General features: G+C 42.9%; 8 protein-coding genes, 2 long non-coding RNA genes and 1 pseudogene across 13 annotated transcripts; 7 read left to right on the top strand and 4 right to left on the bottom strand.

Annotated features, from left to right (window-relative positions):
- On the top strand, positions 1,357–5,199 carry LOC8063028 (putative disease resistance protein At3g14460). Its single transcript, XM_021446926.1, has one exon. The coding sequence runs from the start codon at positions 1,357–1,359 to the stop codon at positions 5,134–5,136; it is 3,780 nt and encodes a 1,259-aa protein (XP_021302601.1). The 3' UTR covers positions 5,137–5,199.
- LOC8065641 (protein FAR1-RELATED SEQUENCE 5) lies at positions 6,721–8,028 on the top strand. The gene has a single exon (XM_002466851.2). It carries the CDS (start codon positions 6,721–6,723, stop codon positions 8,026–8,028), a length of 1,308 nt encoding a protein of 435 aa, XP_002466896.2.
- Positions 13,128–14,205, bottom strand: LOC8065640. Its single transcript, XM_002464272.2, has 2 exons — positions 14,033–14,205; positions 13,128–13,565 (listed from the first exon to the last, which is right to left on the bottom strand). The coding sequence occupies exon 2, from the start codon at positions 13,541–13,543 to the stop codon at positions 13,289–13,291; it is 255 nt and encodes an 84-aa protein (XP_002464317.1). The 5' UTR covers positions 13,544–13,565; positions 14,033–14,205; the 3' UTR covers positions 13,128–13,288.
- Positions 17,560–20,701, top strand: LOC110431815. Of its 3 annotated transcripts, XR_002449279.1 has the most exons (5): positions 17,560–18,022; positions 18,743–18,839; positions 19,508–19,563; positions 19,705–19,802; positions 20,416–20,701. It is a non-coding gene; the product is annotated as an uncharacterized LOC110431815 (long non-coding RNA). The 3 variants fall into 3 exon arrangements; XR_002449278.1 differs by lacking the exon at positions 19,508–19,563; XR_002449280.1 differs by lacking the exons at positions 18,743–18,839; positions 19,508–19,563 and having other exon boundaries at positions 17,565–18,022.
- On the bottom strand, positions 22,305–23,048 carry LOC8063027 (auxin-responsive protein SAUR36). The gene has a single exon (XM_002464271.2). The coding sequence runs from the start codon at positions 22,903–22,905 to the stop codon at positions 22,471–22,473; it is 435 nt and encodes a 144-aa protein (XP_002464316.1). The 5' UTR covers positions 22,906–23,048; the 3' UTR covers positions 22,305–22,470.
- On the top strand, positions 23,727–24,594 carry LOC8065639 (annotated as a pseudogene).
- LOC8063026 (auxin-responsive protein SAUR36) lies at positions 26,346–26,783 on the bottom strand. The gene has a single exon (XM_002464270.2). It carries the CDS (start codon positions 26,775–26,777, stop codon positions 26,346–26,348), a length of 432 nt encoding a protein of 143 aa, XP_002464315.1. The 5' UTR covers positions 26,778–26,783.
- Positions 32,514–33,421, top strand: LOC8065638 (auxin-responsive protein SAUR36). The gene has a single exon (XM_002466849.2). It carries the CDS (start codon positions 32,607–32,609, stop codon positions 33,054–33,056), a length of 450 nt encoding a protein of 149 aa, XP_002466894.1. The 5' UTR covers positions 32,514–32,606; the 3' UTR covers positions 33,057–33,421.
- LOC110431979 lies at positions 35,654–36,258 on the top strand. The gene is made up of 2 exons (XM_021451862.1): positions 35,654–35,966; positions 36,090–36,258. The coding sequence occupies exons 1-2, from the start codon at positions 35,785–35,787 to the stop codon at positions 36,229–36,231; spliced, it is 324 nt and encodes a 107-aa protein (XP_021307537.1). The 5' UTR covers positions 35,654–35,784; the 3' UTR covers positions 36,232–36,258.
- LOC8065637 (potassium transporter 27) lies at positions 37,470–42,210 on the bottom strand. Its single transcript, XM_002464269.2, has 10 exons — positions 41,801–42,210; positions 41,446–41,668; positions 40,708–40,956; positions 40,508–40,558; positions 39,635–39,895; positions 39,474–39,526; positions 39,259–39,373; positions 38,915–39,169; positions 37,992–38,797; positions 37,470–37,861 (listed from the first exon to the last, which is right to left on the bottom strand). Exons 1-10 carry the CDS (start codon positions 41,975–41,977, stop codon positions 37,607–37,609), a joined length of 2,445 nt encoding a protein of 814 aa, XP_002464314.1. The 5' UTR covers positions 41,978–42,210; the 3' UTR covers positions 37,470–37,606.
- Positions 39,515–41,288, top strand: LOC110431909. Of its 2 annotated transcripts, XR_002449379.1 has the most exons (3): positions 39,515–39,876; positions 40,087–40,156; positions 40,720–41,288. It is a non-coding gene; the product is annotated as an uncharacterized LOC110431909 (long non-coding RNA). The 2 variants fall into 2 exon arrangements; XR_002449378.1 differs by lacking the exon at positions 40,087–40,156 and having other exon boundaries at positions 39,518–39,876.

Raw genomic sequence — 60,948 nt, 5'->3', positions numbered from 1 at the left:
CACATTTAGCGCCCCCCCCCCCCCCCCCCCCCCCAACCAAAAAAAAAGCCTCCCAAAAATGAGAACTTGGTAGAGGAATTTGAGGGTCTTCTACTTTTGAGGACCAAGGTTGGATCTAGAGGCCTTTATTTTTTGCTCCTCTACCATAGAAAAATAAGATAGGGACTGGATTTATGGACCCTACTGGAGATTGCTGTATTTTATAGTTACAACTAAAGGTGCTAGTTAAATTATTGTGTACATTAACTTCGAGGCATCGTACCAACGTTCAAAATATCATTGTAAGGAGGCCTTGTATAGCGGAAGGAGTATAGTAAGGCCTTGTTTAGTTCACCCAAAAAACAAGGCCTAAGCATATGAGGTCTCTGCATACTTTCCTTGCAAGTGTGCGATCCAATAAACAAACTATTGTATAATATATATGTGTCTGTATTAATTTATTTTTGTGATATATAGTAAACACTTGTACATAACTCTTAGGATTCAATTAAAAAAGAGTTTATAAGTTTTGGAAACACAAGGTTAAGTTGTACATTTTTAATTTGTATTTGAGATGTATTTGTGAAATTTTAATTTTGAAGACTTCTTGGAAACAACATAAAGAAAATGAGGAGTAGAGATCAGCTATCGTCGTTTTTTATTTTTTTTTATTTTTTTGCACGGACGGAAGATAAATTCAACGGCTGTTTGAAAATTTAGCCGTCAAAATCGGCCATTCATCACACACTTTATTTTCTGGTACCGGAAGGTAAACAGGCCAGCTATGGTAGCCGGACGTTGTCTATGTGCCAAGGTTTAAAATTTCGCCGAAATTTCGCGAATTTCGGTGGTGGCCGAAAGAAAAATCCGAAATTTTATTATATACTAATACATGTGCTATATAACTTTAGACTCATATTTTCTATTGTTTATATTGCATATTCTTCTATTCAATAGATGTGTAATCATAAATCATATTGATACTTGTTTAGATCTAATTTTTTTAAAAATAAAAGCATACTTCATGTGCTAGTCTCTAAAAAAATTTCGGCGAAATTTCGGCCGAATTTCGCGAAATTCGGTAATTTCGGTGGTGACCGAAATTTTTGCGATAACGAAATTAAAAACCTTGCTATGTGCACCCCCACAACTCGCAATCTGGAAGATGTTGCCTAACAACTCCGGCGACGCTTTCGCCGCGCGTACGTGCACGCACGTCGTCCGGCCACCGGCCACCTTTTTTTTTTTCTCATTTCAGTTTTTGTTGGACAAACAGCTCCGACCTTTCCTTCCGCCAAACCATTTTTCTTCTACGGATCATTCACCAGTCACCATCCCAGCGCTCCCGCCAAGAACACATCACGCGAACCCACACCAATGGCGCCGCCACAACCCGCCGGGACGATGATACCGTTGCCTCCGACGGTGGGCTGGTCCGCGTCTGCCTTCGTCGCCGCCGTGCTCGCCGGCCTCATCCGCAAGGCCCTCGAGCTGCTGGCCGAGCTCGACGAGGCCGCCACGGGCCACCTGCGCCGCCTCGAGGGCCTGCTCCCGTCCGTGTGGCGCGTGCTCGACGCCGCCGACGCGGGCGCCGTCGACTTGGGCGGGCGACCGCTGCAGGACCTGCTCGACGCTGCCTACGCCGCGGACGACGCCCTGGATGACGTCGAGTGCGCCGCCGTGGGCGCCGAGGCGCGCCCGGCGGGCACCAGCACCGCCGTCGCGCGGAAGCCGCGCAGCCCGCTCAGGTTCTTGCTCTGCTTCAGCCCGCCAAGAACCGCAGGCCGTGCCAGCAGCAGTGGCGGCGGCGGACATGGGAAGAGCTCCAGGGCGAAGACGAGCAGCATTGATCTGGACCCGCTCCGAGACGCGCTTGGGGCGATGGCGCAAGCTGCTTACAGGTGCGCTTCGGCGTACGAGACCGTCGCGCCGGAGAAGAACTACGCCACGATCGCCTCTGTTTGGCGAACAGACGCCGCCGCCGCCGCCCCCGCGGGGGAGACCGAACAAGACGACAACATCTTCGGGAGAGAGGCCGAGGTGGAGCAGATCCTGCAGAACGTGAGGTTCAGCGACGACCCGCACTACCGCCTCGGCGTCGGCGTCCTCGCCGTCACCGGGGACGCCGGGGTCGGCAAGACGTCGCTCGTGCAATTCGTCTTCCACCTCGAGGTCACCAAGGCCGAGTTCCCTGTGCGGATGTGGGTGCACGTCTCCGGCCCGTTCCGGCTAAGGAAGCAGGTCATGGATCAGATGATCCACGGAGCTGCCGGCGGCCAGGATCGTGACGCCGATGACGCCAGGGAACTTCTGCACAAGGAATTGGCAGGGAAGAGGTTCTTGCTCGTGCTTGATGGCGTCACCGACGTCGTCGACAAGGAGTGCGGAGATCTAATGGAGGTGCTGCAACCGGCGGCGAGGAGGAGCTTGATCATTGTGACAACTGAGTCAGAAACTGTTGCGACAGCAGTAGGCACAATGCCGATGTTGACCCTGGGACCTCTGGGATGCGATGATTACCTGAAGATGTTCAGGCATTTCGCATTTGGCAGGGCAGATGAGACCGAAGAATGCACTCTGTTGGGAGACGACTGGGACGATGTCGTAGAGGGTGAAGAGGAGCTGTCACCGATGGAGAAAATTGCATCAGAGTTAGCAAAGAGGATGGCCAGCCTGCCACTGTCGGCACAGGCACTTGGACAGGCGCTGCGCTTCCGGCAGGATGATGAAGCCCATTGGAGAAACGTGCTGGAAGACAAGCTGTGGGAAAGCCAACGCCAAGATGTCTGCAGGATCTCACCGGCATTGTGGCTGAGCTACCGTCACCTTGATCCCCGCCTCAAGCAGTGTTTTGCATATTGTGCAGTGCTTCCTGGTGACCATGTCTTCAGAAAGGAAGAACTGGTGAACATGTGGGTATCACAGGGACTGATATACTCTGATCGTGCCGCCATGAGGCTGGAGGACACTGGTGGTGAGTTCTTTGATGAATTGGTGCAGAGATGCTTCATTCAACCACTTGCAAGTGATAGATATGTAATGCACAAGTCGATGCTGGATCTAGCACGAGCAGTGGCAATGAGCCGGTTCTTCATGATCACAGATGAAAGCTTAGGAGATATCCCACAGGAGGTTCGTCACCTGACGATCAGGACAAGTAACCTGTCTAAGGTCAAGAGTGATTTGGCTTTGCAGACTCGGTCTTCCCCTGATCATCATTTCCTGTACCAAGTTCGGACAATTCTGCTCTTCACAGATGTCAGCGAATCAGATGAGTTTCTGGATGTTCTAGCCCATATCTTATCCATGGCAAAGAGTGTGAGAGTACTTGTCCTCTCATGTGAAAACATAACATGCTTGCCTCCAGAGATCAGCCAACTGAGACACCTCCGCTATCTCAACTTGTCAGGAAACAAAATAATTGACCTTCAAGAGACACTATGCCAGCTTTACAACCTACAAGTCCTGGATGTCCGAAGCAATTCTCCTTCTCTGCATCCTCCTGCAGGCATCACAAGTTTGATTAACCTGAGGCATCTGTATGCAAGTGAGTCATTCCTTTCGAGCATAAGTGACATACATGGTTTTTCAAATTTGCAACAACTGGATGTATTCCGTGTTGGTGGTAGCATGCACATCGACGCCTTGCGACGGATGACTCAACTGCAAGGAAAACTTCATGTTGGGGATCTCCGTCAGGTTGACATCAGTGTGCTCAGCAAGGGCATCCTGAAGGGAATGCAGCACCTGAATGAACTACAGTTGTCATGGAGTAGCTGTGAATGTGATGGCCAAAGCAAAGAGATGTCCAAGGACGAAGAAGTACTTGAGTGCTTGCAACCACACGACAATCTAAAGGTCCTCAGAATTATGGGGTATGGAGGCATCAAATTCCCATTATGGATGATGAAGACATCCGGTTCTCTATTGAATGTGACATCGATGTGCTTAACTGACTGCACAAACTGTAAGACCCTGCCTCCATTGCATCTCCTGCCCAGGCTTGAGGTTCTTCAGATCAGCAGGATGCATTCTGTCACCAAAGTGAGCATTGTTCCCCAACGATCAGATCAAGAATTGTTCCCGAAGCTCAAGAGGCTTGTCATCGAAGCTGCACCACATTGCACAGAGTGGTCAACAGGCAACTCAAAATCAAGAAGGATGGCATTTCCATATCTTTGTGAGCTCGAGATAAGGAACTGCCCAAAGCTGACCATCTTTCCTGATCTTCCCCTTTCACTGACAGTCATGATCGCCGAGAATGTTGGTTTCGAGACGCTGCCAAGAATTCATGATAAGCAGCCATCAACAGAAGAAGCCTTGGAAGCAACATCAAAAGAAGGCAGGTGGACATCAAGGCTTACCACATTACGTGTTGATCAGTGTCACAGGCTGAGATCGCTAGGTACTAGCCTGCTTCAGCAGCAGCACCTCCTAAAGTCCCTTGAGTTGCTGTCAATCAAGAACTGTGACAGCGTCATCTGCGACATCCCTGATGGGTTCAAAGATCTTACTGAATTGAGGGACATCTCTCTATATGACTGCCCCAAGATGGTTGTCGACAAGTTCCACACCTCGGTGCGAACCGTGGAGATCAGTGAGTGCTTTGTTGCGGATGGTGGATGGACAGATGAGGATCCATTCCTCTTCTCGGTTTGGAACCTGAAAATAACTGGGTGCTCCCACGTAAGGAGCGATCAGGTCAGCAAGATAGAGCATTTCGACTGGTTGAGCTCCCTCCTCAATGTGTACAGTCTTCACCTGGAGAACACAGTGCTTCTAAGATTGTACATGTTCGACCAGCTCTCTTCTCTTGAGATCCTAGAGATTGATGGATGTGATGCATTCTGTGACGATTTATCTGACTTTTCTTGGCTTGAGAAGCTGCAGGTCCTTAGCATTAGGAACTGTAGGGAAATGAGTGGGCTTCCGGAGAACTTATGCACGCTTCCAGCATTGGAAGAGCTGTGTGTTCAGAACTGTCCAGCTATTGAGGGATTGCCAGTGAACGGCCTGCCAACATCTCTGAAAAGACTTTCAATCTCTAGCTGCGGTCCTCAGCTGACAGAGCGGTGTCTTCATGATGAACTTGATGGGCTAAAGATTGCACTGATTGGTGCAGTTTATATTGATGGGAAATGCATTCAGGCAAAATGAGTTGCCGTTTAATTCTTCTTTCAAATTATACATGGGCTCTCCATTTCTTCTTCACAACTATGATTTTCCCCTACTCTTTCTGTCATAAACACCTGTGTCTGCAAGTAAATGGTGAAAACGATACTAACTGCTCTTTGATAGACAAGATAAATTCTTGATATAAAATGCAACAGGCTTAGTGAGCCTAAACTAGAGTACAAGGAGTTAAGTGACATGATACTCAAGCTAATCAATCGTTGACAATTGGTGTCTACGACAAGATATACAAGCTACAACACAACAACCGACAAAATAAAAAAGAGAGATTGAACTCGTGCAACGATGATCTCAAATCTACCATCAAACTAACACAAACTTTGAATGGATGATGTCAATGTTGTTTGAATGAGATGCATCTCACCTTTAGAAAGAACAAAGTTTTCAGAACTAAGACATTACTGATTTTATTTTTGTATATTCAAGTTAAAAAAGGAAGAGCAAAAATCAAAATATATAAATAAGAGACCTTTTACAATGGTTGGAATCGCTTCCCATCGCTTCTCATCGCCTCCGCTAAATATCATTTTTTCTTGATTTAATTCGTCCGAGGGCAATTTAGTCATTTCGCATAGGGCTCTCACTCCACCACCCCACGCCCGAACTCGCCGGTCTCCCAAATCGCACGCAGCTCGCGTGTTTGGCTGCCGCCGCCGCAGCCCTGCCCTCGCCCTCGCACTGCGCCGCCCTGCCCTCGCCCTCGCCCAGCGCCGCCCTGCTCTCGCCCTCGCCCTCGCACAGCGCGCGCTGCCCTCGCCCCACAGCGACGCCCTGCCCTCGCCTTCAAGCATTGTTGGCACCGTGCCCCTACCCGTGCCGTCATCGCAGACGCCGAGGCGGCCTTGGCCCCCACTGGTCTCCTCCGCCGTCGACAGCGCTCGCCCCCATTGCTCACCCGTTCACCCCCACCCCCTTGGAGAACTCTTCGAAGTGGATCTGATCGAGCTCCAATCGCAGTAGCAAGGTACGGTTTTTCTCATATGCACTTGGTTTGCATTTGATTTATGTCGAGCTTAAGAAGTTTTACATCAATTTCGCAATCACTAGCACCATATGTTGGTATCTCAACATGGTCAGCAGCTGAATTCTCAGCAATGTGCATGTTTTGAACTCGAGTAGACCATGAATGAGATGAAGACCATGCTTGTGTCTGTTGAATCAAAGCTAGAGTAGTAAAATGAGGATACAGTAAACTAATCTGTTGCAATTAGGGCTCGACTAGTCCACAACGAATGAGTCTGCTAGTTATTAATTTTGTTCACTAGAGTAATGTTGTTCTAATTTTTAAAAGTAGTACAGAAGCTGGGAAGTTGCACACAACCTGAGTAGGAAATATCTGGCCATGTTATTGCAGACCGAGATCCCTGTTTATGATGAACATCATTGCGCATGAGATAGGCACAGTAACTACAACAACATAATTTAGTCAATGAGAATACTAGATTGCTTATCCATGAGAATACTTGATTTGCGTGACACAATGGGCTTTTCATGCTTTCTGGGTTACCAATGTCATAGTTTTAGCCATGCTGATTGATGCAGGAGGAAATGTCGGGTTTTGGTTCTTTGCTGGAGTACAATGAAATTGTTAGGCAGATGTTTGGTAATGAAGAAGAAGGATTTCAGTTTTATAACAACTATGCTAAGGAGAAAGGATTTAGTGTGAGGAGAAGCTACTGTGAGTGGGACAGTGGCCATAATGAGAGTACCCTTCGGAAGTTTGTCTGCAGTCGTGAAGGTTTTCGAGAAGAGAAGGAGCTGAAGAGGGAGAGTAAGAAGCGGAAACCACGGAATATTACTCGTGTTGGATGTCGTGCTAAACTTGTGATTGCACGAGATCAGAGCACAGAGCAGTGGTATGTGAAGGATTTCATCGGTGGACACAACCATCCGATGGCGGAACCAGACGTTGCTTGTCTGCTGCGTTCACATAGAAGAATCAGCGATGATCAGAAAGCTGAGATTTTGGAGATGCAGATTTCTGGGATCCGCAAACACCAGATAATGGATATTGTGCAAAAGCAGTACGGTGGGTACGATAAGGTTGGATATACAATGAGGGACCTGTACAATTTCTGCCATCGCAATAAGCTGGAGACAGTTGCCGCTGGTGATGCTCAAACAGTCATCAGTTACCTGACAGAATGCAAACGTAGAGATCCTGATTTCTTTTTCCAGTACAAAACTGATAGGGAAGGGCACCTGAAGGGACTGATCTGGTGTGACTGTCAATGTCGGCTTGACTACAGAGCATTTGGTGATGTCGTCGTATTTGAAAGCACGTACAAAACGAACCGATACAACCTGCCTCTTGTTCCTTTTGTTGGAGTGAATCACCATGGCAGTACGGTTCTTTTTGCTTGTGGAATTGTTGCTCAGGAGACTATTGAGTCTTATGTGTGGCTACTTAGCACATTATCTGATGCCATGGCTCAGAAGCATCCGGTTTCCGTGATCACTAATGGAGACCTTGCTATGCAGAGAGCAATCAGGGTGGTGTGGCCAAATTCATCTCATAGGCTATGCATATGGCATATTGAGCAGAACATTGTGCGTAATCTGCATGATGATGGTGTCAAGAATGATTTTAGGTATTTCCTTTATGATTGTTGCTCCATAGAAGAGTTAGAGATGAAATGGCTAGAATTCTTGGATAAGCATAACGTTACATATCAAGAGTCGTGGCTTTATCAGATGTATGAGAGGAGAGAAATCTGGTGTGCTGCGTATCATGCTGGTAAGTGCTATTTAGGACTGAGGAGCAACCAGCGGAGTGAGAGCCTGAACTCTAGGCTTCAGGTAAATCTAGATCGTAAAATGACACTGTTTGAGCTAGTGCAGCACTTTGACCCTTAGTTTAATTTAAATAAATTTCCTTGTGGTTTAGATTGTTATATCTTGCACTATTCTTGGTGTATTTTATATCCGTAATATCTTATTCTGTGAACGTGAGTCTGGTTTTGCACTTGTGTTTCGTTTTATATTTTTCATGTGAGTGCTCGTTTGTCAAAATATGATTGATTCGATGACATAATCTACGAACCAAATATTAAAGGAAAAATGGTTCTCCATTGATATATTGTCAAGCTATACGTACAGGATACACCTAGTATGAATACTTCCAAACAAACTGAACTGGGTAAAAACTGAGTTTCAAAGATGGCACGGTTCCTTAAAAAATCCAAAAGAAACAACAAAATTTTTCTGCGATTTGAGTTAAATGCGACATTATTGACGGCAGTCAACTGTTACAAACACAATATTGACGGTAGTCAACTGTTACAAACACATTCATTCATCATATTGAGGTGTTCGTTTATCTGGGCGATCATGTCGAGGCGTTCGTTGATCTGGGCGATCTTGTCATCCAGCTCCCACCACCGCTTGACGCTGGGCCAGAGCCGCTTCCGCGACTGCTCGGCGGCCGCTAGCCTGGACACGGTGCGATTGCCAATGTCCCAGCAATTTCTTCCAGCTTCAAGGCCTACAATTTTAAAAGACCAAAACAACAAGTTGTAGCATCCGCTACAAAATTACACATACTAGGATACATGCTAAGTTAAAAATAGAACGAACAAGCATAGGTAACCACAGATAGAATATCAACATACCCGAGCACCCGTTGCAACAATAAGAGTTCCATAGCTCATTGTTTCCCCAGTAGAAGTATCCAATGTTTTCCGGCGCACATCAACAGAAATTACATTCATTCTAAGAATAAGCTCAATACCTAGCCAAATGGAAATGCATATAAAAGTTGACTTGATTACCGGATGTACAGATGAGGATCAACAAGTCTGTTTTTTTCCCTCATCTCTACATGTTTTTTGAACGAAAAGAAAGTACAGATGACGAAAAACATACTGGCTCAGATCTAATCAACATAGGGACTGCCAATGTGTAAATCATAAATAACACACAGCACACCAAACATTAACCGGAGCATACCATGTTCTTTGTACCAATCTGCTGTAAGTAACTGATCGTTGGCACCAACACAAGTATGAAATGCTGGGAGGCGAGCACCACCTGCAAATGTGACAAAATCCACAGTTCTAGTGTAAATTCCATTTCAAGATCTTCAACATCCAAATCATCTGGCATACTTATATGTTGACACTGGACAACATGACATGCTAGAGCAGCTCTTAGTAGATCGATGTATGGACTGGACAGCATGACATGCTAGAGCAGCTCTTAGTAGATCGATGTATGCTCAATTGAACGATGTATGCTGGCAAATGGCAATCGCTGCTGAATGATGTATGCTCAATTGAACAGCAAATGGCAGAGCGTGGCAAGGCAGGCAAGGAAGGAAGCATACATACGGCCTCATCGGAGATGATGCAGAGCTCAACGACGACTCTGATGACCCCGAGTCGCTCGCCGCCGCCGGCTTCTCCAGCGCCACCACGGCCACATTCACATCCAGCTCCATCTCCCTCGTCTAGCTTCCAACGACTTGCAAATAAACGAGCTGAGAGCCTGGCCGGCGACGACCGATCCGCAATGCGCCGGTTGCTGCTCCCGCGTCCCGGCTCCCTGCGTGGCGCCTCGGCTAGTGTTTGGAGGAGGGCACCGGCATACATCTGCGAGGAAGTAGCCGCTCAAGCCGTCGAGGTGGATGACCCGCCCAGCGGAGCCCCGCTGCGGCAGCGTCGCCGCCGGATCTACATGCTCCCTCGACTCGCCCTTGCACGCCGCCACAGCTGCCCTCGTCCTTTCCCTCCCTCTCTGAAACCGCCGCAGCCATGCGTGGACGGCCGCCCATGGGTTCGGCGATTGGAACCCTAGAACGAGTTTTCTTTTTTAATTAAAAAAAAATTTCATCTACTACTTCAATTATTACTCAAAACTTTTTTTTTGCAATTATGCATTTACCCTTTTACCCTTCACCAAAAAAAAGAAATACGAAAAAGGGATTACCATTCCTTTATTTGAGGTCCTAATCCCCCTCAATTTCGAAGGCGATGGAAAGCGACGTGACGCATATGGCCCACCGACCATAGACACGTAAATCGCTTCTCATCGCCTTATTGTCATCGCCTTTCATCGCTTCCCATGTTCTGGGCCCACCGACCATAGACACGTAAATCGCTTCTCATCGCCTCTCCAACCATTGTAAAAATATTCTATAAATAAAGGTATTTTCGGACTTTGACTAGAGAGGGTGAACTAGGATCCAAATTGTATGATGTAATTCGAATAATAGCTTGTTGGGTAAAAGGAAAATTAACATATCATTGAAATTGAGATTGACAAATGCATGATGGTTAACACATAACGTGACCTATGTACTCAGCAGTCAGCTTTTAATGCATGATCCGCTTTTTCCACAATAGATATTTGACAACAGCTCATATCCCTTGCGTCTTCGTATGGCAAGCTCGCTCCTGTTGCTAGCAGCTCGCTATAATAACCATCGGCGCTTTGTTTGTGATGTGATGTGATGTGTGGTTGTGTGGCCAACAGATATGCCTTCTACTCCCGCCTTCAACTCATACCATGTTTTTTGTTTTATATGATCCACTAGTCTTCTTTCTGGATAAGCTTTCCTTAAATTATTGGTTCTACCATGTCCATGAATAGTGTAACTCACCCTGCTAGTGGATTGGGTTAGATCTTATGTGAATTTACTTTCAGTCGGGGACAACAGGTTTCATATGCATCCTGAGCTAGATTGGCTTTGGTTAAGGACGTTGTGGATTGAGATCAGTTTAGCCAGATTAGTTCTTAGTCCATGGGTGCGAACAAGTTCTAATGAACGGTTTGTATCTGGACTTGTACCACTCGACTCCACTAGCTACATAGTGCGTCACCGCTCGCACATGCATCGACACTACCGCCGCCACTCCATTTTCATATCGTGCTTCTCCCCCCCGCCTTCTCCCTCTCCTTCCTCTGTTTTCTCGGTCTTACTTGAAAAGAAACAGAATCATGGATCCTGTCTGACTGTCTCTAGCAACCGTGCGTTCTCTTTGGCTATTATAAGTGTTATTGCTGTTATTTAGCTTTGCTTCCTGTGTACAGAGCGACCCGCTTGTTATCTAGCTTTCTTCCTTATGTATGCAGAGCAAGTTTATACATGTACATATGCAACCGTGGGTTAGGAAATTGGCTATACCCATAGGTTGACAAATGAATTGAGTTTGTTTTGTACAGTACGGGCTGAAAGAAGAAAGCATTGGAGGCTGAGAGTTGTTTCTGTAGATTATGGATAAGATTGGGGTTAATTTATTTTTTAATGAATGATGTATGGATTGGTGTGGTTGCAGGCTAGATTTCAGACCACTAGTAAGTAGAGTGAAGTGTAACAGTGAATCAGTTTAGCCAAATTGTTAAGTACGTCCTAAATCACGGCGTAGTGGTAATACAGGTTGTTGAACACTCTTTGAATGCCAATGAGAATCAACAAAATGAAAGCGTAATAGGTTCTATATATATCTCTACCTGAATTTTAAAAATACTTATAGTATAATTTTGTGATAATATATAATAATTGATATGAACAACTTTTAAATAATTTTATTATGATAGAATATTACTTAAAGTTAAGCAATATTGAAATAATATCAAATAAAAGTCAATTTTACAATTTGCTATACTGCGCTCGAGCGAAAATATTCTTTTCCACATATGTTTTTTCTTTGTTTTTCTTCTTTCTAGATAGGATGCATGGAAGGGACAGAGCATCATTAAGGTTTTAATACTAAGATTAAGTGAAAATCTTCTCGCATGAGTACAACACTGAACAAAGAGAGAGGAGTGGAGAGTGAGAGAAAGAAAGTGAGTAAAGGGGCAACCATCCCTCTCCACCTTCCCGCTCCTTTTATAGAGGAGGTTTTCATTATTTTTCTTGGTAGGGGCTTATATTTACAAAAATGCCTCTAGGGACTACAAAGGACCCTAAACACTACTTTATAAGCCCCTTAGCTAATTGGGTGTCAACTCACTAATGGGGTCCCCAATGTATAATACACCCCAACAACTATGATGATTAATTTGTTGTAATTGACATAAAGAATTAATGTAGCAAATTAAAAATCTAGTAGTAGGCGATATCCCCGTTGACAACAAGGCGCTCATGGTGACTTTATGAATTTCGAGATCTGCTGGCTCAGTCTTCTGGAGTGCTCATTCTTTTGGAGGGTCAAATTTACTGGAATTTTTTTTTGAAATTTATTGTGACCGCTCGATAGAGCCTATTAATTGCAAACTTATGTAAATTGAGTTATTGGATGAAATTTTATTGAGGTTCAGAAAGAAAGTTATGAATTTAATGAAATTAGTTCCTAGGAACACATGGCATATCATTTTGGATGGTTTATTGGAAGTTCACTACTAACACCGATAGAATTGGCACTACACTAATATATATCAGGCAAAAAGGAGATGAGATTGAGAGAGAGGCCCTGCTATTCTGTTGACAATGAAAACCATCATTGAGGGTGGGGTGGCAAATATGTAAAGCACACAATAACACCTTAGAAATTAATGTAAAAGAAAAAGGTACAAATTACTCCCCTGAGGTTGATCAAAACCCAAATAACCCCTAAATTAACATTTGGCAACTATTCCAATTATGATCCCATTTAACCTTTGATAAGATTCCTTTTTTTTTCTCCATAAAATTGTGTTTAAATCAAATCTTGTAAGGTGGTAGCTCACATCATAAAATTTCCATCACTATTTTCATAGGTTAGGGAATTTAATATAATAAAATAAAACTAGAGACAAAAAAATTGTATGATACACAAATAATAAAAAGAGCCATAATAATTTTTTCTAACATAAAATATGGCATTATCTATCACCTCACGAATTTTGAAATTAAAACTCAATTTGTAGTTGCGAAACAAAGTTAATGAGGTAGTAAATATGATGATTGATTGAAATAGTTGGAGGGTGTAACCAAACCAAACGTTAATTTAAAGAATTATCGGACATAGACAATATTTAAGGGGAGTAACTTGAACTTCTTAATGTCGGTAAAAATGTCTAAGCGCGTTGAGAGAGCATAAAACTCTGCAAAATCATCAGTCTAACATAACAAAAAAGGCCATTGGCTTATACTTAGAACAGAAAGTAGTAGCAGCACATCACATCACAACTCGGCTCACTTGGATGTCCTCTTCTTCTGGTACTGCTCCTTGACCCACTTGATGCCGGTGCTCGTCCCGGCCTTCACCTTGTGCGCTCCGACCAGCGCCGCCGCCTTGGCCTTGACGAACCCCTCCGACGCCGCCGCCTTCACGTTGCCGGCGACCGTCCCCTTCTTATCCGCCTTGCCGTTGGTGCTGCTCCTGCTCCCGCTGTCTTCACCAGAGGCCCACTGGTCCGCCCAGGTTGGCGCCTCGCCCTTGGAACCCATGGTAACTGTGATGATGCTGCAGCTGCAACAAGCCGAGAACGAAAGACTGCTGGCGTCAGAGCAAACGAGATGCACGAAAACATAGTACTACTGCAGTAGATTTCAGAGTGGCAACAGAACAGGATTCTTTAGAACCTCTTTTTTTTCTCTCGAATAAATATTCTTTTGAATTTCTGTGTAAGGCCTTGTTTACTTCCCAGAAAATTTTGCAAAATTTTTCACATTCTCCGTCACATCGAATCTTTAGACGCATGCATGGAGTATTAAATATAGACGAAAATAAAAACTAATTGCATAGTTTGGTCGAAATTGACGAGACGAATCTTTTGAGTCTAGTTAGTCCATGATTGGACAATATTTGTCAAATACAAACGAAAGTGCTACAGTGTCAATTTCCCAAAATTTTTGGGAACTAAACAAGGCCAAAACAGCTTATGGAATCGAAAGGAAGGAAGGAGGTGCCGAGCGAGACTGACAATTTCAAGTTACCTTGTTTTTTTCCTTCAGTAGAAGTAGATAGACAATTTGCTTGGCTGGCCTTACTCAGGTCTGCTCCAGGGAGGGATAAGCAGACACGGGTGAGAGCGAGAGCCTTCCTGCCTCTGCCTGCTTGTGTGGTGCAGCAGGCTTGTCTTTATATATGGTAAATTGGTAATGGTATATTGGTATATATAGAGGAGTAGAAATTTGGCTTTGCTTCACCAACAGGAGATACTAGCAAAGATGGCTCGCTTTGATAACCTTCCACAAGCAGGATAGAATAATTTCAATTCCTCTTTTATGGCTTTCCTGGTATGAATAGAAGAAATCCATTGGATCCTCTGGACTCGTGAGCTGTCGGCCTGCTCCCACTGCTGCACCATCGTTGCAGTCGCAGACCCAACTGTCCATCGCGCCCTCTGGTGCTTCCAGTACAGGACCGGTGGGGCTCCTCTCTGCCATCAACGGTAAAAAGAGTTTTTTCTTTTTGAAAACATAAGGCCTTCAAAAAGTTTTCAGAATTCCCGTCATCAAATCTTGTGGCACATGTATAAAGTATTAAATATAGATGAAACAAAAACTAATTACACAATTTGTATGTAAATCGCGAGATAAATCTTTTGATCCTAGTTAGTCCATAATTAGACAATATTTGCCACAAACAAACGAAATTGTTACAGTAGCGAAATCCAAAAAATTTTTCACATCTAAACTAGCACTAAAAAGAGCTAACCCAAGCAGCCGCCAGAAAATTGCCCAAAGGTTATTCGATTGCAAATGTGAAGCGATTCCTAATTTTTACCCTTCCACTTCCTAGTAACGGACCAAAGCACAACATGTGCTTATGCATGCATGACTAACATGTGCTTATGCATGACTCTCTGAGGCTACGCAAGACCACCACCATCAGGTAGGTGTGAGATGGATGTTCGGTGTCTAGCCTACTCGCTCTCTTTTATACTTTCCAAAAAACAACTTTAATATTAAAAAATATTTATATTTATGATACATAATTAGTACATTGGAAAGATATTTAAATCTTATTTTCTAAAAATATTTAGAAATACAAATGATGCACATATTTTTTATAAATCGAGTTAAATTTATAGTACATACCAACAACGACAGATATTTAGGAACAGAGAGTACATGGTAAAACCGTGCGTGTTGGGGGAAGTTCTAAACTCGGTTCTCCCTCTCCCTCGTCTTTTCTCACGCTACTCAGTCACACATCCACTAGAGCAAACAAAATTTGGAAGTGAAGGTCCAACTTTATTGCTTCAAACATAATATTTTTCAATTAAATCTTTCACATAAAGTAAATACTAGGAGATGGGATTTAGACCGTATTTTTTCCTATCTAAAATCTTATCTTACTATTACCAATTAGAGGCCTTAATGGAAGCTTCACATTAATACTATTACTAATTAGAGGCCTCAACGGAGGCTCTATGTTAATTCTCACGAGAAGCATTAAGAAAAAAAACATAAATATTAGAAATTGTCACAATAATCAGAAACATCTAGCCTTCAATTTGATAGACTCTAATCATCATCATACATACTAACATTGGATCGATTTTGATTTATAAATAATTAGCTTCCTCTGCCATTAAAATATATAATAAAGTAACCCTCTAATATTGCACACAAATTACCCATGCTACCATTATAAAATATAATTCAAAACAACCCCCTAAATTTGTGTTTAAATTACACAATTTGTCATTATGAAAGAAAAATCAAAATAACTTCCTAAATTATTATCTAAATTAACCCACCACCATGAAAGATACTTTCAAATAACTCCTAATTTGTATTAAATTACACAACTCTAAAGTTATGCAAGATAACTAAAAGTAACACCCTATTTTTTTATAAACTAGATACATGCTCGTGTGTTGTATCGAGGTCATAATATTTTTAACTGAACCTCAATAATCGAATGTGGACGTGTGAGCTCAGAGGACTTTGTATTGGACGTAGACATATGGATCTAGTCTTAGTATCAGAATCGGGTAGGATGTGAATGCGTGAGCTCCAAGTGAAGTTTTATTAGACATGGACTCTTAAACAAGGATTGAGATTTGGTATCACTAGGTGGATGATGACGTTAGAGTCTTTTTAGGTATAGAAGATTATCTACCTTTTCTATGATGAAAGATATTATGATGTAAAATATTTAATTTTTAATAAAGTTATCCATCTTATTGTTATATAAAATAGAGAAAAAATATTTCTCAATTCTACTTGTAAATGCATTATTATGAAAACGAATTCAGTATCCATAAAGTAATGATACATATATTTCTAACTTACACTACCACTGCTAAAAGTTAGAAGTAGACATAATGATATATACCACCATGGAACCAAGTAAATATGTATATATTAGGATACATGTTTATTTAATAGCTTATCAAGTGAAAATTATTCTTTAACAAACTATATAACAATGGCACCAGCAATTTCACTTCAAGTTATATTAATACTCTGTGATAATATATTTTTAAGTTCTTATCTTAAACAACTTTACACATTTTGACAAAAGTGTTTCATATTAATATTAGCTATTTAATTTCAAGCGATATATATTTTGTAAAATAATAGTACTACACATATAATTATTTGATATAACAAAATAACCTCTTGATTGTTGCGAGGTAAGCTGAGATGACTATTCATGCACTATTGTAAGATACAATAAGCAATGCAAATTAACTTGTGAATAAAAAATTATAACAAATAGATAAAAAACTTTAAAGCTAAAATATAGACTCACGAAGTTAAAAAATGGATGCCATAAGATCTTATATAAGTATATAACTTAAGTTTAGGTTTTAACTACTAAAAATGATAAATCTAAGAAATTAGAACTAGAGGTGCCTAATGGAGCCTTTACACTAATCTTCATGAGACCTGCTAGGGAAAAAGATAAATATTCGAAATTCTCACAAAAACAATATCTTTTGGCAATTAATTTAGTAAACTATAATAAATAATACTCCCTCCGTTCCACAAATAAACGCAATTTTAGCAATGAATCTGGACATACATAGTGTCCAGGTTCATTGCTAGAATTGTGTTTTTTTTTGGGACGGAGAGAGTAGTCATTAAATCTATTATATTTTCTAAATGGAGATGGGATGAGCCGTGTTCACTACAACATGTCTCTTAATTAAAGACATTTTGTTAAAGGCACTTTTATAAAATCGCCTTAATTTCTTTCTACTTAAAGACATTTTTATAAAAATACCTTTAAAACCAGTTTTGTAGAGGCAAAATTAAAAACGCCTTTAAATACCTGAAATATTGAAGGCATTTTTCTAAAACGCCTTTAATTAATGTGGCATTTGAGGCGTTTTTCAAAACGCCTTGGTAGTGCTATCACAGAAGACAGACTATCTGGCACCGAGAGGCAGCAGTCGTGCAATACCTGTTTTGCAAAAGAACCCTCCATATTTTTACAAACTAGTCCTGATTTATGCATATTCTACAATTTCTGCAAGCCACGTCGTCCTCTACACCTTGGGCATCTCTCGGTCTCTTCCTCTCGAAGCTTCCCCTCCCGCAGCCTCTATCGCTCCGCCTCGATCTAGCCCAGCGCCGCCCCTTCCTCCGGCGCTGCCCCTGCTTCCGGCGCCGCCTCCTCCCCGCCCTCCCCCTCCTCCCCCACACGCGCCATGCGGCGCGCACCAGCCTGCGCCGACGGACAACGACGGCGCGCCCCAACCCCGTTGCCTCCGCTCGGCGTCGTGTGATGTCCGCCCTACGTCAATCGGCATGCTGGCGCAAACGCCAGCACCAACTCCGCCTCCATCTCGCTGCGTGATAATTTGTCCAAGGATCCAATCCTGCTTCCACCGCTTCGGTAGATTTTCCCATGTTTGATAATCTGCTTTGTTCTGTGTCCATGGACCCACAGGCCGCAGCAATGTTGGTAGTATGCTCTCCCTCGCCCAGCACCTCCAGTCGCGCAACCCCGCTGCAGCAACCTTGGTAGTATGCTCTGCCTTCTCTCTTTTTATTTTGTCATTTTTGAGAAACCATATGCAAATCTGGATCCAATATATATTCAGTGACCTGGTATGTTGCCCAATTGCTCTGCTCTACTCAATCGAATGTACTAGGGTTTATGCAAATTCTGAGATAAATATACATAATTATTTAGGATTTTATACAAATATATACATTTATTTTTCTTATCTGCACAAATGAATTAGACATAATGTACCAGCGTTTATAAAATCTCTGAGATAAATTATAAATAAACATTGTTTTCTATTGGTGTAGGAGAGTTATCTAGGGATTGTACAATAACTTATACAAATATGTATATACTTGTGACCAAATGTTGTCTTATCTGTACAAATGAATTAGAAATAATGAACTACGGTTTAGGCAAATTCTGAGATAAAATAAACATTTTTTGCATTGATGTATAGAGTTATCTAGGAATTGTACAGTAGCTTGTATAGATTAGTTTTTTTTTCAATTGTCCAAACCAAACTTATCTTAACCGCATAAATATAGAAGAGCATGATTTGTTTGGAGTTTTGACCTGTTTTATTGGTACAAGCTTGTTGTTGAGTCAATTGGAATCAGTGGGAGCCTTGAAGAAAGCTAAAATGAAAAAATGTAATTACAAATAGGAGATGAGGATTCATGCTTGATTTTTCTGGAAGTGATGGTTTTACTGATATTTAATGTTGCAAACAGAAATTGCTTAAATGAGTTGTCGTGGAGGTTGTGAAAAGGATGAGTTATCCCTAGTAGCAGATATACTGGCTCAGGATATTCATTAGCTTCCCATGAGGTAAAGCGATATATCAATATATGATCGATTCTGTGCCATATAGAATGTATAGGTTTTGACAAGACTATCTAATATGTGCCTGAGCTTATCAGATCCGCAAGCTCATGGATTATCGTGATAACCAGATCCCCTGGTTATTTAAATTGGATATGTTTTATGCTTTTGAGAAATAGCTTGGCCTCATATTAGCAGTGACAGTGGGTGGACAAATAGCTGAGTGCATAATTCTCTTATAGTGGCCAGTAATTGGCTTAATGAAATTATGAAGAAATGTGTTCTCTAAATACCGTTATTGGTACTTGGTAGTGCTATGCTTATCAGAAAATAGTGCCAAAAGTCTCCGTCTCTTCCTAATTAATTACAGTTTTATCCAAAACCAATGCTATTTTTTATGTCAACATGGTTCCATGTGACCATGTTGGTTATCTTGCTTTTGCACTCTGTAAAATGCTATATCTATGTCTGGACATACTTTCACCACTGCTGAATTACTGATGTTGTATCGAGTTCAATTTACAGTTGTTTTCTCTGGGGACATTTTACATCCTAATATTGATCTTGAGGAATGGTTTCGTTCCGAAATAAAAATCGTTCCATATTTTAATTCCATTGAATATACTAGCTGCTGTCCAGTTTGTTCACCTCAAGCTCATTTTGTTATACTGTAGTTAAGTGAACATGTGTTGCTGCTATCAATGTGTTGACTTCAATGCAGAGGTTTAAGGTTGTATATAGGATTCACATGCTAAATTTCTTTAACTTAACAAGTTTCCTTGGATGTAGTTGTTTTAGACCAGCTTGTATACCATTATCTTATTGAAATTTAATCATTGATTGTCTTTATGTGTTATTGTTCTTAATACAGGAACTAAAGGAAGGAAGACAGATAAGCCGTGTTGAGCTCTATAGCAACACATACAGAACAAATGGGCAGCCAATTGATGACTAAAGCTTTGAAAAAATGTATGTTGCTTTCTTCCTCCTACTAGTTTATTAGTTTACTTATGGTTATGGTTAAAAAATTTATTTGGTCATAACTTTTTTGAAGGATGAAATCCGAAGAAGATTATAAGAAGACCCTTCGGCTTTTTAGATGCTGGCCCTGCCATTTTAAGTATTTTAGGCCTTCAAATTTCATTGCTTTCTTACCTCAACTTATAGCCTTTGGAAGTTCAATCCATGTCCCATGCGTTGACTAGCCATTGTTTTTTTATTCCCATGATTTAACATTGCTTTGAGGTAAGAGATAGCTTCTTTTTTTGGACTAGTTTGGATCGAACAGATAGCTTCTTATAATTCTTATATTACATTGTCCCTTAGAAAGCACCTTGGTATTTTGATGGCCTGAGCCTCTTGTGGGGTAATTGCTTCCTCACTATGGCTTCTCATAGCTCAGTCACCACCTCGCAGGCACACTTCACTGCTTGTGTGTAAGCAAATCACACTGTGCTTTCTACAAGGCTCAGCACACACATACTTAATTAATTTCTTCAGAATCATGATGAGTTAAATACTGAGTTACTAAGTTGTATTTTCAGCTTCAAAATTTAGCACTAACCTTTTTTTTTCATTGCAGACAGCTTGATTATTTGTCAGTCATAAAACAGATGATGCTGGTGCTCGTTTAATCAACTTGATTCAGAGATATATCAGCTCTGGGTTATCTGAATCATGGAAGCTTTCTCCCTCTACTTCTTTATCTACATCTTTTGTTGCACTACTTCCATTTGCATCATTTAAGATTGGGGACCTACACAAAAGGACTTGGGAATATCATTTGAAGATAGATATTTGATTATTTTTCTACCTTATTGATTGTGTTTGGTACAAATATAACTCTGTATGCCAGAAAGATTTAAATGGTTGGATTGTGTTAATATCTACTTTCATTGGTTAATTTCTCGATGGATTTGTGCTATTTTGATATTAATTACTAGCAAATTTCAGCATGTATGAGTTGGTTTTGGAGGCATTTTTAATAATGCCTCTTTCAGTGTTTGAAGGCTTATACATAATGCCTTTAAAAACTATTATAGGCAGCTACAAAATGCCTTTATATGTTGATATTGGAAGGCGTTTTGAAAAAATGCCTCAAAAGACCTTTTAAGTCCACTTTATAGCAGGCATTTCTAAGTATGCCTAAAAAGGTTTTTGAAGGCATTTTGATGATTTTTAAAGGCATTTTTAAATGCCTTCTATAAACAGCCATGCTGTAGTGGTTGGGGGTAGTTCTAAACTCTGTTCTCCCTCTCCCTCATCTTTTCTCACGCTACACTGTCACACATCCACTAGAGCAAACAAGTTTTGAAAGGTAAGGTCCAACTTTATTTCTTCAACCATAATTTTTTCAATTAAGTCTTTCACACGAAGTGAATACAAAATTGTACTGAGTAGATGGGATTTAGAGTTTAGACCGTATATTTTTTATTTAAAGTATTATCCAACTTTGCAGCTAGAGCCGGAATTTAGGCGCATGACACGATCCTTCCAATGCCTCATGTCACCTCCAATCATCACTTCTACTTAGACACATGAGTCACACGTCAGGTCGTGTCGGTATAGCACAAGTCTTTATTTGGTTTAAGCATGATCCATAACATGCCTCATCTTTGTGTCGTGATGACGGCCTAAACACACAAATCTTAAAATTTCTTGCATTTTCTATATCCGCTCGTGATATATTTTAAAGAAGGCCTTTGCGTTCAAATCAGGGGCAAGGAGCCAAAGAATACGGATCACCAAAACCTTTTTTTCAAAATAGGCTGGAAAGTTTCTGCACAGAGATTTAAACATTGACATAAATCGATTTTGGAAGTTTATGTTGAAATCTTATATTACTACTACTTCCTCTCTCTATGAAAGAATATAATTACGAGATCCATACCAGTTAAAATAACTCAAGTTTGATAAAAATTCATAATAAAATCATAATTAGAAATTTCAACTTATTCTAGTGATGTGGAGTTCTCCTAACGTTTTAGCATTTAAAATTTAGTATAAATTTTTCTCACTAAATGGTTGCGGCCCTGAGTCAAGCAACACCATAACAAAAAGGTTAGGATGGCTTCTCCATTGGCCAACACACAATTGAGAATAAGCCACCCCGACACTTTTTCTGATCCTAAGAGGGCGCGGGATCGACTCGAATGTTGTCACCCTTCTTCCCTGACTCACGACCAAGGTGATTGGTCAGTGCTGCTGGCGTCATGACCCTACACCGCCGTACCAATACATCGACCTCACACTCGCATTGCTACTACACCGATGGCAGATAGAATCCAAGGTATGTTGTGTTCATTGTGTAGACTAGATCTTTCCTTTGTGTTGATCTCGATCTAATAGGAACCTCTCAGATTTTTATTTTGAACAAACACCCACTCAAGCTGATTTGAAGTCAGAGTTCTGCAGAATAAACTCTGTTGCCATGTAATATATAGTCCTCACAATTTTGATACGCCAATTATATCCATGGAAACATATGTAAGTAGTCTCTCTAACTTCTTGTACTTCTAACACCTTACTTGATCAGTTGCAGCCTTGCAGGATCAAAAGGCTCTGAATAATACTTATCTATTTAATATCTTTGCTCTACTAGTACTACGGTACTACCTAAAAACTACACTGAACAGCATTAAACAGCAATCTGCTGGCTGGCTTCTACACACGGCGCCACACGGCTGGAATAGTGGCACGCCATCGCCATGGTGCTAAGCAAAGCCCGCTCTAGCTCGGCAGAGGCGCCTCTCCTGAGCAAACACATGGCGTACTCCATCACCGCCGCGTCGCAGGGGAGCGTGATCCTGCCATCGCCGCACGTGAAGCCGAACTCTTCCCGTGACATTTGCAGGAGCTCCCCGAAGACCGCGGTGCCAAGGCACGCCAGCGGCACCTCGAACCGCGCGCCGTCGGCCGTGTACACCGTGCAGTGGCCCTTGCTCGCCACGGAGCTGCAGCACTCGTCGGCTTCCTTTGCTGCCGCGGCCCAGGTGAGGCGCTTCCTCCCTTGTGCAGCCATCCTCTGCCAATTCTTGGCCACATGAGCAATCCTCTTGGCGCTGATGATCATGGTTGGTTGTTGCCTTTTTTTTTTTCCTTCTTTCTTTCAGGATGGAAGCTAGACTGCTAGAGAGCTGAGACTTTCAGTTTGCTACTTCGCTGTGTTTTGATTTGCTTGTGAAGCTGCAAGTGATGAGATGTTCAGAGGCCAACTGACGCTGAATATATAGCTCACTCGACTGCTGGAGCGAAATGGTTGGGCAAGGGACAAGGCCATGAGCACGGTGAGTGCGATGTTGCAAGACGCGTCTGGGAGCACGACGATTTGGATGAGAATTTGATGGGGCCGAGTGTCTGGCACATGCTGGTGCCGGCGTGGTGTGTTTTCGGCGTTTGGAGTGGAGCCATGCCGAGCGGTGTTGCGGCGAAGCGGCACGATGACCCCATGTTTGTTGTGTCATCAGATACATTGGCAGATCAGCTTGGGTTTATTTTATTTGGGAACAGATTAATGAGGATTTCTTTTTTTTCGTTTCAGACTGAAAGCAAAGGATGCCCAGTTGCCCACAGCAAAACGAGGACAGGGAAGCACGGACTGATTGTCTCAATCATATGGCAATGACATGCTGCGAGAGCTCACATGACGTGCTTCTGATCCAGGCACCAGCTGTCGAGCAACTTTCAGATATCTTGAGATAGAACATATACAAGAACAAGTACGCAGTTTGGACCCAATCTGCATGTGCTCTTCATGCCCCATGAGGCATAGCAGTATGGCAGCACATTGTGATATCCTAGACACCCAGACATTGCTATTGGTGGATCCAACAAGTGCCAAACAAATGGCCCCAGAGCAATCTAATCAATACCACACACCGTTTTCTCCTTGCAACACTGCATGTTCTAACTTCTAAGTCGTGGGCTTGTCTTTGTCTAAGGAATTGCTCTGCTCTTTCTTCTCCGTTCGTTCTCACATATAAATGCAACAGCTTAGCAGAAACTCTTCATCAATCCATCAGCAAGCTAAGCATTACACCTTAGCTGAACACCACCTGATACAAAAGGCTCTCTGAATTTTTTTTGAATAAAAGGTCTCCCCAGCTTTATTATTATAAAGCTAACAAGTTTATAGCATTCAACAGCTCAAAAGCGTTTCCAAACTCCAGAACCCCCAAAAGGCTCTCTGAATTTCAGTCAGGACTCAGGAAAGGAGAGCCGGCAACCATGATCAGTGCCAAGAGACTTCTGCAAATGGCAAGGAACTGGCAAAGGAGAGCCGCTCTTATGAGCTAGGAAGAGGGGTCATGCCGATCCTGGCGAAAGCAAGCGAAGGATCATGCAGCACTGCGACGTCGGTGGCTGGCAAAGGACACTGCGTTGTGTACTTGGCTGGGCAGCGGTTTGAGGTTCCACTAGAGTACCTCGGCACGGTGGTCTTCTACTCTTCTGCGAGCTCCTAATGCTGCCGCAAGAAGAGTTTGGGTTTGCGAGCGACGATGGCAGGACCACGCTGCCGTGTGACGCAGCGGTGATGGAGTACGTAATGTGTTTGCGTAGAAGAGATGCCTCTGAAGAGGTTGTGACTTGTGAGAGCGTTCATGAGCTCCATGGTCAGGCCATGCCACACTGTCAACGTCATGGCACCATGCAACCAGCGGCTAGGTGTTTGTGTATGACTTAATAGCTCTAATGATGTATATAATTCTTTTTGTTAAGGTTGTACTAGAATATAATCATAGGGAATGGTATCAAATGAAGAACTGAGTATATATCACAAATCTCACCCATGTTTGCAATCGTGATGTCAAGTTACTACTCTCTTATTTCAAATTATAAGTCAGTATAAGAATCTTGGAAGGTCAAGTTTGACCAAAATTATAGAGAAAATAATAAAAATTTGAATAAAATTTGAGCAATTTGAATAAAATTTCTCAAAACAATCAGGAATGGCAGTGGGCTCGTAGAGGGTGCACGCGGCGGTGGCAGGGAACACATAAGTGGCGGAGAGGGCAGCGACGATGCGGTGGTGGCAGCAGGGGAGGTGCACGCATCTGATGCAGTGACGCTGACAGTGTGCCATGGCACGCGGGTGGCGTCGAGGAGTGTACATGGTGTGAGCTCGGACGTAGAGAAGTAGCTATGGATCTCGCGGTGGGCGGCGCCAAGGGTATTCCCCTGTATGCCATGGAATACCCAAGATTTTGGAAACAAACACAAATACATATATGTATACGTATAGGTATAACGTATATAGTTGCTACATGTTGCAAATCTGGCTCAAAGCCCAACAGAAAGCAGTGATTTTCAGCTCAATCAACAAAGTAAAGAAAAAAAAGATGGTAACGTTTTCTGGCTGCCGCTCCTAGTCTCCCAACTCACATCACATCGCACCGCTCCGCATTGCACAAACTCCCGACCCTAGCGTCTTGGCTTCGGCGACCGGTGGGCAGTGACGACTGGCGAGCCCGGCGCTTCGGCAGCCGGCGATGTCAACGGTTTCGGTTCTGGCCTCCGGCTTGCTGCTTGAGGCAAGGTGAGCATATACACTAGCACATTTGCATCGAAATTATTAGAGAAAATGGCACTATGACACTTGTACGTTGCTTAAGCCTTGTTTAGTTCTCTACACGAATTTTGTTTTGGCGATGTTCTCATTTGTATTTGATAATTATTGTCTAACCATAGATTAACAAGACTTAAAAAATTTATCTCATAAATTACAGATAAATTATGCAATTAGTTATTTTTTATCTATATTTAATATTTCATGCATGTGCTGCAAAATTCGATACGATAAAAAATGTTAAAATGTTTTTAGTTTTTGGGTGGCACTAAACAAAGCCTTGTTACTATTGCACATTTGCATCAAAAATTTTTATATACTCAGAATACCCAGCCGTAAAATCCTGGCTCCGCCAGTAGCGGCGGTGCAGGTCTGAGACGAAGCTGCTGGCGGCGGTTTGGAGGCAAGGTGAGTAAGTTTTCAGGGTCACACTGATGGAGGAACCTTCGTGGGCTGTTGTTGGACCATAAAACGGGCTGAAAATTTGAATGGGGCCAAAATATTTTGACCGGTTTGGTTTGTCTTGTGCTGGGCCGAATTGGACGAATTTCGGTGAAATTTGGTGCTTTCGGGCCGAATCCTAGAACCATGTAAATCAACTTCATCCAGTAGCTATCATTCACACGACATGCGAAAGTGCAAATGAAATTATGAGTGTGTGCATCATATCACACACTTACATGCAAAACTGATAGCAAAACCCTGAATATTGCAGCAAGTTTCCAACTGGAAATGAAAGATGCACGATGGCACATTGTGGATTCAGAAAATTGTGCAGAAATTTTATTGGCCCGAAATTAAGCTCTTATGTTTGCTCAGTGAACAAGAACACTGATGCTAACTTGCTAAGCCGCTACCTCCTTGATCGTTTGCAGGATCAGTAGGATCTGAATAACACCTCTCTTTGTCCTACTATCTACAGTGCTGAACTAAGGCTACAGCTTCAACTAACAGCAAGCTGCCACATACGGCGCCACGTGGTTTGCAGAGTGGCACGGCATTGCCATGGTGCTCAGGAACGCCTTCTCCAGCTCCGCAGAGGCGCCCCTCCTCAGCAAGCACAAGGCGTACTCCATGACCATGGCATCACAGGGCAGTGTGATCCTGCCGTCGCCGCCCGTGAAGCCAAACTCCTCCTCGGACATCTGCAGGAGCTCCGCGAAGACTGTCGTCCCGAGGCATGCCAATGGCACCTCGAACCGTGCCCCGTCGGCTGTGTACACCGCGCAGTGGCCCTTGCTCGCCACAGAGGTGGTGCAGCACTTGTCGACATCCTTTGTTGCCGGTGCCGGCCCCCAGGTGAGGCGCTTCTTCCTCCCAAGCGCTGCCACCGTCTGCCACTTCTTGGCCAGCTGAGCGATCCTCTTGGTGCTGATCATGGTTACTTCTTTGTCTCTTGGCTAGAAACTGGAAACTTGAGAGCTCGCTCTGAGTTGAGAACTTGAGATTGTGATGGTGTTCTCGGGCCACTTGACCCGAATATATAGCGAATCGAGTGGGATGGTCGGGCAAGGGACAAGGCCATAAGTGTTAGCTAGCTAAACTCGTGCATGATGTCTAGTAATCTTTGTTCTAGTAGAAGTCGAGTCGGGTTAGGGGTGGACATGAACTTAGGCGTGCAAGGTCATGATCACCCGAGTCGGTTTAGGACTCTCGCCATGGCGTGCTCAGCGCACGTGGCGCATGTCGAGTTGTAATCGGTGTGGGCACTTTGTATGTCATGGCGTGGGGGGCTTGGACTCAAGCCCGAGCCTGCTATAAAAGCAAGGAATAAACGATCATATGCGCTGCGGTTGCGGCAGTAACAATAGCCTGTTCTTCATCTCGTCGACTTGCTCTTCGTGTTCAATTCTCGCCGCGGTGACCACGCACTCACCGGCGTCCGTTCCTGGCGCGTTGGAGGCGTTCTGCTCCAACACGTGGTATCGGAGCCGTGGAAGGCCGGGGGAGTTGGTGTTCCGTGGCGTGGAGGATCTGAATAGAAGACTAGGTGATTCAAATCACCGAGATCGAGAAGAAGGAGGCAGGAACAATCTGCGATCGTCGTCATGACAAGCAACGGTGACAAGGAGAAGATGGAGCGGGCGTGGAACCAGGTTGCCGGCAATCTGATCTGGCCAACCCTGTCCCGATCGAACTATCAAGAGTGGTCTTCTCATGTTCGGTGCAATCTCGAAGCCATGTACCTATGGGACGCAATCGAGTCTGACAAAGTGGAGCGAAGACATGATCGGCTTGCTTTGGGAGCCATCCTGCGTGGCGTACCCCCTGACATGCACTCCATGCTACTCAATAAGAAGTCGGCGAAGGAGGCATGGGAGGCTATCAAATCGATGCGTTTGGGTGCAGAGAGGGTGAAAGAGGTAAACACACAAAAGTTGCTTTCTGAATTCGAGTCAATTTCCTTCAAACCTGGCGAAGCTATTGATGAATTCTCGGTGAGGATATCAAAGTTGGCAACAGATCTGCGTGGTCTCGGTGAAAAATCAGTCGATGATGCACGAGTTGTCAAGAAGTTCCTCAGGGTGGTGCCATCCAAGTAAGATCAAGTGGCAGTAGCAATCGAGATGTTTCGTAATCTGAAGGAATTATCGCTTGAAGATCTTGTGGGTTGTCTTCGGGCGGCTGAAGACCGTTTTGAATCTTCAGAAAAGGTTACTGACAAAGCTGGTCGCTTGTTGCTCACAGAAGAAGAGTGGGCGTCATGAAACAAGAGCCGCATGATGTCAGCCGAGTCATCTGGCTCGGGGAACAGGAAGGGAGGACAGTATGCCAAGAAAGATCGTTCAGGTCCACGTGGTGGTGCTGGGCAGGGCTGAGCGTGACGGACGTGATCAAGGCGATGGTCACGAAACTGCAGGACCACCGCGTCGTAAAGGGAAGTGCAGGAAGTGTGGTGTGTATGGGCATTGGGGCAAGGAGTACCCAAACAAGAAGAAGGCGAAGGAAGATCAGGGTGACATGGCTCACCATGTCAATGCTGAAACTGATACTCCGCCGGCACTTCTTGTGGCTCAGGTCTGCGACATAGTTCGCACATCGAATATAGAAGCACCTCGGCTGTTCCTGAACCAGGATCGTGTGTTCCCCTCCAAATACGAACAAGGTGCTTGGGTACTTGACACCGGCGCCACGAATCATATGACGGGCTGTCGGGACTCACTGTCTAGCCTGGACGAGTCTGTACGTGGAGCAGTGAGATTCGGGGATGGTTCCACAGTGAAAATCTGCGGGATCGGTGCTGTGACGATTTCGGGGAAGAATGATGAACATCGGGTACTGACAGAGGTTTATTACATTCCGTCTCTCAGATGCAACATTGTCAGCATAGGGCAACTAGAAGAAGGAGGTTGTCGTGTTGAAATTGACAAAGGTGTAATGGAGGTGTTCGACCGAGGGCAGGCGGGAGAACCGAGGACCGTCCTGGTACGTGCAGAACGCAAGAATCGTCTGTACATCATGAGGGTGAAGTTGACTTCACCTGTGTGTCTGTTATCAAAGATGGACGAAGTAGCTTGGCGCTGGCACGCGCGGTTCGGACATCTCAACTTCAGGTCGCTGCGAGAGCTTGGGACAAAGGGGATGGTGGAAGGGATACCGATCATCAAGAAGTCGGAGCAGGTGTGTACTGGATGTGTGTTAGGTAAACAGCATCGGACACCGTTTCCACAGACCTCAGCTTACCGTGCGTCAGCAGGACTGGAGTTGGTTCACACTGATCTGTGTGGACAGATCACACCGGCCACACCAGGAGGAAAGTCGTATTTCCTTCTCATTGTCGATGATTTCAGCCGGTACATGTGGCTTGAACTCTTGGAAACAAAGGACGAAGCACTGGTTTTCCCGAAGAAGTTCAAAGCAGCAGCAGAGTTGGAATCAGGCCATCGCCTGATGGCGATCCGAACAGACCGGGGTGGGGAGTTCAACTCGAGAGCTTTCATGGTTTTCTGCAGCGATCATGGGATAAGACACAACACCACTACTCCGTATTCTCCACAACAGAATGGCGTTGTAGAAAGGAGGAATCAAACAGTGGTGGAGATGGCAAGGTGTTTACTCAAGAGCATGGATGTGCCATCGCTGTACTGGGGCGAAGCAGTTAAAACTGCGGTTTATATACTAAACAGATCCCCAACCAAGAGTCTGAGCGGGAAGACTCCCTTCGAAGCCTGGTTTGGGAAAAAGCCAGGGGTTAAACACCTTCGAACGTTCGGCTGTACAGCATATGCGAAGCGTGTCGGACCCGGGGTGAGCAAGCTGACTGACAGAACAATTCCAGGGGTTTTTCTCGGATATGAACCTGGAACAAAAGGGTATCGTGTTTACGATCCAGTCAAGAACCAACTAATGGTTTCTCGTGATGTTGTTTTTGATGAGGAGCGACCATGGAATTGGGGAGGAAAAGCAGGCAGCTCAGATGGGGAAACAGCACACGTTCCTGATACGTTTACGATTCAGGGGTCTGAAGACGATGGTACTGTTCATGGTCCGACAATAGGACTAGGTGGTGGTAATGAGCCTGTTTCGCCTGCTGTTACAATTCCAGTGGTAGGGGGTGATACTCCCGGGTCACCTCACACCCCGATTTCTAGTCATGGAGGACCACCGATGGTTCAGTGGGTGACACCACCCACAAATGAGTCTGTTGATTCTGACGGCGCGCCATTGCGGTACCGAACCATCTCTGATTTGCTTGACAGCACGGAACAGATGCAGGAGTTCGAGTACAGCGGGATATGTCTAGCTACGGCAGAAGAACCGAGGACTGTCGGGGAGGCTATGACGGAAGAATGTTGGCAAAAAGCAATGCGGTCAGAGATGCAGGCTATTGAGGAAAATCGTACCTGGGATGTCAGTGTGTTGCCACCAAAGCACAAAGCAATTGTCCTGAAATGGGTTTTCAAGGTCAAGAAAGATCCAACCGGTAAAATTGTCAAACATAAAGCACGTCTGGTAGCAAAAGGGTATGCTCAGCGACATGGAGTGGACTTTGATGAAGTTTTTGCGCCGGTAGCCAGGATAGAGACCGTAAGAGTATTGTTGGCATTAGCAGCTCAAGGTGGCTGGGAAGTTCACCACATGGATGTGAAATCGGCCTTCCTGAATGGCGATCTCATTGAAACGGTGTATGTACAACAACCTCCAGGTTTCATAATTGGCGATGGCACAAAGGTTCTCAAACTCAGGAAGGCACTCTATGGGTTAAAGCAAGCCCCGAGGGCGTGGAATTCGAAGCTGGACAATGAATTAGTTGCTCTGGGTTTTGTCAGAAGCAAGTTGGATCATGCTGTCTATAGGAGAGACAGCGGGAGCTCTTTTCTGCTTGTGGGAGTATACGTGGATGATTTGATTATCTCAGGACCTAGTAGAAGTGACATCAGAAGTTTCAAGTCAGAGATGAAGAACAAATTCAGTATGAGTGACTTGGGCCTGTTAACTTATTATCTGGGTATTGAGGTAACACAAGGAGAGGGTGGAGTCACTCTTTGTCAGAGCTCATATGCCGCTAAGATCCTTGAAGTGGCAGGAATGAGTGGCTGCAATCCATGTGAGACACCTATGGAGTGTCGTTTGAAGCTCAGCAAGCAAAAGGAGAGGGAAGCAGTGGATGCTACAATGTATAGAAGTCTGATTGGGAGCTTGAGGTATTTGGTGAACACCCGGCCAGATTTGGCATTTGCAGTGGGTGTTGTCAGCCGCTACATGGAGGCTCCCGGGAAACAACATTGGGCAGCAGTCAAGCATATCCTGAGATACCTGAAGGGAACTTTGGGGTATGGCTGCAAGTACGAGAGGGGAACTGAGATGAAGCCCGTCCTAGTGGGCTATAGCGACAGTGATTTTGCAGGAGATGTTGAGGACAGGAAGAGCACTTCTGGTGTTGGCTATTTTCTAAGTGGAAGTCTGGTCACCTGGGCTTCACAGAAGCAGAAAATTGTGACACTATCCTCTTGTGAAGCTGAGTACGTTGCAGGGGCAGCAGCAGCATGCCAAGGGATATGGTTATGCCGACTGATTTCAGATATGCTAGGAACAAAGGAGATGATGGTGAAGCTACTCATGGATAACATGTCTGCAATCGCGCTCAGCAAGAATCCAGTGCATCACGAACGCAGCAAGCACATTGATACGAGGTATCACTTCTTGCGTGAATGTGTTGAAAGTGGGAAGGTGGAGGTTGATCATGTCGGGACTGCGGAGCAACTGGCCGATATCTTCACGAAGGCGCTGGGGCGAGTCAAGTTTGTAGAACTCAGGAGTGCTTTAGGAGTCGTAGATGTGCATCAAGTTTAGGGGGTGATTTGTTAGCTAGCTAAACTTGTGCATGATGTCTAATAATCTTTGTTCTAGTAGAAGTCGAGTCGGGTTAGGGGTGGACATGAACTTAGGCGTGCAAGGTCATGATCACCCGAGTCGGTTTAGGACTCTCGCCATGGCGTGCTCAGCGCACGTGGCGCATGTCGAGTTGTAATCGGTGTGGGCACTTTGTATGTCATGGCGTGGGGGGCTTGGACTCAAGCCCGAGCCTGCTATAAAAGCAAGGAATAAACGATCATATGGGCTGCGGTTGCGGCAGTAACAATAGCCTGTTCTTCATCTCGTCGACTTGCTCTTCGTGTTCAATTCTCGCCGCGGTGACCACGCACTCGCCGGCGTCCGTTCCTGGCGCGTTGGAGGCGTTCTGCTCCAACAATGAGGACGGTGACTGGCGATGTTGCAAGACGCGTCTTCGACTATGATTTGGATGAGACTCCGATGGGTGCCGAGTGTTTGGTGTGTGCCGGTGCTGATGCCGGTGCTGAATGCTCGTGGTGTGCTTGCTTTCGGTGCTTGGACTGCACAGAATCAGTGATGGAGCACCATGCCGAGCGGTGTCGCTGGGAAGTGGCACGAGGACCCCATGTTTGTTGGGACCAACGTGGAGCACCAGCACATCGTGATATGAAACCTTCACATTGCTGATTGCTTCTCCTTACAACACTGCATGTTCTGAGCTCATGGCCTTGCCTCTTGCCTGTCTGAGATGGTGATTGCACCTGTCTGCATCGTCTTCTCTTTGCCCTGACCTATAAATTCATCAGCTTACAACCAATACAGCAATACTTCATCAGCCCATCAGCAAGCTAAGCACAACCACCTTATACAAACTGCAGTTCTCTGAATATTCAACCATCAGCCCATCAGCCATAAAAGCAGGAGAAGCAACCATGATCAGTGCCAAGAGACTTGTTGAGATGGCAAAGAAGTGGCAGAGAATGGCTGCCCTGGCGAGGAAGCGGCTGACGGCGAATCCGGGGAAACAAGCCGCCGATGGTTCGTGCGGCGCATCGACATCGGTGGCCGTCAAGGGCCACTGCGTCGTGTACTCCTCGGACGGGTGGCGGTTCGAGGTCCCGCTGGCTTATCTCGGCACAGCGGTGTTCAGCGAGCTCCTGTCCATGTCGCAGGAGGAGTTTGGGTTTGCCGGCAACGATGGCAGGATCACGTTGCCCTGTGACGCCGCAGTGATGGAGTACGTGATGTGTTTGCTTGGGCGAGACGCCTCTGAAGAGGTTGTGAGGTCGTTGTTGAGCTCCATCATCTCCATGGTCAGACCTTGCCACCACAGCGTCAGTGGCATGGTGCCATCGTTGCGCCAATCAGCTATCTGTGTATAGCTATGATTATATTAGTTCATGATGTATATAATAATAGATTCATTTAGGCGGATGTATATTCTGGAATCAAAGGAATCGCACAAAAGGTTGCATGAATGTGGCACTCGTGGCACGAATCTGGGATCACAGGAAATCCCAGAATAGCATGAATCACACTATTTAATTTGTTTGCTTTTCGAGAGAATGAAACACTGACGTGATGGAGATTAGCTGAAAGCCAGCATCAATAATGTGTCGCTTGGGACAAAGGCAGGATGGTCCAAGATGTATTGGTGAGTTCCTTTGCTTATGCCTGCTCTATCTTCCTTCCTGCCATTTTAGATGTGTGTGGCATGATAGATAAAATATGATAGACCAAAGTTCTATTTTACATTTGGATAATTCCTATTGATGGACGAACTTACAAATTCTTTTATGCAGGTCTCTTCAGATTTGAGTATTGTTGACCTTGATGCATTATCACTTCTCGAAGAATCAGACGGTTTAAAGTTTAAACAAAGTAGTAAAAATATTAACATTTATGATATAAAATAAGTATATTTAAATTAATTATAAAAACTAGTTTTTTAAAGGACGGTAAAAGCTTTGCTGCATGTTTTGTTAGAAGAGGAGAAAACAAAGGATTGGCCCTGTTTTTTAGTGAAAACTAGGTCAAAAATAAACCACATGGACTAGAGGAGGTGTGCTGCACGACAATGGACTTCAGTACAAGTGTCGACTAGCTAGCCACTCAATTCTACTAACCCAATTATTCGCTCAATTGAGCCCAACTAGGTTGAAAAAACCCAACTAACAACTCTACTGACATATACGTCCACTAACACTCCTACCCAGCTCAAGGTTTTTAATTTCGGTATCGCAAAAATTTTGGCCACCACCAAAATTACCGAATTTCATGAAATTTGGCCAAAATTTCACTGAATTTTTTTTAGATACTAGCACATGAAGTATGTTTTTTTTAAAAAAATAGATCTAAACAAGTATCAGTATGATTTATGATTACACATCTACCGAATAGAAGAATATGCAATATAAACAATAAGAAATATGAGTATAAAGTTATAATGAAATTTCGGATTTTTCTTTCAGCCACCACCGAAATTACCAAAAATCGCGAAATTTCGCCGAAATTTTGCCGAAATTTTGAACCCTGTCCCAGCTAATTAACCAATTTGGAAGCATCCTAATATTAGTGAAGGTGCTCTAAAAACACGAATATTGAACAAACGGAGCTGGAACTACCAGCTAACAAATTCCAACTACGAGTGAACCTGACAAAAATAAATTCAGAGGAGTACGTACAACGTCATCTCCAACAACTTGGTATTTCAACATGCTATCCAACCAAATTTGCTAAAAGCATAAAAATCCTCCTCCAACAACTCCTTATCTCAACTTGCTAAATTTTCCAAGTTGCTATCCAGAGGTTTCTACTGCCGAGATTTGTCAAGTTGTTATCCCAAGTTGCTATCCCGAGCGCAACTTGTTGGAGACACATATTCTTTTATCAAGTGAGCGGGTCCTATCTGTCATCCTCTATTTTTACCAAGTGAGAATAGCAACTTATTGAAGACACGTCCTTTTTTCTTTTGCTAAACAAATTAGCAACTTGCTATAACTCAAGATTTGACAAGCGAATTTTACCAAGTTGTTGGAGATGCTCAAGCTAACAGTTGCAAACTAGGAGTGAATTCTTCCCTGAGAGCTCCGAGACCCAACTTGGGAGTTCGCTTCCTCGATGTGGCTTGGCATTCAAATGCCCAAGATGGAAACTGTTGTAATGACCCTGGCCGATCCATTTTTCTTTTTCTTATGGCATCCCGCCTCAATCAAGATTGTGATGGCCTCCATCTTCTCTTCAGTCTCAAAGGACAATCAAAGTGTTGTGCATAGAAATCAAGAAGACATGCCTTATCCTATGACATAGTAGGAGTCACTTCACCTAAGTTTTTTTCTAGAAGTTATTGGGTTAATTGAGTAATACTTCTGTTAGGTGTTTTGCCCCCTATTTTTCTTGAGTTTGGAACTCTTTCTTTTGGTGTTAATAGGTTGTGACTGCCAGACCAACGCAGCAAAAGTCTCCTCCTAAATGTGATTGCTAGGTGTGGCTGGAACAGTGGACAAATAAGAGGGAACACAGAGGATAGGTGGGGGTGCCAGCTTAGTGACCATGCTAATGAACTCATCAAGTGCTAGTAGACATAATTACATGTGCTAGTAGAATATGATTCAGACACATTGCATGGTGAGATACAATGCTAGTGGAGATTCAAAAAATAAGATACATTGATCCCTCGCGTGAGGTTTTCTGGACGAAATATTGCATTCATGCTGCTGCATGGTTTCATTGCTTGCTTTGTGAGTTAGCGTGTGTTTAGGTTCCTCTTTTAAAAGCAATTTGTGAAAAACCTATTCAAAATTCTAATTCTGAAAATGGAAAAGCTTTTCTTTTTCTTCTTCCGCTTTTGGCCCGCTTGGCCTTGCAGCCCAGCAGCCGGCCGCCTTCTCCCACCTGCGCGCGCAGCAGCCGACCCACCAGCGGCCCAGCCCGCACCGCAGCAGCTGACCACCGGGGCCCGCGTGCCAGCCGCAGCGCCTGCCCGCTCCCGCGGCAGGTGGGCAACTTCACCGGAACAATCGCATCTCCGCCGCGTCCTCCCCGTTTACCGACTCCCTATCCGGCATCCGCCCACGCCGGCAACGAGAATGACAACGGCAGCCGGCAGGGATGCCCACCGCTCGTCCCCTCTTCTCCCGCAGGCCGCAGCAACACCACAAGCGCCTCCACCTGCTGACGTCCCCGCTCCGCTCCCTCGTCGCCATCGAGGACGTGACGAGGACCCGGAACGCCCGCCGACTGCCGCCTCGTGCTCCTACGGATCCTGCTCGCCCTAGCCTTGGTCCCACTTGGTGAGCTCCTGTCTCCCCTTCTCATATCTTCCCAACGCCATTCCATTCCGTCTCGATTCCGACTTGCCATTGCATTATGCCGTTGTTTCTCGTCTGATCCTGAGGCGTGGCCTACTTGTGTAGTGCCACAAGGAGGGGGATCACGCTCCACTGCCCTGAAGTGAAGTTTGCTGCACTGCTGCAAGCCTTGTTTGGTTCCTTTTTTTTTTTTTTTGCAAATTTTCGTTTGCATGTATTTGACAAATATTATCCAAATATGGACTAATTATACTCAAAAGATTTATCTCGCAAATTACAGGTAAACTGTGTAATTAGTTATTTTTTATCTATATTTAATGATTTATACATGTGCCGCAAGATTCGATGTGACAGAATCTGAAAAAATTGCAAATTTTTTTGGCCCGGCCTTGTTTAGTTCCAAAATTTTTTACAAAATAAGCACCGTAATATTTTCGTTTGTATTTGACAAATATTGTTCGATTATGGACTAACTAAGCTCAAAAGATTTGTCTCACAAATTACAGGTAAACTTTGTAATTAGTTATTTCTTTTATCTATATTTAATGCTTCATGCATGTACCGTAAGATTCGATGTGATGGCTAAAAAATTTTGCAAAATTTTTTTGAACTAAACAAGGCCGTCCAGAGAAGAATTTCTGATCTAGGTTCAGACGAAGGAACCCTTAGGCTATGGGAGAATCCACGTGCTGCCACTACATATTGGAAGTTCTGTGCAGAGCTGAAGAACGGCGACGAGCCCTCACCCCTCAGGCAAGTCCACAATTCATGTCGCTTAAATACACCAATGTAGCACATATAGCATCCTTACTTTATACATCTCTCGAATCACTTTGGCTTCGAGGGCAGTAGCCTGGTGTGAATCAATTTCAAAGTTCTTGGTGTTAGATGGATTGTGGGCATAGAAACAGGAATTAGGAGAAAGGGGAGGTGGATATGAGGAAGATGCTCAGTGATTTTTCTTATGTCATTTGGTGTCTAAAGGTGTTCGCTCGGTAATAGCATTTCCTGGAATGATGGTTTGTAAAACTAAACTGATTTATTTTCTATATATGATAAAATCTCAACTTATTTCAACAACAATTGACCGTAGTACCATCTGCCACTAGGTAGCAACATGGTCTATTTGAGATATTAGGAGCTATTTGTTCAACACAACAGGCCGCAGCTTGGATATGTGGGTGATTTTCTTCCAAGGTTTAGTGGGAAGATCTACAAACAGGACCATATCTCTTGACAGTTTTTTCTTGAGTGCAAGAACATGAAAGGTTGCGACTTGCGCCTTCTTGGTTGGGAGTAGAATTATGGGTTTGAGACAGATTGTAGCGTTCTAACTAAGTGGTGAAGCTCACGATATCTTGTTATCTATATTTAGTTATGTTGTCTTTTGAGTCCTTTGATGACATAATAGGTTTGCATCTCTGATCCCCTTCTTTTTGGTTAGAAATATCCATGATTCTAAAATATCAGTGAAGCACTTATGCATAAAACTAAAGTTCTGTATCCATCATTGCTGTAGTAAATCAAGCACATTAATTTCATGAAATAAATGAATACAGAGTCCTTTTTTTGGCATCAGAGTTGTGTGTGCAATCAGATATCCTGTTCTTCATCCACATTCCTTAGATTTCATATGAGATTCCGACCTTTAGGATCTGGCGACGGGGGATTGACAGCATCTTCTCACCATTTCTTGAGTTCTTTCTAAGAAAAGAGTATAAGTAGTTGACAGCTATCTTCTTAATGAGTGAGGAATGGGGTCTTGCCACCACCTCACTCTCTCCAAATATGTACACCACACCTTTACTCATCTCTTCAAGGACAGCTTGTTGCTCCTGCTGAATCTTCAGCATCTCTACTATATTCATCTTGTCTCCCTGACACAAAGTTGAACAAGCATCAGTACCACCATTCAAACAGAAATTTAACGGATACTGATAAAACCAAGTCATTACAGAATGTAGGTGTCTTTATGTTTATATGAGGACAATGCAATAGATTAGTCACCTGAAATTGTGCAAAATGCTTGCTCTTTCCACTAGCTTGCCTTGCGTGCTCCGAAAATGACTCTGCTGGTGTGAGCATCTCCTCAGCATAGACTGCCTTTACTTTGGTTTTTTCATGGCTGCTAAAGCTCTCAGCACGGGAACTGCGGTAGCTAGAGGACTGCTTCATCATTGGCTCACAACCCACACCATAGAGGTTGACATCCCGGATGTAGTACTGAAGATGCTCTACAAGTTTATCAACGAAGTCCTTGGCCTCCTCAAAGGGGTCTCGGTACCCATACCGTGCCACACATTGGAATACCTTATAGTCTTCTCTGTCTACCTGTCTAAAGAGAAAGCGCTCTGACATGTCGACAGATGGAATTGGTAAGTGCTTCATTGAGACGAAAATGAGCACTGAATGGATGGAAGGGATCTTCTCGATGAGATGACGGAACACAGGGGGTATGCCTTGAACCAACTCAGTATAGAAGAGGCCAATCCCTGGTACTCTCTGTATGTCACGGCGCTCAAGGAGTTCTTTCACTTTGTCACGGGGCACAGAGTGCTCGAGCTCAAAGTTGTATTTCTTCACATGCACATAATGCCATACAACCATCACCACCATCAGGAATGCTGACATTGCCACAGGCACATATGCCCCATGCGCAAATCGATATAGGATAGCAGATAGATAAATTGACTCAGATGACATAAAAACAACAAAGAATGCAACAATCCACCAGATACTGATCTTCCATACTAGGAGCATCACAATTGTCAACAATAGGGTTGTGACGATCATCACAAGAACAACACATATACCTACATGGAAGGAAGGGAAGAGACAGAGTCACATTTCTTTAGATTTGCAGATAGGCACGTTTGAGCAGAGTTATTGAAATACAAATTTGACTATATTATAAATTCTTAGGATCTTACCATGAGCTTCCCCAATGATGACGGTTGTCCTGAAGCCAATTGTGACAAGGCAAGCACCCAAGCACAGCAAGTAGTTTACTTCAGGGATATACAATTGGCCTGAGTATTGCCTTGAGGTGTGCAGTATCTTTACCCTTGGAAAGCAACCAAGTGTTTGGGAATGTGAAATTGTTGCAAAGGCACAGGAGATCATGGCTTGACTTCCAATGATCGATGCTGCTAGTGCAAGAATGAACGTTGGCCAGAACAACGAGACTGCATCCAAGTGGATATATGTAAACATCTTGTAAAAAATTCAGATGCACATATGTACCAGTGAAATACCAAGTGGATTCTTTACTTACTTGGAGTTGATCTGTAGAAAGTGTTAGCCACATCCTCCGGGTGTACTCTCAAGTATGCTGCTTGCCCAATGTAAGCAAGTAATACTGACGGGACTAAACCGAAACCAAAGCTTAGCTGAAGCAGATGAAAGAGAATGTTAGTCTTATGGATTGTTTAGTGGTATGATAAATTAATGATCTTTTGTTCTTTAGTAAATATTAAATGATACACATACCTGGATTGATTTGATGCTGAAGTATCCTAGATCAGCAAAAAGAGCTTCTGTGCCTGCGATATATGCAGAATATTTCCTCAGTATGCATTCAGTGTCATGCTGTGTAGACTCCTGATTCTAGCACAATAGGCCACTCCGTTTTCTTGATACACAAATGGTACCTGTGAAACAAAGGAGTATGCCTCCAAGGGAAACCCATCCTTTTTTCTTGTTCCTTCTAAAATAGTCGATGATGTATTTCATATTGAATGCCCTGAGAGCACCGGTATCATACTTTATCAGGTTGTATAACCCAACGCCTGCAATGAGGAGCAGCCAGAGGAGGATGATCGGCGCAAACAAGTAACCGACTCTGTCTGTCCCGAACCTCTGGATTGCGAACAGCACCACCAAAATTCCCACGGTGATCCAGACTATCTCATCTGTGTAAAATATCACATGTCATTGTCGTGCATGCACCTCATTCATATGTACTAGAAAATCTACTGTGCCATATTTTCTTCAAAGTATAAATTTCATTCATATGTAGTCGGTTGTGTGCAGTTAAAACAGACAATGAATCCTGTGCATTTTGTTGAATTAGATGTCACTAACAGCCACATATACTTCTTAGGCCGGGCCACATATTAATTGCTAACGGCAACAGTTCACTCTATGTCTTCAGTTCCAAAGATGGCCGGCAGGTAATAGCAGAGGCAGATCATTTTAGGTGCACTGTATGTACTTGTGGTGCAGACTCATTCGTACATTACATTACATATATATGTGGAGACCATTCATGCAGATTCAATGGTAATGGAGCAACATCCCTCTAGATTATTATCTGGGCTATTAATTGGTAACAACGACAGTCTGTTTCAAGTCTTTCAGTTTATTAGCTGACAGAGATGTCATAATCATAAACAGTACAAGCGTGTAGAATAAAATTAGAAACTCAAATTTTCTGCTGCCACGATATTCTGTTCCTACTTTACTTCAAGGATTTCTCACATGAAAGGGAATCTAGAACAACTTTCGAGTGTTTTTTCTCATACCTGTTGTAAGAAAAGACGCCTTTTCTTTTAGGCCATCAACAGCAGAGAGAACTGCGCATTTTCACACAAGAGGAGGAAAGCCGTGTCATGTTAGATTATGCATATTGTACTTGATATCTGCTTGCAAATATACTCTACCAGATAATAATAATGGCATGCAAATAATGTACTCAAGATAAGTTTTTTTTTTTTTTTTGAACCTGAAATTGCAGGAGTCAGAATAGCGTCGCTGATAACCATGGCGGTGGCGAGCATGGTGATGAGGAAGAGCGAGATCTTTACAGTCTTGTTCGTCTCGAGCAGCTCCTTCATCCACTCCGCTCTCTGCAGCGTCGCCGGCGGTTTGTCGCGGTTGTACTTGGAGACGAGCTCGTCTTCAACCTGCTGGTTCGGGATCAGGCTCACCCTGGCGTGGCGCGAGATCAGAGTGTAGAGCGCGAAAGTTCCACCTGGAGCAGAAGAAGGAATCATCAGTTTTGCTTGGGGTTCAATTTGTTTGTTTGTTTGTTTGTTTGTTTGTTTTACGACTTTTCTTACGGCAGCTACGTACTGACTGTTGCGGTCTTCTGCGATCACATCTTACAGCCAAAGTCTTTTGGATTTGGATGGGTATGGACTAAGCAACGGTGAATGGAGGGAAAAGACTGATGAAAGAGCATGACATTTCTGTAACCTAGCTAGCTGTTACATGGTTATTGGAGCCTCACATACTAAGTTGGTCAGTAATTCCAAACTCACAATTCACTCAGATATGTAATTACACCCATCTCAGTCTCAGATATCACCTATAGCTACCGTTGACGTGACTCGATATGAATTATGATGCAGTCTCAGGTGCATATCTGGCGATCGAGTTATTAGTCTCGCATTGGACTAGTATGTATGTACTACTGATGTACTGCATGACAGCATAAGGAATGACATGACGACTGACGTACCGTCACCGTCGTCGTTGGCTCGTAGGGCGATGTAGACGTACTTGATGACGGTGAAGAGCAGGAAGCTGTAGATGATGAGGGAGAGCGCCCCGAGCAGGTCGTCCGGGTGGCCGACGCCGTCGCGGAACGTGCTCGAGTACACGAACAGCGGCGACGTGCCAATGTCGCCGTACAGGATCCCCACGCACTGGAACGCCAGCCGCAGCGTCCTGGCCCAGCTATCCTGTAGGGCAGGGAGTTCATACAAAAAAAAGTTCATCGATCACTACGTTATATATATATATATATACACACACACACGTACAATTTAACAAGCTAGCTAGCTAGGTCCGTAGTGCAATACATACTGAACAACCTGTCCGTGGTGGTTCGCGCCGGCGGCTCTTGTTGCGGCCACGTACAGGGAATCCTGCCGCTGCATCGTCGCCGGCGGCAGATCGACGTCGTCGACGGCGGCCTCTTCGCTCTCGAGGTCCACGATGACGATCTCTTCCCTACTTCCTCTGTAGTCAGCTGCTTGTTGGGACGCCATATGTACCTGACAGATAGCTCGATCGATCTCTACCGCTCTATGCGTGGATTATAATTAATCACACAGGATATATCGGAGGAGCTGGCCTGGTGACTGGTCTTACACACACAAAGGATATATATAATATGTACTAGCATATATTGCCAAGTACGTCGTGTGTGAGCTCTAGAGGAGCTCAACAGCTTGGGCTCCCTTTTATAAGCTCTGTCCCCCCTGATCGAAGAGCTGCTGCCTCTGGTACCTAGTACTAGTACGTAGCCTCGTTACTTCTCGTCCACGTGCTGTCGCGCGGTTGCGTCTTTGAAAAATCGTCGTTGGAATCGATCGAGAGGCTCGGGACTTGTATAGATCAAAAAGTTTTTGAATTTTAATACTATAGCACTTTCAATTTTATTTGACAAACATTGTTTAATCATAAAATAATTAGGTTTAAAAGATTCGTCTCGTGATTTACAGACAAACTGTGTAACTTGTTTTTGCTTGTTTTTGTTTTTATCTATATTTAATGCTATATGCATGCCGCAAAATTCGGTGCGACAGAAAATCTTAAAAGTTTTTGGTTTTTGAAGTGAACTAAACAAGACCTCAGCCTTTTTCCGGTTAGTTATGGGTCGTCACAGAATGCATCATCATCCATACCTACCCGGCCGGCAGTTTCGTCAGTAGCTACTTCACCATTCCTGTGGCAGTCAGTTTTCCATGTATGCAATATACGTACTGTCGCAGATCGAGGGGCGGCCCGCTGGTCGGATTGGTTTTTATCTCCTGCTGCGTTGAATCTTTGACAAATCGTTGCCGTTGTCACTGGATGCAATATATATACATCACTGCCGTTGTCACTCGCTGGAGTAAAACAGGTCCAAGCTAGAGGTATGTGGCAGTCAAAATGTGAACTGTCGCGGTAGGCGCTTTTAATTAGTTTTGGCATTAGCATCTGCTTTGTCCGCGTAGAATTCGCCACCAGCGAAGTCGCCGGAAGCGTAAAGCTCAGTTGAGGCCTGCCCAGTTCGATCGCGCGCGTCCGTCCGCAGCTGCTTCACTTGCGATCTCGATTGTGACACGCATGGCAGCGTTGCATTACCGAATCGCTTTGTCGCTTTGCTTCTTCGAGTCACCGGGTTCACACGCGAGCACAAGGGGACACAAGAAACCTGCTGCTTCGATCGTTTTGCAGAAATTGCTCAGGCGACCAAGCGATTTCAGACGATAGGACCGACAAAGCGATTTCAGACGACCGGTTTCAGACGGATGCAACAGATCTGATCAAAGTTATTCAGACTCACAACCTTGCTTACTGTTATTGTTACTCCAATTCTTCTAAATTTAAGATAACAAGGTTGAGATGTGCCCTTGTCATTGTGTATCATGAGTGATCGTCATGGATGATATATAACCCGAGGTGAAGTGGTGGTGGTGCAACATGTCTCTTGACTTTCATGTGCAGGTGTTAAGTGTGTCATAGAGGTGGACTATGATGACAAAAGGTTAAGTAAGGAGTTCCGCTGGCTGATGGACCATGGACGACACTGAAGAACGAACATATAGACTTGGACCGAGGGACGCAAGCACTTGTGTACAATGGCAAGAAGCACTACTAAAAATGAGTTTTAGATACTGAAGGCTTTTTACTATAGAGACGGGTCAATATGCAGGTATTAAATGTGCCACAATGGTCGAGTGCAAGTGAGGAGTTCAAGTTGATGGACTATGGACAATGAAGACGAACATAGAGGCTCTTGGACTCAAAAATTTTTTAACAGTTTTTTTTAGCAAAAACTCTATGTATTTGGTATTTTTCTATGTTTATTTTATAAATCTTTGCTTTTGAGCACTTTGAATCAATATTGAATTATCAATCTTAGCTATATCTATTAGTATACTGGATTGGGCGAGAAATTTTTTTTTAGCTATGTTATTTAGTCCCCCTCTTGGTCCGTTTCTGGATCCGCCACTGGGAGGATCCAATATGGTAAGGTATGGCTCTTGCCATACCTCGATTCTAGTGGGAATACCCATTGCCACTAACAACAACACCGCATCATGTCAGACATCTGACGCTATTCTTTTTATCGATAGATGATCCAACGCTAAAGATAACTAAGAGACTATTTGATGCTAAATCCTTATTTAAGGATCCACTGTTTCACACCATAGGTACTCATATTTAATGTTTAATTGTCTGACACTAAAACCAAATATACCGTCAATCTATCTGACGCCAAAAGTAAATGGCCCCCACCTAGCTCGTCCGCTTACATTCAGCTCCTTTTGTCTTAGCCCACGAGTAAACCCTAAACCTTTCTCTTCCCCATGTACCAAAACGAAGTGGCCACTGTTGGGGGAGCCTATATGCAATATGGGCCAACTTCCCCCTGAAGAGACTTCATGAAGGTAAGTTGAAGACTGTGATGAAAGACCAGAGGTTGAAGCACTATGAAGATCAGTCAAAGTTTATGATGAAGGTCGGCTTTGATACTATTCTGTAACGTCCCACCTCCACGAGGTTGGGCCCGCTTACATGTGGTAGCTTCCTCACAGACTAACAGCAGTCTTTTCTGCATACTTTGTCCTCACTCGTGCGCACCTGAGAAGGACTTCTCTGTCGGTCACCCATTCCTAAATTTCTCCAAGCCAAGCACACTTAACTTTAGAGTTCTTTAGAGATAGGCTTCCAAAAAAAGTTGTAACTTATTGGTATGAGTATCCTATTAATCCTATTAAACCTTGGGCCGCTATGTTACAGGCTCTATGAAGATAAGTCGAAGACCATGATGAAAGACCAGGGTTGAAGCACTATGAAGATCAGTCAAAGGCTATGATGAAGATTCAAAGGTCTAGGGACTATGAAGATCGGTCAGAAGAATCCCAAGTGGAGGCTTCGCACCAAGAGAGACGGCAGGTGGTCTCTGCACCATAAAGGGTGCCAACTCAAGTCTTCGCGTCAAGACAACAAAGATGGCAAAGTCTTCGCATCGAGAACGGCGACAAACAAGCCTTTGCACTATGAAGCACAAAGAGATGGCGAAATAGCCGACATGTGTGTTCGCACCAACGATGGCCGCAAAGAAGCCTTTGCGTCAAGGATGACGACAACATCGGTGAAACAGCCAAGAGGAGTCTGCGCGCCAAGGATGGCTGCAAAGAAGCCTCTGCATCATCGATGGTGTCGATAGCGGCGAAACAACCGACAGGAGCCTTCACACCATGGCAAAGAAGCCTTTGCACAACGAGTGATGTCGACACCAGTGAAACAGCCGACACAAGCCTTTGCCTCATGGACTGCGGCAGAAAAGCCTCTACGAAGACCGTTTCCCTACGAAGACTACACATGGATTGTAAGCCGGACCTCTTCGTGGGACAAGATGCTAGATTTGGCAAGGGCCATTAGCCAAAGAGGCTGTAGAAATAAAAGACCTGAGTGCCCCCGAGAGTACATGTAGGGGAGTGGAATATTCCGGCATATGCCGTAGTTGTTATAGGGGCATTTATGTACTGTAAACATATTGTAACCGTACTCTATAAAAGGAGAGCTCAGTCCCGAGGAGAGGGTTTTTGAGTGACTTGAAACCCTAATCATTGTCTCAATAAACGTGCAAGTCGCATCTCGATATATGAACCTCTGCTAGTCGAAGACCTTCGCCCTCGAGCGAAGCATCCGACCCTCAAGTGTCGAGCTGCAGCAAGCTTGCCCCCATCCTCACTCTCTGTTGGGATCCCTATTTCCCAACATTGGCGCCCACCGTGCTTGGCATGAATAATATTTTCGAGAGTGAATGCTTAAATCTATGATAACCCCTGAGGAAAAGTAAGATCTTTGGGGCAAAGGTACGATCTCCTTAAAACTTAGTAGACAGTGGAGGTGATATCTTTCTATAAAACCTTTCCAACTCATTTCAAAATTATATAAGAACATTAATATAAAAAGTCAGTCCGACACTGTAGCGGGACTGTAGCAGACTGTCCGAGGTACTGTAGCGGACAGTCCGCCACCTCCAGTTTGTGCAATTCGATCCGTTTATTTGGAGGTTTGTTCTTTCAATGCTCGAGTACTTTTGGGTGTGCCTAAGACTTCATGTGTGGTATCTTGCTACTAGTTAGCACATGTATCTCACGTCTTTGGTGAGTGTTTGTTTTGAGTTGTTTGCGAGCCAAGGACCAAAAGTTTTGAAAGAAATTTGAGGCTCCCATAATTCACCCCCCTCTAGTCGCCGTTTTCAGTCCTTCACTTATATTATGTTACTTGAATAAAAAGTAGTTACACTTTATATCTTAGGCAGATGGAGTATATATAAGGAGTTTCCATTAACCTTGGATTTTGAGTTTCTCCACAAACTTCTAACACTTGTGTCATTAGTATTACTAGCTGTGCAGATGCATACAAATTCTTGGGTGACATCACACAGTTACAAAAAATTGAACCTACTACAAGGCTAATCAAATTGCGTCCAATTCTAAAGTCACTTTCCAAAACCTACAGGTAATCTATAACTCTTATAAAGCTAAACCCCACTAGATGAATTCTCTCTTCATGCAAGGTGTCCACATCATTCTCCACTAAGTGATCCACTAAATATTTTATCTCTTCATGCAATATGTCCACATCATTCTCCACTAAGTTCATGTCATTCCATATTAATTATAAAAAATAACTATATCATCTATATCATGTGAAATACTTTAAATCTTTAATATATTCACATACAAGTCATGTACATACATTATTTGTTTCATCACCAATTAATTTCTCTATAATGTAACAAAATATTAGTTTTGTTTTATTAGCTTAGCAATTTTTTACTAGATCTAATACAATAAAATACATGCAAGTCAAATTTATATGTGTACATACATAATAGACTAAATACCGCATAGTAGTGCTATATATATAATGATTTATTTTAAAAAAATTCCGCAGCAACGCGCGGAGAATTCACCTAGTAATAATATAAGTTGTTCCAGTAAATAAGGTTGAAATTCTCAGGTGCTTTACATGGCAGTTTCGACTTCGTCCAAGGCATGTCTAAATTTTCTTGCAGTAGTTTCAAATTATATAGAAAAAAATGAGCAGAAGCAAAGCTAGACAGCAAACATGCATTTCATAATACACCCTATCTTTAGGATAAAAGAACAAACATAAAATAAAAAGTTTTCCTAAAAAAAATCAAGAAATCTATTCTGTATGGTTCTTATTTTGTTGAAAACGTTTCCATGAGACTTTCTTTCCTTGAAGAAGCCCATGACTTGTGCTAGGTGATATGAGGTTGAACAACCTTTAGAAAAATAATGCAAAGAAGGGTACATAAGGGTGGAATAAAAAACAAAGAAAATAACCCTTTCTTTCTTTCTTTCCGAGCATTATTACCTTGCAAAGAAGGCTATCTTGCATGTCTCAATGCTAATCTCTTCAATAAAAGTGTGCACAATGCCATTTTTCCCACAAATCATGCACACACTTAGGCTGCGTTCGGTTGCCATGGTTTTGGCCCGGAAACTATTCCAGCTTATCTAAACTATGCAAATTAGTGAAGCAAATCTATCTAGAATTATTTCAGGGACCCAAACTGGATCAATCGAATGAGCCCTTAATTTAGTTTGTCCGCCTTTTAATTTTTCCGGGAATTGTATTGTATTGTTGAAAATTTTTTTAAACCCGCACCCCACACACCCACACCACTGTCACAACGGCAGTGACCACCGTTGACCCACCAAACTGATCATGATCAGGCGAGAGCATCTACATATATATGCGGTAAAGCCAGATAAGTAAAAGGAAGCTTTAGGAATATGGTTGGCCTTCTTGTAATTACTTTCAGTCCCGTGGAAAGAGATAAATGTTAATTAGGAATAACTGGATCTCTTTCGGTAATATTAATTAGGAATGTATCATCTACGTATTGTATAATTAGGAAGTCATTTTACTATATGAGACAGTTGGCTAATTGGAGGCCAAGGGAGGACACAAAAGTCCTTGCCTAGAGCCTTCATTGATAACACTTTGCAAGTGGTTAGCAATCAAATCAAAATGAGAGAGAGAGAGAGAGACATTTTGAAGTTTTCATATTTGACAAAATGTTTTCCACACATTTAATCCAATTGGCAGGAAAGGCCATCCCTATACTACATGTCACACCCATATTTTAAGAACAAAATAGGATGCATAAAAGACTCATATGTGCCCCAGAAACAGTCGCACACATAAGTAGACAAATCTCAAATGTACCATTGCAGTGTTTATTACATAGCGGAACATAATAAATCACATAGTCTTATACAATCATAATAATAGAAATAAACAACGCTCTCGACGGAAGCACCACACAGGGACACTGCTGACTGGTTGACTTCAAGCCTAGTACTCATAACGGTAGTCCTCATTCCAAACATCATCACTTGCATAACCTGGGGTGTTGGGAAATTGCAAGAGTGAACACATATCGTACTCAACGAGTGTAACCAGGGGTTCATGAGGCTCAAATAGCTGACACTGGTTTGACTGCATTTAGCTTTTAATAGTGGGTAGCATGCTCATAATTTTGGAGAGTTCGAGTTTGCGAGCGCTTTGGGGTTAAATTGGGACTATAGTTGAAATAGATTTAAATTGGATTAGGCCCACCCCCCTCTGGTTGCCTGCACGGTGCTTCATCTATGCACTCACCAAAAATTCTGGTCAGGTCACCAAAGAAATCTAGTGCCTTTCAAAAGACTAGCAATTGGATTTTGAACATCGTTGAGCATTGGGTCACCCTTTCTCTGTTGCTCTTTTCCGGTGAGCACTTTGTGCTCTCGGGTTTCTTCTAAGCATCACCAAACTAGCCATTTCTCTAGTGCTTGTACACCAGACTACTCTGGTGCTTATACTCTCTGTTAAATATTTTATGGTGCTTTAATCCCTTAACTCACCAGAGTTCTTTGGTGAGACGTTGAACTTCTTTGCAAAACATTATCACTCTCGATGCTTTCTTTGGTGCTTTGTGGTGGGCAGCACCCACTACTACAGAATGAGGCATTGGTCGATGCCCAAAATGGCCAAAAACCTCGGCCTTTTTGCGGCCCGGGGTTAAAGACCCCTTTAGCACCGGTTCGTGTTACAAACCGGTGCTAAAGGGTCCTGCCCAACGGCTACTGACATGTGCTGTCGGGGCAGGGACCCTTTAGCACCGGTTTTTAACAAGAACCGGTGCTAAAGGGGTCCCTTTAGCACCGGCCAGAGCCACGGGCCGAGGCAAACCCTTTAGCACCGGTTTTTGCTCTGAACCGGTGCTAAAGGTCCGGTTTATAGGCCGGCTCCCTCCTCCCCTCTGCCCATTTGAAACCGAGAGCACCATTGTTGTTCTTGGAGCTTCTTCTTGCTTGTTCTTCATTTGTTCTTCATCTCCAACGCCCATCGTTGATCTTCTTCGACTCCGTCATCGTCTCTTCGCGCTTAGAGGTGACTAACTTCAGCCTTTCTTGTCTTTTTCATGTTGTTTTTGGCTTGTGATGTTCCCATCATTTTTTAGCTCAAATCCACTTTGTTATTTTGAATCATTCACATGAATTAGTATCCATATATATATATATCATATTTCATGGTTGACCTAGTTTTAATATATTTTGCAAGAATGAATTATAGTATATTTTTATGATCATAGAAAGTAGGATAGTTCAAATTAATTGGTTTGTTAATATCACTTGATTTATTTTTATTACTACATATAATGTCCATTGTATCATACATGTTTACTAGTAAATGTGGAATTTATAATTGTTTTAAAATTGAGTATGGATAGTAGATGGCAACCGTGACCGGGTCTTCCGTCTCTCAACGGGTTCAAAAGCGATACCGTCCGGAACTCCCTCTCATTACTTGTGGCAAGTGTGGGCAGAAGATTTTGATGGAGTACAAAGTGTCGAAAGAGGGAGTAAACAAGGGTCGTATATTCTACAAGTGTCCAGATCGTAATGTGAGTTATTTCCAGACATTTGCTTATATATGTGCATATTTTTTTAAATGATATTAATTAAACTTTTGATTCTCTCTTTTAATTTCAGTGGGACGGTACCGGCGGATGTACAGGTTGGTACTGGGAGGAAGAATACATTGAACACATTAAGAAATCTTTTGCACAGGTGGTTGAGGCTGAAGGTGGTGAGGCAGTGAGCCGACGAAAGAAGTTCAATGATGTTGATCAAGCGAATGATCTATCTATTATAGTTGGGATCGGACGCGAACTAATTATGTTGCTTAAGTGCATTTTAGTTTTGTTTTTTTAATGCTAGTTGCGATTGTATTTGTTGTAGCCAAGCTTTTCTAAATTAATCAACTATGTATCTTAGACATGTTGTGCAATAAGATGAGAAACTATATGTGTGCATGGTTTTCATAATATATATGTTATCTTTAATGCAGATGGTAACACGTAATTGGATGTATAATGCCGATCGGCGCTCCGAAGAGTTCATTAATGGCGTGCACTATTTCTTAAGTGTGGCCGAGTCAAATAAGAGGGACGGTTTCATGTGCTGTCCATGCGCCGTGTGCAAGAATTTGACGGAATATTCTAACTCAAGAACTCTTCATTCACACTTATTAAAGTCTGGTTTCGTACCAAACTATATTTGTTGGACCAAACATGGAGAAAGCGGGATTATAATGGATGAAGGTGAAGAAGAAGAAGAAGAAGAAGAATTGGACCATGCCAATATTATTGCTCAGTACGGTGGCTTCAATGATGTTGCAATGGGGGGAGATAATGAAGAAGAGGTGGCGGCAGAAGATGATCGGGGCGATGATGCTTTTGGTGATGCCATCCGTGATGCACAAAGAGAATGTGAAAGTGATAAAGAGAAAGCCAAGTTCGAGCGCATGCTAGAGGACCACAGGAAATCGCTATATCCCACCGCTGAAGAGGGGCAAAAAAAGCTGGGTACCACACTAGAATTGCTGCAATGGAAGGCAAAGAATGGTACATCTGACAAGGCATTTGGGCAGTTATTGAAGATCATAAAAAAGATGCTTCCGAAAGGCAACGAATTGCCCACCACTACGTATGAAGCAAAACAGGTTGTCTGCCCTTTGGGATTAGAAATCCAGAAGATACACGCATGTCCTAATGACTGCATCCTCTACCGTGGGGAGGAATACGAGAATTTGGATGCATGTCCAGTATGTAAGGCATCACGGTATAAGATTAGACGAGATGATCCTGGCGATGTTGAGGGTGAAGAACGTCATAGGAAGAAAATTCCAGCCAAGGTTATGTGGTATGCTCCTATAATACCACGATTAAAACGTCTGTTCAGAAATAAGGACAATGCAAAGTTGTTGCGGTGGCATAAAGAAGACCGTAAGATAGACAATATGCTAAGACACCCTGCCGATGGATCCCAGTGGAGAGCGATAGACAGAGAATTCTCAGATTTTGCAAATGATGCTAGAAACTTGCGGTTCGCCTTAAGTACAGATGGTATGAATCCTTTCGGTGAGCAGAGCAGTAGTCACAGCACTTGGCCAGTTACTCTATGTATCTACAACCTTCCTCCATGGCTATGCATGAAGCGGAAGTTTATTATGATGTCGGTGCTTATCCAAGGACCGAAGCAACCTGGCAATGACATAGATGTCTACCTTAGGCCATTAGTTGAGGAACTTCAACTTTTATGGAGCAAACCAGGAGTTCGCGTGTGGGATGAGTACAAACAAGAGCACTTTGACCTACGAGCATTGCTGTTTGTAACAATCAATGATTGGCCAGCTCTGAGTAATCTTTCAGGCCAGTCAAACAAGGGATATAATGCATGCACACATTGTTATGAAGACCTTGACTGTGTATTTTTGAAAAAATGTCGAAAGGTCGTGTACCTTGGCCACCGTCGGTTTCTTCCTGTGAACCACCCAGTACGAAAGAAAGGCAAGCATTTTAAAGGCAAGGCAGACCACCGGACCAAACCTCTCAATCGAACCGGGGATGATGTACTCGAAATGGTCAAGGATATAAAAGTGGTATTTGGAAAGGGACGAGGCAGCGAACCTATTCCCAAGGATGCTAAGGGACACGTACCCATGTGGAAGAAGAAATGCATATTTTGGGAGCTACCTTACTGGAATGTCCTAGAGGTCCGCAACGCGATCGACGTGATGCACCTGACAAAGAATCTTTGTGTGAACTTGCTCGGATTCATGGGTGTCTACGGGAAGTCTAAGGATTCACTTGAAGCATGACAAGACTTGCAGCGCATGAAAGAACGAGACAACCTGCATCCAGAAAAGACAGATGATGGACGTCATTACTTAAGCCCTGCTAGCTACACTCTGAGCAAAGAAGAGAAGGAAAGCATGTTTGAATGTCTTAGCAGCATCAAGGTCCCATCTGGATTCTCCTCCAATATCAAGGGAATAATTAATGTGCCAGAGAAGAAATTCCTGAACTTGAAGTCCCATGACTGTCACGTTCTAATGACGCAATTGCTGCGGGTCGTTTTAAGAGGAATTCTACCTCCACACGTACGTCTAGCCACCGTAAAGCTATGTGCATTCCTCAATGCAATTTCTCAGAAGGCAATCAATCCAGAGCAACTAGCTACTCTGCAGAATGATGTCGTTCAATGTCTCGTCAGCTTTGAGTTGGTGTTCCCTCCATCCTTCTTCGATATCATGACACACCTCCTAGTTCATCTGGTCAAAGAGATTCGTATTCTCGGTCCTGTGTTCCTACACAACATGTTCCCCTTCGAGAGATTCATGGGTGTCCTAAAGAAATATGTCCATAGTCGTTCCCGGCCAGAAGGAAGCATTGCCAAGGGCTACGAAACAGAGGAGGTCATAGAGTTCTGTGTTGACTTTATTCCAGACCTTGACCCAATTGGCATTCCTGAATCTCGACACGAGGGCAGACTCAGCGGAAAGGGAACACTTGGGAAGAAAACATATATTGGTACGGGAAACGATTACTTCAATAAAGCACACTACACAGTTCTCCAGAACTCCTCATTGGTGGAACCATATGTTGAGGTACACAAAGATTACCTACGGTCCCAGTGGCCCGGGAAGAATGAAGCTTGGATAATGCGTCAGCACATGGAAACTTTTGGCGATTGGTTGCGCAAAAAATGTCAAGGTGATGAAAACATTGATGAGCAGCTTTATTTGTTGGCCAGGCAACCATCATGGCATGTCCTCACATACAAAGGGTACGAGATAAATGGTAACACATTTTACACAGTTGGCCAAGATAAAAGGAGCACCAACCAAAATAGTGGTGTACGCGTGGATGCCACGGATCCAAATGGGAACAGGCAAACATATTATGGACGCATAGAAGACATATGGGAACTAGTCTATGCAGCTAATTTTAAAGTTCCTTTGTTCCGGTGCCAATGGGTGAAGATGACCGGAGGTGGGGTAACAGTCGACAAGGAGTATGGGATGACAACCGTGGACCTTAACAATAGTGGGTTCAAAGACGAACCATTCGTCCTTGCTGCAGACGTGAGTCAGGTGTTCTATGTCAAAGATATGTCTACGAAACCAAAGAGAGGAAAAAATGATGACCACTCAATCATCAATGAGCCAAAGCGCCACATTGTCCTTTCTGGGAAAAGAAACATTGTCGGAATTGAGGACAAGTCAGACATGTCAGGCGATTACGAAAGGGATGATCGAATTCCGCCCTTCATAGTCAACAAAGACCCAAGCATTCTGTTAAACAATGAGGATACTACATGGTTACGGCAGGATCATAACCAAGGGTCATACGTCAAGAAGAAGTTCACTGTTGTGTCGGCTTGACTTTTCCATTTGGGACAATCTAGGGTTCGGTCAAAGGGTGTGTTTGTAAAAACCAATGCTTTGACTTTGGTCAAACTTGGTCAAATAGCCCATTTGATGACTTGAAATGAAAAAAGTTTGAATACAAAGTTGTTAGAGATCATCAAAATCTATATTTTATATATTGTCCATTTTTCCATTTGGATAATTTTGAGCCAATTCTAGTTACATTTCTATAAAATCCAAGACGGGTTTCGGTCAAACTTGGTCAAATGACAAACTAAATTACTTCAAATGAAAATATTTTGAATACCAAGTTGTTAGATATCTTCAAGATCTAAACTTTTTATATACACAACTTTTCCATTTGAGAAAATCTAAGTTAACAATACCCACCAATTCTAAGTTCTCACACAAACTATATGAAACTATATGTGTCAATTGTGGATTTTCAACTACACCTTCCCAAAACTTTGTCAAATGCAAAAATGGTCTATATATGAAATGTAGATTTTGATGTGTGGAACAATATTAGTATTCATGACTTTTCCATTCGAGACCATGTAGGGTTCCGAAACCGCTGCGTGGCTATGAGTTCTATGAAAATTCAAAATTCAGTGGTTCAAACTTTTCCAAATGAAAAGTTGACCATTAGACAAAATGTAGAACTTGATGAGTGTAGCAAACTTTGTATTCATGACTTTTCCATTTGGGACAATCTAGGGTTCGGTCAAAGGGTGTGTTTGTAAAAACCAATGCTTTGACTTTGGTCAAACTTGGTCAAATAGCCCATTTGATGACTTGAAATGAAAAAAGTTTGAATACAAAGTTGTTAGAGATCATCAAAATCTATATTTTATATATTGTCCATTTTTCCATTTGGATAATTTTGAGCCAATCCTAGTTACATTTCTATAAAATCCAAGAAGGGTTTCGGTCAAACTTGGTCAAACATGGTCAAATGACAAACTAAATTACTTCAAATGAAAATATTTTGAATACCAAGTTGTTAGATATCTTCAAGATCTAAACTTTTTATATACACAACTTTTCCATTTGAGAAAATCTAAGTTAACAATACCCACCAATTCTAAGTTCTCACACAAACTATATGAAACTATATGTGTCAATTGTGGATTTTCAACTACACCTTCCCAAAACTTTGTCAAATGCAAAAATGGTCTATATATGAAATGTAGATTTTGATGAGTGGAACAATATTGGTATTCATGACTTTTCCATTCGAGACCATGTAGGGTTCCGAAACCGCTGCGTGGCTATGAGTTCTATGAAAATTCAAAATTCAGTGGTTCTAACTTTTCCAAATGAAAAGTTGACCATTAGACAAAATGTAGAACTTGATGAGTGTAGCAAACTTTGTATTCATGACTTTTTCATTTGGGACAATCTAGGGTTCGGTCAAAGGGTGTGTTCATCAAGATATATATTTTTATATGATTTTTTATTTGATGAAAATTATACCCAACTAGCATTCCTAGTAATAAATAACAAAAATAAAAAGTTTTACGTCAATATGATGTGAAAATAAATTTCCAGTTCATTGGATATAGTTTTTTTAAATTTATTGGAATAATATATTTTTGCATTAACAAAATACTAAACATTTCTTACAAAATCATTGTAAATTATAAAAATACAATAAGATATTTAAGTTTAAAAATTTTCATGTGTACATTAAAACAAATTACAATATATGTCACTATTTAAAAAACATTATGCAAAATATTTAATTTACTATACAATTTATAATATAAACTGTATATATAAAACAATTGAAAAACCCTAAACTAAAAAAATGGGCCTTTAGCACCGGCCCATAGTGGGAACCGGTGCTAAAGGGTCCTGAAAATTTCAGGACCCCGTCCGAGCCCGCCTAGGACCCTTTAGCACCGGCCCGTGGCTGGAACCGGTGCTAAAGGGTCTGCCCCTATAAATATGCGCAGGAGCCCTGGATCCGGCAGTTCATCGTCTTCGTCTTCGTTCCAGCGCCGCCGGGTTCATCTTCGCCGCCGTCGTTTCGACTCCCTCGCCGCCGCGACCACCGTCTCCACCAGCGCCGCCGCGGCTCTCCACCAGCGCCGCCGCGGCCCTCCGCCAACGCCGCCGCAGCGGGCCACGGCCAGATCGAGCGCGCGGGCCACTGCACAGTACATCATCTTCCCCACGCGCGATCTTCTCCGGCCGGCTGTGTGCTAAGTATAGATCGAGAACGACGCCATTGATTAATTACGTATTTATATACACTAGACCAGAGAAATATATATATATATACACACAAAAAATATTACATATATATACATAAAAATATATACAAAAAATAATATTACAAATAAAAACACCATATATATATATATATGTATATATGGTGTTTTGATTTGTAGTATTATTTTTTGTATATATTTTTATGTATATATATGTAATTTTTTTTGTGTATATGTATATTATATATATGGTGTTTTGATTTGTAGTATTATATATAGTATGTATATTATATATAGTATGTATATATTTTTTTTTATATATATGTAATTTTTTGTATATATTTCTAGTATATATAGTATGTATATATGTAATATTTTTTGTATGTATGTATATTATTTTTTGTACATATACACACACATATATATAGTTTGTATGTATGAATTATAATTGTTTGTATGTATGTATGTATGTATTATTTTTTTAATATATTATTCTAGTATATATATAGTATGTATGTATGTATGTTTTATTTTTTTATATATGTATTATTTTTTGTATGTATGTATATTATTTTTTGTACATATACACACACATATATAGTTTGTATGTATGAATTATAATTGTTTGTATGTATGTATGTATTATTTTTTTAATATATTATTCTAGTATATATATAGTATGTATGTATGTTTTATTTTTTGTATATATGTAATATTTTTTGTATGTATGTATATTATTTTTTGTACATATACACACACATATATATAGTTTGTATGTATGAATTATAATTGTTTGTATGTATGTATGTATGTATTATTTTTTTAATATATTATTCTAGTATATATATAGTATGTATGTAGGTTCTATTTTTTTTATATATGTATTATTTTTTGTATGTATGTATATTATTTTTTGTACATATACACACACATATATATGTAATATTTTTTGTATGTATGTATTATTCTAGTATTGTTTTTTTATTCTAATGTATTACTTGGCTTAAAAGATCCTAGTATTATTTTTAGAGCACTCCAACACTTTCATTTGTAGTAGTATTAGTGTATTTCTTATCTTATATAGAATATATATATGTATGGTTGCAGACATAGAAATGGCTGACCGTCCTCATGATGATCCTGATTATATGGAAGCTGCCATTCAAAATATAATCGACGACGGTAGTCAGTACTTCGTTGATTACCACGACATCATGCAAGGCAATCCTACTGAGCAACAAGAGGGCAATGCCCCTGAGCAACAAGAGGGCAATGCCCCTGAGCAACAACTTGTCGTGCAACAAGAAGAAAATACTGGCGAGGTATGTAAATGTAAACATATATAAATAATGCATCTCTTACATTAGGTTTTAGACTTATTACTTGGTTATTAATTTAGTATTTTTGTTTCTATATGTACGTGTAGCCTTCTGGATCGACCTCTACGGGGAGAAGCGTACCTCCACGAGGGCCAAAGAAGCCGTTGGAGGGCCGCTATGTAATCTCTGAGTTTGAGATAGCTATAGGCAGACCACTTGGTGAGCATGCAAATAAATATGTTAATCACTGTGGATATCTTGTGAGAGATCAAATACCGATCAGTTGTCGTGAATGGAGAGAGAAGCGAGGTGCTCCTGAGATCAGTTTTGTCTCTGATCGTGACAAGGAGTTAGTTTGGAAAGCCGTCACAGACGTTTTCACCTTCGACACCAACGATGAAGAGTTGAAGGTGCGAATTTATGACTGGACTATGAAGAAGATGGCAGTACTCTTCCAGAATTGGAAGAAGTCTTTGTACAATAAATATGTCAAGAAAAACGAGACTCCAGATTTCAACCTCAAGCAATATGTAAAGCTGAGGGCCTTCTGGGATGACTTTGTGCAGTACAAAACATCAGAAGAGGGCGAGGAACGAGCCAATAGAAACAAAGAGAATGCCAGTAAAAAGGCATACCACCATCATATGGGATCAGGTGGTTATAAGAGTGCTGCTCCCAAGTGGGACCGAATGGAACAGGAGATGCTTGCTAGGGGGGTCACACCCGAGACAATAGCAAAGAATTGGAGCGAGCGCTCCAAGCATTGGTTCTACGGTCATGGGGGAAGCGTGGACCCAGACACCGGGGCGCTAGTTTGGGGCCAAGAAATCTCTAGAGCAGCAGAGAGACTAGTCCGTGCACGAGAGGCGGTTCAGTCTGGTGAGTTCAGGCCTAACAGGGAGAAGGATGAACTCACCTATGCGCTTGAAAATCCTGAGCACGGTGGGCGTACGAGAGGCTATGGGGCAGTTCCGTGGCTGCAATCATTCCAAGCCGATCAAGATACCTACAGAAGCCGCCAGAGAAAGAAGGATGAGGAGGCAGAGCGGATCCGCCGCCTGGAAGCTTTTGTTCTGCAGTCACAAGAGCGCGAGAAAGCTCGTGAAGAATGGATGCAGGCAGAGATTCAAAGGCAAGTGCAAGCAGCACTTAGTCAAATGACGAAAGGGCAAGGTACATCACAGCCTGAGGTCAATGTTAGCCCCCCAGGCCAGTTGAAAAGCAGCTGCGCATCCACGGAAGTACCAACCATTCAGGATGACACGAAGCTACACTTCCCCGTGGATGATGTCACAGAGGCTTTTACTACCTGTGAGCTGCATGTACCAGATGGGAATGCCACCAAAAAGGTGGCTATCGCTGTTGTCAACCCTATCGACCGAACGGGCACTCCAAGAATCCATAATCGACCAGTACCTGGTGGATATGCTAGCGTCTCGGTTGATAGGGTTGAGAAAGGTTGTGGCAATGTGCCACTAGACATAGAAGGGGGAGACGGAGAGAAGACCTTAGGTGAAGCTGAGAAGACATTTATTTGTTGGCGCAAGCGCTTCATAATTATTCCTCAGCATAGGTTTGTGTGTGATTTTACTTCTTATATTATTTATTATGTATTGAAATTTAAAAAAAGTTTACTCACAAAACTTGTAATTGTTTTCTTTGCAGGGACTCCTCCAACCTAAGTCCAGTTCTCTCCCCAGCGCATCATAGTGCTGCGGGCGGTGACAATGCTGGATCTCCTCCAACACCTGCGGCGGCCACACCGACCCCGCCACCGCCTCCACCACGGTCTCCACCTCCTCCACCGAGGTCTCCAACTCCTCCACCGCGTTCTCCAACTCCTCCACCGCGTTCTCCAACGCCAAAAAGATCGGCCCCACCCCCTCCACCGCCTGCACCGCCCTCTCCAAAGAGTGCACGGTCGGTCCCCTCGCCTCCAAAGCGAGGTAGTAAGAAGCGGTCCGTCCAAGAAGGACCGAAGTCATCGGTCCCACCTCCAAAGAAGGCTGCCTCAGCAAAGAGAGCTAAGACGCCAGAAAAATTACCTTACGAAAAGAGTGAAGAGGAGGTAATTGCTACATCTAAAGCTGAGGTCCAACAATTTTTTGATAAAATAAAGGAGGAAAGGAAAAAACGGCTTAACCCAGAAAAGCCGTACTTTTATGTGAAGCCATCGGAACTGAGGCAGAAGGTGGCGGACCATCAAAAGAAGCAACGCGAAGCTCAGAAAAAGCCAGCACTTTCGGACTATGAGCGGTCTCTGGTCAAGTCTTCACAGCCTACTAAGAAGAGAGTAGGAAAGGGGGTCCCACAGCTCGGAGAAGTATCAAAACCGGTGCCCCCTTTGATTGTGCCAAATCAATACGGCTCAAATGAAGACTTGATGCCAAAGAAATCCTTAGCGTTGTCTGAGCTAGACTCGCTTGAGAGTTACTTTGGACAGAGCGGTTTAAATATAGAAGAAATTACCGCCATTCTTGGATGTCATACATTTGAAAAAGCCGAGGTAGTTGATCAATGGTGGGCAAGATATGAACCGGGCAGGAGTCTATTCGACCCTAAGCGTTTACACGAGCTCGGCACACAAATGTTTGCAATAAACAAATGGTGCATTGAGGCGTCTAAAAGGGGAGAGAATTGGATTTCTGTTCGTATTAGACAACATCACTACTTCCGTGGAGATGACCTCATATACGTGCAGTTCGAAGAATTGCACCAATTATGCCACCTTGACGCTCTTGACAAATCTCTTGTCAGCTGCTTTTGTCTGTAAGTATTTTTCCTTTTTATTATACTTCTAACTTCTTTAATTACATGTATATAATCCTTACACACTTAGGATTTGTATGTATATATGCAGGCACCAAATGAGAGAGCTCAGAATGAGAAATGACAATAGTATTGGGTTCGTTGACCCTTATATTGTTTTCAAGGCTCCGCAGGCAGTGTGGACAGCAGATTATGAGACAGAAATCTGCACCAATCTTATGAGGTTCTTTGTAAACCAAAAAGAAAAACAAAAAATACTCTTCCCCTTCAACTTCGAGTGAGTTATATAGTTATTAAGTGCATGCATATTTTATTTTACATTATAGGACTGACCCTATATATGTGTGTGTAAACAGCTTTCACTGGATACTCATGGTCATTGAAATTCCCAAGAACCGATTGATAATCTTTGACTCAATGAGAAAACCACAAGAAAATTATCAACAAATGGTAAACATTATTCAAAGGTACGTAATGTCGATCTCAGCTACAAAAATATCATAATATGACTCTGTAATTATTAGTTCACGATCCACAATGGCTGTGTATAGGGTTTGGGAAAGATTCATTGACCGTGAACATCTCAGTGGATGTAAAGCGCCGCTTAACATAATACATCCACAAGTAAGTTCTACTAGCTAACAAACTTTCGCTAACTTTTAGCCTTTTTATTGTCGTGGTTATGAATATTTTTATATATATATACATCGTACAGTGGTGTTTAAGACAAGAAGGAGGGAACAATCTATGTGCATATTACGTGTGCAAATGCATGATGGCACAAGTCAATCAAACACCCACAGAGACGCTCAGAGTACGTTACATGTCTCTTTTCATTATCTCCTGAATTATATTGAATAACTTAGATAACTAATACCTTTTTTATTTATTTCAAATTAAAGACGGAATGGCTGA

Source organism: Sorghum bicolor, chromosome 1, assembly GCF_000003195.3.
Source record: "Sorghum bicolor cultivar BTx623 chromosome 1, Sorghum_bicolor_NCBIv3, whole genome shotgun sequence".
NCBI lineage: Eukaryota > Viridiplantae > Streptophyta > Magnoliopsida > Poales > Poaceae > Sorghum > Sorghum bicolor.
The sequence above is the reverse complement of the archived record's forward strand: the minus strand, read 5'-3'. Positions and strand labels throughout refer to the sequence as shown.

Coding starts and splice junctions, on each gene's coding strand:
- LOC110431979 (XM_021451862.1), top strand. CDS start 35,785: ATGCCCACCGCTCGTCCCCTCTTCTCCCGCAGGCCGCAGCAACACCAC. Junction 35,967..36,089: donor CCTAGCCTTGGTCCCACTTG/GTGAGCTCCTGT, acceptor CTACTTGTGTAG/TGCCACAAGGAGGGGGATCA.
- LOC8063026 (XM_002464270.2), bottom strand. CDS start 26,777: ATGATCAGCACCAAGAGGATCGCTCAGCTGGCCAAGAAGTGGCAGACG.
- LOC8065638 (XM_002466849.2), top strand. CDS start 32,607: ATGATCAGTGCCAAGAGACTTGTTGAGATGGCAAAGAAGTGGCAGAGA.
- LOC8063028 (XM_021446926.1), top strand. CDS start 1,357: ATGGCGCCGCCACAACCCGCCGGGACGATGATACCGTTGCCTCCGACG.
- LOC8063027 (XM_002464271.2), bottom strand. CDS start 22,905: ATGATCATCAGCGCCAAGAGGATTGCTCATGTGGCCAAGAATTGGCAG.
- LOC8065637 (XM_002464269.2), bottom strand. CDS start 41,977: ATGGCGTCCCAACAAGCAGCTGACTACAGAGGAAGTAGGGAAGAGATC. Junction 40,957..41,445: donor AGCCAACGACGACGGTGACG/GTACGTCAGTCG, acceptor CTTCTGCTCCAG/GTGGAACTTTCGCGCTCTAC. Junction 39,374..39,473: donor TCAGCATCAAATCAATCCAG/GTATGTGTATCA, acceptor CATCTGCTTCAG/CTAAGCTTTGGTTTCGGTTT.
- LOC8065641 (XM_002466851.2), top strand. CDS start 6,721: ATGTCGGGTTTTGGTTCTTTGCTGGAGTACAATGAAATTGTTAGGCAG.
- LOC8065640 (XM_002464272.2), bottom strand. CDS start 13,543: ATGGGTTCCAAGGGCGAGGCGCCAACCTGGGCGGACCAGTGGGCCTCT.